Source organism: Ptychodera flava, unplaced genomic scaffold, assembly GCF_041260155.1.
Source record: "Ptychodera flava strain L36383 unplaced genomic scaffold, AS_Pfla_20210202 Scaffold_33__1_contigs__length_2856901_pilon, whole genome shotgun sequence".
NCBI classification, from domain to species: Eukaryota; Metazoa; Hemichordata; class Enteropneusta; family Ptychoderidae; genus Ptychodera; species Ptychodera flava.
Genome location: NW_027248355.1, coordinates 1,576,206 through 1,648,294, shown reverse-complemented (window position 1 = coordinate 1,648,294; position 72,089 = coordinate 1,576,206). Strand labels below are relative to the sequence as shown.

At 38.5% G+C, this 72,089-nt stretch overlaps 5 protein-coding genes across 5 annotated transcripts in view; 3 read left to right on the top strand and 2 right to left on the bottom strand.

The window, feature by feature from the left end:
- The window catches only part of LOC139127562 (death-associated protein kinase 1-like), a 5,383-nt gene extending 1,026 nt beyond the window's left edge, over positions 1-4,357 (top strand). The window contains exons 3-5 of the mRNA XM_070693467.1: positions 534-682; positions 1,334-1,516; positions 3,174-4,357. Of these exons, the coding sequence (XP_070549568.1) occupies positions 534-682; positions 1,334-1,516; positions 3,174-4,226 (1,385 nt within the window). The 3' untranslated portion in view covers positions 4,227-4,357. The remainder of the gene's footprint in view (positions 1-533; positions 683-1,333; positions 1,517-3,173) is intronic.
- A 10,504-nt stretch (positions 4,358-14,861) lies between these two features.
- On the top strand, positions 14,862-37,701 carry LOC139127626 (carbohydrate sulfotransferase 1-like). The gene is made up of 3 exons (XM_070693543.1): positions 14,862-16,181; positions 33,777-33,874; positions 36,093-37,701. Exons 2-3 carry the CDS (start codon positions 33,850-33,852, stop codon positions 37,205-37,207), a joined length of 1,140 nt encoding a protein of 379 aa, XP_070549644.1. The 5' UTR covers positions 14,862-16,181; positions 33,777-33,849; the 3' UTR covers positions 37,208-37,701.
- Positions 17,164-18,845, top strand: LOC139127597 (uncharacterized). Its single transcript, XM_070693509.1, has 2 exons — positions 17,164-17,859; positions 18,110-18,845. The coding sequence occupies exons 1-2, from the start codon at positions 17,538-17,540 to the stop codon at positions 18,580-18,582; spliced, it is 795 nt and encodes a 264-aa protein (XP_070549610.1). The 5' UTR covers positions 17,164-17,537; the 3' UTR covers positions 18,583-18,845.
- On the bottom strand, positions 19,595-20,830 carry LOC139127540 (uncharacterized protein F54H12.2-like). The gene has a single exon (XM_070693447.1). It carries the CDS (start codon positions 20,828-20,830, stop codon positions 19,595-19,597), a length of 1,236 nt encoding a protein of 411 aa, XP_070549548.1.
- On the bottom strand, positions 30,252-33,690 carry LOC139127539 (zinc finger protein 28-like). Its single transcript, XM_070693446.1, has 5 exons — positions 32,893-33,690; positions 31,790-31,890; positions 31,577-31,642; positions 31,387-31,461; positions 30,252-31,131 (listed from the first exon to the last, which is right to left on the bottom strand). The coding sequence occupies exons 1-5, from the start codon at positions 32,989-32,991 to the stop codon at positions 30,252-30,254; spliced, it is 1,221 nt and encodes a 406-aa protein (XP_070549547.1). The 5' UTR covers positions 32,992-33,690.
- Positions 37,702-72,089: the final 34,388 nt, after the last annotated feature.

The following is a 72,089-nucleotide window of genomic DNA, read 5'->3' as shown; positions in this document are numbered from 1 at the left end:
GTAGCAAGTAGAATAAGGAAAAAATAGGATGCATTGATACTGTTTTATGATTGAGCAACTGGTGTTTTTTTGTAACGAACTCGATACGTTTGTATCGTATTGGAAATGCTTTTGGGCACATTGAATACCAGGAATAATTATGATAATGATTTGAACAGCTAACCATGTAACTTTACCTTGGCACATACAGCGTTCTTTGTCGCAACTCAATTCGAAATAAAAGGCATATTGATTGAGAAATCGTGTCGGTCGATAAGAGCGCTTCGCTCACCTCGTTATTTTTACCCTTCTGAATAAGCTAGATCTCCGTTAGAAGAAAACGAGCAGTTTATACAATTTAACGGCATTCTGAGGAGGTGGGCTGTAAAACAGAATTGGTAGTTCGATACTACCTACTGGGTGCTTTCGTATTTGCAGATATTTTAAACTCAATATGTGGATAGTGACATTTGTCTCTCGCTATCGACGTCTCATACGTACTTATCATTGTGTTTAGCGAGATGTAAAATAATCATTTATATTTTAACTTTAAGCAATCAAGGTTGTTGAAGACATACGAGCAGAAATTCATAGAATGTTTGGGGAATACTTGAATATCGTAGATGACATATTTCTACTTAATTGTCATGATTCCCAACATAAGGACATGGGAAGACTTCGAAAATGTCTGTCAAGAACAAAGGTAAATTTGTTCATACCAAATTAAACTGCATATTGTTAACAACATGTAAGAAATAGTGGTCTATCACTGAATACAAAGTTAAGTTGCGGTATTATACCCGAATATCTCAGAGAGTAATTTGCAGTGTCGATATCAATTGTTTATACATCGATAATTTGTAAACCACATATTATTACCTCTATCGTTTCATAATACGTTGAAATAATTTTTACCGATGTGCAAACTGTGTATAAAGTAACACGATTTGTTTCTGACGTTTTTGCACCAACTGTCTTTGAAGCGATTTAAATGAATCGTTTTTTCGATTCAAGCCTAGTAAATTGGCTTCCGAAGGAAATCTCGTTGTCTGGCGTTTCGAAACACATTATAAATGTCTATCTGTTGAAATTTGAGTTGCTTTCAGTAATTAGCTTCAGCCAATACTGATTCTAGGTTTCGTTGTATATAGTATCTACATCTTCTTTTCAGCAGAATTCAACGAAATTATAGACACATAAGCTTAGTTACTGTACAGGACAAAAGACGCCTATATTTTATCGCTGCCTGCTTATACGATCGACATTTCCTGCTAAGAAGGGAATGCCTTTTCCATTAAATTGCAATAATTTTAAAAGGAGATACTGAATTACACGTGGATATTTACATTATTAGCAAGAAGAACAGATACCTAACCTTTGCGCGAAGATTGTAGACAACAAGAACAAATGGAAAATAAACAAGAAGTTTCCAATATTGTATTGGGCTGAATATGTAGAACAAGTGAAGAGAATAGATGATCTGGTAGACGATGACTTCCTAAGAACGGCTACATCTTATCTTGATAACATGGGAGAGGTACAGATTTAGTTTTTATGAGTTTATTATTATCCTATCATTTTGTTGCACTCTAGTTACTTATAAAATCACGATATGACAACAGAACAGCGACAATTCTGGTATATCCACTTTGATTTGAATCTTGTTTCGTAATCACATTAGACTCTGTAATTCGCCACTCATTAACCTTCGCTTACAAGAAAAATACTTTATCCACTCTGATAACAATTGTCCTTGAAAAATCCTTCTTATCGGGCACCCGAGAAAGAAAAATGAGATGTCAAGCTGTTAGTCGGAGATTGAGTATTGTTCTTTTCGTGAAGAAAAACAACTAATAATGAGATTCGTCCGATGTTGTGATTTTTCACGTTTTGTCGTTGAATAATCCGTGCCTTTTTCGATGCAATATTTTGTTTAACTGCCTGCTAGTTACATTGAACAATCAAAGCTGTTTGTTTAGTGAAACGACCTTATTAATTTGAAATGTGTAATGGTAATCAGGAATTTTGATAAACATGTCCTATACACACTAGTACTTACTATTACAGTAGTTCGTTATTACAGTACAAGGCCTCAGCCCATCGTACAATTCAATAAAAGATAAATACAAAGATGGTCAGTGACTAGCTGATCACTATACAAATTTAACAAAAATACATATTTTGACATGTAGATACAATACAATAATGAAAGACAATTAAGTTAACAAATTACATAAAATATGTTACACATTTATCTCATCTTCTAAAAGCTTTCCTCAGGAAAGTAGCACACTGTTAGATCTCGTTAATATTTTACGAAGATAAAATACGAACAAGTTTTTTCTAAATGAAACATCAGACGGATATGTTATCTTTGAGGTATATATATACACCTTATATATATATATATATATATATATATATATATATATATATGTATATATATACACCTTATTCTCATATCATTAGATAGTGGGTCAATGAACACAAAGTGAAATTCATTTTCTACAAGTTCAACATCTTTTACACTCTTACAATGCATACCAAAGGTCTTCGCTGGAGAGGGAGTTTTAGATGTCGTCCCCTTTCAACATTCAGCCTGTGACTAGCACAACGGAAATTTGAAAAAAAATCATGTTATGAATACTGTAAAGGTGACTCAAGTACATTTCCGGCTCAAGCAGTGATTTAAATTTACAATAAATGCTTAATTTAGGTGAATCTGCTATCTTGTGGTGCCATTCTTGCTGGTAGCAATCTTTTATTCTTTGTGAAAAAGGTTCAAAATATTGCTTTTATCCCCAACTTACTGTTGTATCCACACCACCCCAAAACCATATTTGTGAAGATTATTTTCGATGTGGGTGGTCCATGTGGTTCTGCCTGCATCATCTAGTTTTCTTAACATACTATAGCAAGCCTTTGGTAGTCTGTTGTTTGTCATTTCCTGAAGTTTTATCCATTACACAGTACATCTTTTATAATAAATACAACATAGTGACAATCTTTCACATTCTAGTAAATATCTCAGCCGAATACGCTCTATATCATCAGAATATTCATAATGCCATTTTAGCTCCCATAGCACATAGCAGGCACAATTACAGAATCAAATAATCTAAAAGCACTAGCATACCATACGCATTTTGACTTACAATATGCATTTCTTAACATTACTTATCCCTTATTTGCAGCTTCTCTTCATCAAAAATCCGTACGGCGACGACATCATTATCCTCAATATCCAATGGCTGTGCTCGAGAGTTTTTGGTCCTATGCTAGCCACTGATATTTTCCTTCAATACAGCAAGAAGTTACCGAAGAATAAGAAGTTGTATTATAGTCGACGTGAAATAGACGAGGTGTTCAGTGACTTTGCCGATACCGATTTACTTTCACAGCTTTTAAAAATATTCGAGCTTGTCTTTGAAGCCGACCACAGCCCTACAGAATCCGTTGGCGACATAATGTACATCGCTCCTGCGTTGTTAGATGAAGATATGCCAGAATCACAGTGGAGAATGGATCCAACAAAACAAATCTACTTCGGTCGAAGAATTCAATGTCGAGATGAAACAGATAGCTTCTCACCTGGATTGTTTCCACGACTGCAGGCAAGACTTTACAATCATTTCCGTGACCTAGGTCAGACTCCCAGTGGAATATGGAAGAATGGCATCAAAGTTTGCCATGTGGTTGAATGTTTGGTGTACATGACCAGGGGTTGGAGAGCCATTCACATCTGCGTTAGGGCAAAGGATGAAAAATACATCGGAGACTGCCACAACCTAATGGAAAAGGTGTTTGAAGACATAGAAGATGTCTTAGAAATCTGCTGCCCTGGTAGTGATATCGAGAGTCGTGTTCTCAGCGCTCATTCACTGAGGACTCACATAGAGCCGGACGAAGCTAAATTCTACTCAGTGCAGAAGATTTTGGACGCAGAGGTGAAAGGTGTCAACGTCTATGACGAGGAAGGTGGAGAAGAAGAGGAAACTACTGATTTGCTTTGCGCCGGATATGATCCCATAGTACTCCGTGCCAGGGGGTATGATTGTGATGTCAAATGGATGAAGCATGAAACACTTGAAAAAATCTGTATGATAATGGATATAAAGAGAGAGATGGCAGGTGACTATGGGACAATGGCAGATCTAATGGGTATACCACCACTCAAAGTCCGAGGTTGGGAAGGTAAATCGATGTCAATAATGTTATGTAGGTCATTTTCCCCACACTCATCATGACCTGAGTTCAATTAGTCTAGAACATTCTCAAGGTCACTGCCCTTGATGACCTCACAACCTTGAATTCAATTAGTCATGTTTGGAATGTTCTAGAAATTTAATTAGTTGTGTAAGAGAGATAATTTTAGAACAGTAATTAGCATGTCAATAAAAGTTCTAGATTGTTCTTATATGCATGTGTATATAAAGGGACGTGCACAGCTACCAGTCAGACTTTTGGGATCGTATCTCTTGTGTGTTACTAAACTCCAGCAGTAGTCATTCTCAAGACTTTTCAAGACCTTCACTGCCAACGCTGGATTTATACTGTGGACTTTGTGCAGCTTCAAGCCTGCAAGCCAAAGGACTGTTCATTCATCCGACTGACTGTTACAACTCTGAGACTGGAGCTCTGCCGTCCCAGCTGAGATAAGTAGTCTGTACACTTTTAAAGCTTGTACTCTATCCCTGACTTAGCAATTAGTTTATTTTCGCAATAAATTTTGTTTAAACGTTAACTGCTGAGTTCACCCTTTTGTTCGTTTTCTCTGCACGTAACAAATTGGGGGCTTGTCCGGGAGACGAATATTTTGAGCCGTTTGACAACATTTTGACAGCCTTTTCAAAACTACTGTATACTGTGAACTCAGCGAAATTCAATCATGGCGGAATTCAAGCCAGACGAATTTATGGATGACCTTGATCAGGACACATTTAATTCCCTCAGAAAAGACAACCTCATAGCACTGGCAAATTTCCTTAAAGTAGAATGTCAAAAGATCTATGCGCAAGCGAGAGATACAGTTCAAGATTGCAAAACATTTAGTTAATTCAGGCCATTTTGAGGAGTCTGCCCTAAAAGATTATGAACCTGAGTCTTCCTTTGAACTCAGAAAATTAGAGTTAGAAATACAGGCAGATTTGGCACGTGAAAAGTTAGCAATGGAAGAAAGACAGAAAGAAAAAGAATTACAAATGAAAGAAAAAGAAAGGCAGGAAAGATTAGAAATGGAAGAAAGACAGAGAGAAAAAGAATTGCGATTAGAAGAACAGCGATTGCAGGTAGAAATAAAACGTTTAGAGCTTGGACAGTCAGGAAAATTCTTCCCTTCAGACAAGTTTGACATCACTAAGCATTTCAGGTTAGTTCCCCCTTTCCAAGAAAAGGATGTTGATAAATATTTCCTTCATTTTGAGAAAATTGCTCAGAGTCTGAATTGGCCTAAGGAGTCCTGGTCTATGCTTTTGCAGAGTGCTTTGGTGGGTAAAGCCACAGAAATTTACATTCAGTTGTCAGTAGAGCAGGCTTCAAATTATGATTCTGTGAAGGAATTAATTCTCAGGGCTATGAGTTGGTGCCTGAAGCTTACCGTCAGAAATTTAGGGATTGCGAGAAGGTGAAGGATCAAACTTATGTTGAATTCGCTCGGACAAAAGAACAACTGTTCGACCGTTGGTGTTTCTTCTGAAAAGGTCAGTCAGAATTATGACAAATTACAACAACTTGTTTTGATTGAGGAATTTAAAAGGTGCATCCGGAGTGACATCAAGACGTTTATCAATGAACAAAAGGCAGATACATTGGAGGTTGCTGCACGTTTGGCCGATGATTATTCATTGACCCACAAATCTTCATTTCTCAGCAAACCATCCCAGTCCTTTTCATACAGAAACAATGCAGGTAAATTTAACTCCTCCTTTTCATCCAAGAATTTTTCAAAGGAGAGTAGAAAATCAAATGACAAAAGTTCACAGAGTTCAAGTAACACTGCCACATCATCAGATCCCAAGTCTCAATCTCCTTCTGACAAACAGTTTGGTACACTTTCTTGTAATTATTGTAAGAAAGACGGCCATTTAATGTCAGAGTGTTTCAAATTGAAAAGAAAACGTGAAGGTCAAAGTGGTCAAAGTGGATCTAAGCCAACCGGCTTTATTTCTTCATCAACTCAATTAGAGTCTAATAATGTGTGCAACACATTTTCTGAGGTTAAACCCCTCTTATCCCCAATTAATGAGGTCAAGGTCAATTCTTCTCAAGATAGCATTATGGGTATTTTCGAGCCATTTATTCATAATGGTTTTATATCACTTTCTAGTGATTTCTCTTCCGCTACCCCTGTCAAAATTTTAAGAGATACCGGGGCTTCCCAGTCTCTTTTGTTGGCAGATACCCTGCCGTTTTCTGAAAAGTCATTTTCAGGTTCTAAAGTTCTTATTAAGGGGGTAGATTGTAATGACTACATTCCTGTTCCTCTCCATAATGTCTATTTGTCTTCGGACTTTGTTTCTGGACCTGTGCTTTAGGTATTAGGCCTTTTTTGCCTTTTGAAGGGATTCACCTTCTTCTCGGAAACGACCTTGCTGGGGACAAGGTCATTACTAATCCACTTGTGACTGATAATCCTACTTTAGATCAGGATCCAGAGCCAATTGAACAAGAGATACCCGATTTATTTCCTTCATGTGCTATTACTCGAGCCATGTCAAAGAAAACTTCCGAGAATCAAAATACTCTCAAAAATAATGTCACAGATGTTGACTTAAATGACACCTTTCTCATTCCGTTATCCCTCGTGGATTTGAAACTTCCAGTAAAACTTCTGCTGACCAAAGTCAGACATTTTCTAGATCAAATCTCATTGCAGAACAACACAAAGACCCAGATATTTTGTCTTTGTTTGACAGGGTAGATGATGAAGGTAAAACTTCAGATAGCTCTGTTTCCTATTATACAAAATCTGGTATTCTCATGCGTAAATGGAGACCTCCAGACGTTTTGGTTGATGACGATTGGGCTATAAAACATCAAATTGTGGTTCCAAAGCCCTACCGTGCTGAAATATTGCGCCTGGCCATGAAACCCCCGGGCTGGTCACTTAGGAGTCAGGAAAACTTATCATAAAATTCTCAGTCACTTTTATTGGCCTAATCTCAGGCAGGATGTAGCACATTTCTGCAAAACTTGTCACACATGTCAAATGGTAGGAGACCCAAATCAGAACATTCCAAAGGCCCCTTTACAGCCAATTCCTGCATTTCAAGAACCATTTAGTAGGATTCTAATAGACTGTGTTGGGCCCCTACCAAAAACAAGATCAGGAAATGAGTACATGTTGACAATTATGTGTACATCAACTCGGTTCCCAGAAGCCATACCACTGAGAAATATAAAGACAAAGACTATAGTGAAAGCTTTAGTCAAATTTTTCACTTTATTTGGCCTCCCTAAATGTGTCCAGTCCGATCAAGGCTCCAACTTTATGTCTGGTATTTTCAACAAGTAATGGATCAGCTAGGCATTAAACAGTATAGGTCATCCGCCTATCATCCAGAAAGTCAGGGTGCTCTTGAGCGATTTCATCAAACTTTGAAAAACATGATTAGGACCTACTGTTTTGACACAGAGAAGCAGTGGGATGAAGGAATTCATTTTCTGCTCTTTGCTATTAGAGAGTCAATTCAAGAGTCTTTGGTTTTAGCCCATTTGAGCTTGTATTTGGACATACAGTCCGTGGCCCACTTAAGCTCGTTAAAGAGAAATTCTATCAGACGATGATGATTGTCTGAATATTTTGCAATATGTGTCAGATTTTCGTAACAAACTCTCTAAAGCATGTGAATTAGCCAGAGAAAATCTTGAGTCAACTCAGCAGTCAATGAAAACCAAATATGATAAAAGCACCTCAAAACGGAAGTTTGAACCAGGTCAAAAAGTTCTTGTTCTACTTCCAATTCCTGGCAAACCACTCCATGCTCGTTACTTTGGTCCATATCTAATTGATAAGAAATTGAGTGATTTAAATTACATCATAATAACACCTGACAGGCGAAAACAAAAACAGCTATGTCACATAAATATGCTTAAGCCATATTTGGATAGGGATAATCCTACTATAACTCAGCCTGTCAGTACCGTCAGTTCTGGCCATTATGAAGATAGTGATACTGAAACTGACTTGAGTGAAAATACTCTAAACTCAAAGCTGGGCTCGGTCAAGCTTCAGAACTCAGAAATCCTGGAGAAGCTGGAGTCTACAAAGTTGGCACACCTCCAGCCAGAACAACAACAACAGGTGAAAGAACTGCTCCACGAATATAAACACCTGTTTAAGATGTTCCAACGAGGACGAACGTCATCTATCACGACGTTGATGTTGGGGACAGTAAGCCTGTAAAACAACATCCATACAGACTGAATCCAACAAAAGCGAAATATCTCCAGGAAGAAGTCAAATACCTGCTGGACAATGACTTTATTGAACCCAGTAAAAGTAACTGGAGTTCGCCGTGCATACTTGTTCCCAAATCAGATCACAGTTATCGTATGTGCACAGACTTTAGGAAGGTCAACACTTTAACAAAGACAGACACTTTCCCAATCCCGAGGATTGATGACTGCATCGACCGAGTGGGAAAAGCCAAGTATGTGACGAAATTTGACCTACTGAAGGGATTTTGGCAAGTCCCTCTGACGGACTGTGCTCGTGAAATATCCGCCTTTGTTACACCAGACGGATTGTTCCAGTACAAGGTGATGCCATTCGGAATGAAGAACTCTCTGGCAACGTTCCAACGGATGATTAACGATGTCATATGCGGACTAGAAGGATGTAGAGCCTATGTCGACGACTTAATCCTGTATAGGGACACCCGGGAGGAACACATCAAAGTTATGCAGAAGTTCTTTGAGAGACTAAGCAAAGCAATGTTGACTGTCAACCTTGCCAAATCTGAGTTTGGTTTGGCGAGGGTGATTTACCCCGGACATACTGTAGGACAGGGTGAGATAAAAACTCGTTGATGCCAAAATCAGCGCCATTTCAAGTTTTCCCATACCAAACTGCAAACGACAACTGATGCGCTTTCTCGGTATGGCTGGTTACTACAGAAAATTCTGTCCAAATTTCTCCACAATTACTGAGCCTTTGACTAACTTACTTAAAAAGAAAGTAAAGTTTGTTTGGTCAGAGCAATGCCAACAGGCATTTGATACACTTAAAGCCATACTGCAAAGTGCTCCAGTGTTGTCTGCACCAGATTTCACTTTGCCATTCAAATTAGCTGTGGATGCTAGTGATACGGCTGCTGGCGCTGTTTTATTGCAAGAGGATAGTCATGGTGTAGATCATCCTGTTTGCTATTTTTCACGCAAATTTAACAAATCCAGAGAAACTACTCTACAATTGAAAAAGAGTGTTTATCTTTGATATTAGCTTTACAGCATTTTGAAGTTTATGTTACTTCTTCAAATCAGCCAATAGTGGTTTATATTGATCACAACCCTCTTGTTTTTCTGCAGAAATTTAAAGGCAAAAATCAGAGATTGCTAAGATGGAGTTTAATGTTACAGGAGTTTAATCTTGATATTAGACATGTCAAAGGCAGAGACAATTTAATTGCAGACTGTCTCTCTCGTATTTAGAGTTTATTGTTGTTCACTTTCAAGAAGTTTTACTTTAGAGTAAAAAAAAAAATTGAGTACTTAAATCTTTTTCAAGATTACATTTGCAAAAGAAAGATTTTTCTTTGAAAAATTTCTTTTTTTGAAGAGGGGGTGTGTTATGTAGGTCATTTCCCCCACACTCATTATGACCTGAGTTCAATTAGTCTAGAACATTCTCAAGGTCACTGCCCTTAATGACCTCACAACCTTGAATTCAATTAGTCATGTTTGGAATGTTCTGGAAATTTAATTAGTTGTGTAAGAGAGATAATTTTAGAACAGTAATTAGCATGTCAATAAAAGTTCTAGATTGTTCTTATATGCATGTGTATATAAAAGGGACGTGCACAGCTTCCAGTCAGACTTTTGGGATCGTGTCTCTTGTGTGTTACTAAACTCCAGCAGTAGTCATTCTCAAGACTTTTCAAGACCTTCACTGCCAACGCTGGATTTATACTGTGGACTTTGTGCAGCTTCAAGCCTGCAAGCCAAAGGACTGTTCATTCATCCGACTGACTGTTACAACTCTGAGACTGGAGCTTTGCCGTCCCAGCTGAGATAAGTAGTCTGTACACTTTTAAAGCTTGTACTCTACCCTGACTTAGCAATTAGTTTTATTTTCGTAATAAATTTTGTTTAAACGTTAACTGCTGAGTTCACCCTTTTGTTCGTTTTCTCTGCACGTAAATCGATGTCAATAACGAAGCAAATTTTATCGGAATGGTCCAAACAATGGGCAAAGAGAAGGAGAAGTGGAGAATCGCCAACTGAGGGCTTTGTATTATATGAGAGTACTTTCAGGAATTTAATGAAAATCCTGAGTGATGACAGTTGCAGTGTGGAACCAGCCCGAAATGAGATAGCTGAAATGTTTCGGGGTCTTCGTCTGTCCGCAGGGGACCATAGTATCACAGAAAAGCCACGGTATGATTAAATGAAGGAGAAATGGAACACAGCGTGAAAACGCCTGCCTCCAATAATATCTATCGGGAACCAATTTTGCTGTAGAAACTATGCATTGAAATGGCACGCGCAGCGACTGGCGTGTATCAATATAGTTATATTGAGACAAAAACATTCACTACTTCACATTTGTTAATAGCACCTTGAACACGTTGAAAATAAACTCTGTCACACATGGCACTAAAATGAATATGATTACCATGCAAAGTTGTTCAAAATTAAGTCAGGCTATCTTGAGCAGATGATTTTTAAGGAGAAAGAAACTAAAGTTTATGTATTTACATAAAATATTGTCTTTTAATCCGAATTTTTTTAATCTTAAGATTTATAAACAACGTCATCTCAGACCAATTTATGTAGCTGTATTGTATAAGGAATTACTGTTTTAACCAGAAGAATTGTGCGTATAATGTAATGTTTTTCTCAGCTAAAGTTTCAGGTTTTAAGAATTATGTTGGATTAGTTTGTGTTCAATAACTTTTCTATCTTACATTTAGTATTGCAAGTTTTGTAACCTGCATGTTTCAGAGGTTGTTAAAGGGGATGTTAGATCGGTGTTATGTTCAGTAACATTTCTAAATTCAGTAAGTTTGTTATAGGAAACAAAATCGCAAGATACCATTACCATATATCTTTGGTTTTAGACTGCATTCATTCATATTAGTTCAACCTACATTTTTGTAATGTACGATTACATGACGAGTTGCTGGGAATGTATCATCTACAACGGCAGTTTTCAACGCTGTAAGATTGTCTTGAAACGTGAAAAGCAACATTGTGCCGTATTCGTAATTTCGGACAGTCGTTTAACATTTTCTTAATTGTTCGTGTTGCACTCAGATTCAGCAAAAACATTTACCTTATTTACAAGTTTAAGATCTTCTGAAGTTATTACTTTGATATTTAAAGCTACATACCAACGTGACTAGCTAGGAATAAAGACATTATTCGGTGATCATAACCGCCTTTGTAACTGCTCCCTACGTCAGGTGTATTTGTTACATTCAGTTCCAATCTTTGTAGAATCTTCTATTAAATTGTAGTCCATAGAAATAGTTATACGTCGCCTAACTTTAAAATGTGCATTCTTCTACTTGTGGCTAACAGTATCTAAGACGTTTGTGTTAAGACAGATGCCTTTATCAAAAAGAGTTAGCATTTGGCATATTTATACTATTAAGAAGAGTTCGCCAAGGGGCTCGCTATCTTCTGTTTAGTTTTTACTTGTCACTGAAACACTCAAAAAGCAACACTTTTACTCAATTAAAGACATTACCGACAAAAGTAACTTCAAAATATTCCGTCTTACAGATGATACATGGTAATATGGTAACGAAGAAATTTGACAATTTATCTCATCTTGCAAATCTTATTAAGAATTTCATCCAGAAGAAAAGACCACGTCAGAAATCAACTTTAAGAAAATGATCGCAGGTTAAATGCTGCGTCGCGCATAATTTTATGACTTTCTATTGTAGTGTATAGCATCTGCAGCGTTTCTTTTACCTCTGGGCAAATAGTGGCGTCGAAATTTGAAAAAAACATTGTAGGGTAAAATCCAAGAATTTCCATGTTTGCGTTACTAGCAAAACCTACCGATTTCGTGTTGTTGCTAGCGAAGCCAGGATTTGTCAAAAAAAGTTTCTGGAAATACTAAAAAATGAGTGAAAGTACATATAGGTCTCTCCAAATAATTTTGGTCCTACTTCTGAAAATTAGGCGCTTTAAATAAAATTATTTGTTTGCCATACGTGCTGGTAGGTTTTCAGAGAAAATTAAGAAAACAAACACAATACCAACACTATTACAAATAAAAATATTATTTTTCCACCAGAACCTAGATAAAAATTGAGCATATGTTAATACTCTCGTGTTTTTTTGTCGGTGTTTGATTTTTCCCTGGCTGGCTGGTAGGTTTTTCAAAAAATCAAGGACGGCAAACAAAGAATTTTCTTTATATGGCCTTATCAGTCATCACCAGTTACAGTCTGACTGGCGTTTTCGAAACCACACGAAGCCCATGGCCGGGCAAGCTGTCATTGTAAATACTGGGAGTAGTAGATCCACTTTGTTTGGATGTTATCTATCGGCCAGAAGCTTTCCAATGTTGTCTTCTGACCAATCACTTAAGGTTGTTTTAAATCCAAGTAGACATTGACTGTAGCTTTGGGGTCTAATTCATGGTTCTGCTACCACAGAAAAAGATATCGACGCTTATTGAGTGCAGCTCAGAGTCAACTGTGGTGCTAGAACACGGTATTGCAGGCACTAGGTCACACCACGATATCTTCCTCAGTAGGTACACTGGCATAAATAGCAGTATTGAAACAATGTGTGAGACACAGAGTGTCACCAGATGACGTTCCCTTGCCGTAATGTAGGGACCACGCATAGCTTGACGAACCATGTGACTCTGCAGAAGTAGTCTGCTGTTTAATATTTGTCCGAGCAAAATAAGGGATGAAAAACCCATCACTTTGTTTCTACATATATTTTGGGTCTACACTTTTTCAAAAGTTTCTTTAGCTCTATCTTGCAGTCGACACACCATCAGAAGCTTCATGACGTCTTCCTTGAATTTGCATACAACTTCTCTGGAAGTCACTTTATCCACCGAATGACTATATGCCTTTAATGTTTACAACTTGCAAGAGACCGTTCATGATTCTTTACTTTTCACTGTGCAAAGTAGCAAGATTAAGCACAAGACTTTCACCCTCAGACATTTTCATTTTTCGTCTCCTGACAACATACACAGAAGAGAATGCCAATGTAAGACGATCGCTGAACGTGAACTAGCAGGCTCAAGACCAGTAATTTGATCCCACAGGCCACCACAGTAGCGGTGAGCTAAATGATCTTTGGCCATTCAAAGAAAATTCTTTGTTTGCCGTCCTTGGATTTTCGAAGACCTACCAGCCAGTCAGGAAAAAAACCAAACATAGACAAACAACACAACTGTATTAACATAAGCTATTTTTTGGTTTCCTTTGGAAAAATAATATTTTTATTTGTAACAGTGTTAATATTGTGTTTATTTTCTTAATTTTCTCTGAAATCTACCAGCACGCGGACGGCAAACAAAGAATTTTATTTAAAGCGCCTTATTTTAAAACATTCGGCTGGATAATTCATGTTGACAAGTGTTCAATCAATGTCATCTTGAGTACTGAGTCAGATTGATTTTTCGTGTGGCCAAGTCCCTTTGAAATTTTGATTTTGTGATGAAAATAGCGCCCTCTGTAGTGTTCGCAGAGATTCATACTCATTGCAATACTTTTCACAAGCTTTAAAATCCAGTGCATTTTCTCACAATGCTGAAGCCATCTTTCACAACAGTGTGCATATTTATTCAAGCAGACAATGACTATTGCAAAACTGTTTCAAATCTCAGCTCAAGCCAAGCAGGCAATCCGATCTGGTATCACATCTTAAAGTGCGGAGCCATCTTTCAACTGGACTGTCTTCGTAAAGTGAATTACTGGTCTGACACCAGCAACAAAAAAATTTGATTCAACTAAACCTTGCAGAGTATAAGTGAAACCAAAACTTCACTGAATGCAGCATCAACGGCATCCATTCTAAACGTGGTCTGGGACCTCTTCTTGGTTTCCGTAGGCGCTTCGCTGCACGGTTGAAACGTAGCTTATACCTTAACCGAGGAGAGATCTCGACTATAGGAAATTGAATACAAAAGTGCAGCAAAGAAAACTTTGTTGAAGAAGCCGTATTTGCGACACAGTAAAATACATCGTTTTGCATTGTACACAAATTGTACTGGTAAAGAGGCTGTACACTTAAGTATCCCGTTTTAGTACATTTAAACTGTAAAACGTTTGCATCTTGCACGGGGCATACACGGAGTTGATATCACAGCTTTTCGTACAGTTTAATGAAACAGCAAGCTGTTACAATAACATATATAAAAGGTGTGGCATATAATATTTAATTTCACAGAAGGCAGTCAGATTAAATGATAAAGTGAATGTACCACATAGAGGTCTGTGAAAAACCGTATAATGTGATTATTCTGCATCATATGTCATCGTTTATTTGAACAATTAATATGCTGCAATGGATCGTGTAACTGAAGTCATAACTGACGTTGTAAACAATGTTAGATGGGCCCTTTTTCTCACTATCAAGATATCATAAATTTGTGTATTCTTCCGAGTAAATTAATATCATAGATAGTTCGTATCAACAGTAATATCAATAGTAACAGTCCGTTGGTAACAGCTACCAGTACAGGTACTTTTGTCAGGAAAATAATTGTCTTTTTAACCAGATTCCACTAAAACATATATTAAACATTGTAAACAATTTAAGCGACAACGATTGGCGTCATCATAAACGTATATGTATACAATACACTAATCAGTTCAAGGAAATTATGATTCAACTGACACGAGTCTATGATGAGACTATGCTTAGGCATTTGAATTATTTCCGAAGTGAACTTGTATTCAGTGTTATGACACAAGCATTTTATTCTTCAGGTAGTTTTAATGTCCACGTCGCTAACGACATATTTAAAGGTGGAAATTCCTATTACTCTGGGTTTAAAAGTTATGTTATCCATTTAATCAGATTGTTTTCCTATGATACATACTGATCATGTTCACAAGATTAGTCTGCATGACATGATAGATTTTTTACCCTCGTATTCTTATATTCCGCTTACACTGTATAAATACTGAATACGAAGGAAGAACATGCTCCTCGGAAATAGTTTTCTTCTGTTGACGTTATTAACGGAAAAAAAGCGAACATACATATACCACAAGTTGCGATCACTATCATCAAAAGTAAATTTTATGAAAGACCTTTATCATCGGTTTTGAACAGAGTATATGCGTAAAATTTATGTTGCACAGCCAAATACTATTGATTTGAAGTTAACAGTCATATAAATTAACAATAGCAATGATGAACGCTTGGGAAGGTCATTCTTGTTTGTTTGTTTTGAATGCTAACAGATTCTGAAAGAGCCCCGAGTATGTTTTGTCTGCCCATCCCAAACAATAATGGTTGGCCGCATCCCAGGTGCAAAATACACATACTAAATGGAGTGGTCATGATAACGCTGCCTGCAAATACCGAACAGCTATGCAGAATGGCATCTGAACAGAGCGTAGTATCCAAAAAATATAGGTGCAATAATTTTTCGGTTACTTGTTTAGATGTCAGTGGCAGCAGTCATCCCGCGAGACATCATACATATAAAAAGACTAAAGAGCAAACATTCTTTGATGAAAGTTTGAGAAAAGACATATCAGTAGCATACTAGTTAAGCAGCGGACGATTGAAGGACGTTTGAATGTCTGAGAGTTGCTTGACTTAGTGCTTAGTACCTTGCGGGAAATTTGCGTAAACGCGATAAATGCTTAGTCTATATCATAGATACAGTTCAAATCTAACACCGAAGGTACAAGATTGCATGCCACTTGCCACTTTTAAATATCTCATTCAAAGTAACAATATTACACAATACATGGTACCTTAACAATTTACTATTAGATCATCTTGAAGCAATGATACGTAGCGATACAATGTGACTAGAACAGGTAAGTGCACCATTGTTAGTATACTACACCTGCAAAGATATAGCTCAATGTTTGTGAGCATGCAACAATGACTGTGAGTAATAAGTAGCTGATTTGTGTAGTCCATTGAATGCAATATTAGCACAGTAAAAGTGAGTGAAATTATTATTTCGATTGAAGCATAAAACATTTTACTGGAGACTATTCAACGAGTGTCGTCTGGAGCTCTCAGTTTTAAGACTGTCTGCAATCATTTTTATACAGACATTTATTCCTCAAGTTTAATTCTGATTTTGTGAATCGGCGTCAAATCTGAGCACTACATAATGGTGATAAACTGGAAAAGTTACGACAACCTCTCGTCATAACATACTAGTCAGTAGTTATAGGTGGCACCGTAACGGGCGGATTTTGGCAGGAGGTTCAGTGAGGCACAGTGAGGCACGGTGAGGCACAGTGAGGTTCAGTGAGGCACAGTGAGGTTTCAGTGAGGCAAAGTGAGGTTTCAGTGAGGCAAAGTGAGGTTTCAGTGAGGCAAAGTGAGGTTTCAGTGAGGCACAGTGAGGTTTCAGTGAGGCACCATATTTATAGACACCCTTGCTTGTTGGGACCCCCTAGCCCAGTCAAAATTAACAGTTCTCGAATTTTGGCAGGAGGTTCAGTGAGGTTGAGGGGGGCTTTGGCAGGAGATGTATTGGAGAGTCGTAGGTGCCGATGTTTACCTCCCCCCCCGACACACCTGTTGTGTTGGACCCCCTAGCCCAATCAAAATTAATAGTTATTGATTGTTTGGCAGGAGGTTCAGTGAGGTTCGCGAGGCTTTGGCAGGAGGTGTATTGAAGAACCACAGGTGCCGGCATTTTGGCCCCACCTCCCCCCCCCCCCCCCACACAACTATTTATTTTGGACCCCTTAGCTCAGTCAAAATTTGTAGTTTGTGTATTTTGGCAGGAGTTCAGTGAGGTTCTGTGAGGTTCTGTGGATTTCGGCTGATATCACCTGCAGTGAGGAGCTGCAGGCTCTAATATTTTGACCCCCTAACTCATTTGAAATCAGTGGTATGGCTCCAATTTTTTAGATTCATCTCTTTTGTCCGTTACTTGATGACTTGGAGTGATGAGGTAGATATCGACACCCTAAGTCTGCGAAAATTTTTCATATGGCTGAGATATTGAAGGACACATTGATTGGCTGGTTTAAATACTGCAAAGCATCATGGGATGATTAACAGTCTTCCTCTGATTGGCGTATTTAAATCTAAGATATTTGATTGGTCCATTTGAAGTTATGCAAATGAGGACACTCTTTAAAAGAGATCAGGGCCACTCAGGGCCTCATTCGAGCTCTGACCTTTGACAAGTGCAGACGCATACAGCTATGGCAACCTGTGACCTTACACCGAGCCAGTGTCAGCAAGGATGGCGCAAATGTTATTCAGCGAGGGTCGAGAAGCCCTATTACTTCAATATCAAAACCAATGAAAGCCGATGGTCAATGCCTGGTGTCCCAGAAGGTTTTGATGGGCCTGCAGCCAGTACCCCTGGCAACCACAGTCCCACTCTTCCTGAGCCTGCCCAAGAACCACCATCAACACCCCTTCTGTTCGATTCTCAAAGTACAGATGTGACAGATAGCCAGCCGCAACTGTACTCCCAAGTGCACTCCAGACCCATCACCAGTGATGTCAACACTCAAACAGGTGAGAAGGAGTTTCGATTTCAACTTTCTTCAATGGACACATCTGCTAGGCTTGTTAGTGTAAAGATGTACAAGGGAAGTGCCTATGTTGGAATTCGTGAGTTCTTTAAGCAAGAGAAGACTGGACAGTTGATACCAACCAAGAAAGGTATTACATTAAGACTGGATGAATGGTGTCAGTTAAAAGTATCATAGGGAGAGTTGATGATGCTGTCCAGATGCTGACCTGTAGTTAATTCATTCTATTCCAGAGTTCACTCCACCCCCCATCCCCAACGACCTGGATAGGAAAGTGGCACGCAAGCTGGTGAAATACATCTATGCGAAATTTATCTCACAGGAAGTTGATAAACTCGTGAGTGAAAACTGTGAGGGATGTCAACATGACTATCTGTCCCAGAGGGAACACGAGTGTCTACATTATGGTTGCACACCTGCTGGACAGAGGGAAGTGATTTCCAAATACTTTGGAGCTGCTGCTGAACGGATCGACATGTCTGCAGTGGAAAGATCTGTCCAGGAAGTTGCAGAGATCTGTAACCTCCAAATGGACTTTGGATTGATTGACCTTGACGAATTGCTGCACTTACTGTGTTATCGATGGGCCGACGATCCAGAGGGATGCTTTGAAGCCTTGATGGACAATATTACTGTGTACGGAATGGTTCTCTGCAATGACATTATCGAGTCCATGTGTGCAACAAATGGATCTTCTAGTTGTTAGGATTTCGGCAATGTTTTCAATTGTATCAGTCAACGTTCAAAGTTATTTGCCACACCTTTTGCTGGAGTTGCTATTTTTGATGTTCTCTTTTTTTTGAAAGGTTACGCATGCAATGAATTACTTGAAGTTTCTTCTCGGACTTTCTTCAGGAGTACAAGAACAGTATGGGACACTTACAACTTGTTGTATTCTATTTCATGTTTGTGTTATAAGTTTTGAATTTAAGAAAATAAAATGTGCTGTTAAGACTTAAAGAGGAAAAACTTGTCAGTCTACAGTCTTTGAGTGAGAGAAAGAGAAGTGTGGATGATTAATTTTGTTTAACTGCCCCTTATCCCAATCCGCTATACCCACCCTTGGAAAAATGATACACACTGGTAATGTTTTCAATGGAACAACTTGTCAAGTTTATTTGAATGTTAACACCAGTGCAAATATACAAAGAACAGCTAACTTGCAATGAAAAGTGAACGATAAATTCTAACGCTTCTTTAAAAAGTCAACATCATAAACGTCAAAATCAACACCTGTCAGTTTTTCGATAAAATCATTGACAAGAAAGTCATTGAAAGTCAAATCTTCAGTGAATTGCTTCACAATGTTCGGCATGGACCATCCCCGGCACCGATGCAGCAGATAATAGAGAACGTACTGTCCACACACAGAAGAAAGGGGTCCTTGGAGTCTCTGCCTGTTATAGATCCAGTCAAGAGAATTTCTTTTCAGGAATGTCTCGAAAGGTGTCTTGATGGGTGGACGTCCATAGGAATCGAAATATTCGCCATTATTGCTATCCACAAAGTAGAAAGCAACCCAATGTTTTCCTGGTTTGGTGCTGGGGTCCACATTGGCAACAAAAGCAGCTGGATATGATTTCAGTCTTGTCTTGGGCAAGTTGTCAGAGGCCATCACCCCAACAAAAGAAGATGCTGCGTACCTGTCCCCAGTCAAGATCTCCCTGAGCTCTAAGGTGTCCATGCTTTTCTTATTCGGAGTGTTGAAGGACACGTATTCAAAAGTCAAACAGGATGTTGCGATCTCTGTCAATTTCGATCACGTTGTCTAGCTCGCCATACACAAGTAAATTCACAGTATTTGGCAGGGCTTGTCTGAACTGCAGTTCTATGCCAAGGTTGCCCTCTTTGATCAGGTTCAAATGCCCTCCGTCAGCAGACAAGTCCGGTGTGAGATCAAAGGCAAACAGTGTGTATCCGTTGTCGTATTCATAGCGATTGATATCGATGCCTTCATCCCGACCCATTTTGTTAGTTCCAGTAAAGAGGGAGTAGTAGGCCATAAGGAACGATTGACCGCCGGCCCTGGTGAAGTCCATTTTCAGAGGTTTGCTTGGAATTTGTTTTCCGCCGACATTGAGGACGAGTGATGTCATGTCATAATGTTTGAAGTTGAAAGGGTTCTTCTTGTATGAACCATTGAAGGCATTGTTGTCCACCAGACCCAAGACCACACGTTTAGGTAGCTGTCCCAAAAAGATGTGATCTTTGTTGAAGGACATTGTACCTCCAGAAATGGACAGAACTTTCATCACACAACGATGTATGGGATACTTGGATGGTCCCTGCTTTAAAGCTTCTGCATGGCCCAGCTGTACCGATGGACTGAGTTTAATTTTTCTGACCAGTACTGTAGCTTCTGTGACCACTGCTTTGAAGTTTGGATTTTCTGCAGAGCTCACAAGAGAGAAGGCATTCTTGCTTCTGTTGAGTTTGAGACGTAATTCAACACCATTCATTAGATACTTGGGCTGAAAGAAGAGATCGGAATGGATGGGTCCAACCATATCGACAACTTGACTGCCAGATGTGAAGGCATATCTGCTTTTCAGTCCCTTGTTTGCTTCCCCACCTTCTTTAGTAGGGTCCACTTCGTCCATTTTCAAGTGATAGTCCTTGAAGAATAGGGCAGCAGCAATATGGGTGCCTTTGGCTTCCTTCCCATAATTTAACAACGTCTCCATCATCGCTCGGTATGGGTAAGTAGGGGAGGGGTTGGATATCATTTTGCCATTGAGGTGTACATCGACTTGACTGAACAGTGAATGGAGCCACAGATTGACAGGTCCCACTGCTGCATCTGCACCCAGGTTACTAGCATCAGCTTTTGTGATCTTAGCCTTGATCAGAAGGAGTGTTGAGGACAAATCTATGTAGTCTTCCCCCGAGCCCGAAATCACAAATTCTATGGTCCCGATTCCACAATGTGTGTCAGGGGATGCACTTCTTCCCATTGTCCCTCTTCCACACTGGTCTGAGTTGGAGGAACTGTGAACAAGTCAAGTTCACTCTTTGTCATTCGCAGGAGTGTTCATGAAGAAATGCCATGTTAGTCAAAAATGTCAAGAGATCTTCTCTGTCGCTTGCTTTGGAGGAAATGACTCTTCTGCGTGGCGCTCTGCGTTTTATACCACCACCGCCACCAGGGGGAAAAACTGTTTCAAACCCCTTCCTGCCATTAGGTCTTTTCCAGCTTTTACCAGTCGCCTTTTGGCAGAATGCTTCACGTTACGTCCACTGAGTGCATCACCTGCAATATTGAGTCCTGTTTTTAACACCTGTCTCCCTAGGACTTTGGCTCCTTGTTTCAGCAGCGGTGTGGCTGCACGGAAAAGACCTCCCAACAGACCGCCTAAGCCATATCCTCGCTGCACAGCTGCTCCCTGGAACGATGCTCCATTTCCACCTGATCCACATAAAACTTCCTGTATGTGGCTGGGTTGCTTTCATAGATTTTACGTCTATAAGGCATGGTTCAGGCTACAACAGTGTAGGGCGTCGCTTTCTGAAGGCTAGTGTCACGATCACTTTCCCACTCTGGAATGGTACTCTCTGACCAGTGTCGTCTCTTATGTAGACCTCTACTGTATCAAATTCACGATTTCTCAGGGGAAGAAAGTATGGAGTGTGAAAGGTGTGGTTGATCATCTGTCCGTGGACCCCTTCCACATTTTCTATTCTCAACAGTGGTGCAAAGGTGTCTCCAACCAACTGGTCGTCCACAAGATCGCAATACACATAGAGAGAAGAGAGGTTTCGAACACTGAACATGAAGGGGGATCACTCTTCTGCCGTAATATGGTATTTGGATAAAATCCCATGATTTCAGCCAGACCTGGAAGAAAGTGGAGACTGGTACCCTCACTCACATCAGCGGTTACTTTCCTGGACACTGTGTCGAAAGTCAACAGGACATCGTCGGGTAAACCTCGCTCTCTCAGAGTAGTCAGTATACTTTCAAAATCATCATAGTAACCTGCAGGTATTTTGACAAGTGTTTTTCTATGGTCCTGATCATCATACACAAGGAAGTTTCTGCCCTCGACCACGTTGTACCAAGAGAAAGGGTAATGTATTTCCGTCAAGGCCACTTCCCAATTACCCTGGAGGGAAACGTGCTTTGGTAATTTCACAGTGTAGCCTGTCACTTTATTGTCTGGGAAAACTTCCATGGATGCGTTGCTAGGTAATGTCATGAAGAAGGGGTGTTCAGCCATGGTGACTGTTACTTTCCAAGTGTGGTGCTTGGCCAGAGTACGTCCATGTTATACCTTTGCTAGATCCGTCACCCAGCTGTTAAACTTGTCAGGCCAACCGTACCACTTGACCAAGTATTCTTTCTTTCCCCTTCTCTTTCTGGTCTTGAGTATTTTTTCCACCCTAAAGACATCATCATCTTTCTTAACCACTCTTTGCAGTTCTTGCTCATAGAATGTCCCTTCCAACACTTCACCATCGTAATCTTTCAACTTGTACAAGGGTGGTCGATCATGGATCCGTCCGGATATGGTGAAGACTTCTTCAGTCCAATTTGGAAGGTAGCCCTTTTTGAACATTCGTCTGGCTTTGCTGATTCTCACTTGCTCACCAATGTCGTATTTGAATTTGATTGTTTTGGAGTCAAAATCACTGTACAGTGTGTCCCACACTTCTTTTTCATTGGTCTCGTTCACAGAAGCAGGTTTTCTCTTGATGCTGCGGTGCCAGGTGTTGTTGTAGGAGTGCATCAATTGAGGAAGTATGGATATGTAGTTCAGGGTGTTGGTTCTGGTGAAGTATTTCCACATTTTCGTCTTCAGTGTGCGGTTGAAACGCTCAACCACAGATGCTTTTGTTTCATTTCCAGTGGTGAAGAAATGAACGCCTTCATTCTTCAGTAATTTTTGAAATATGTGGTTGACAAACTCTTTACCTTGGTCTGTTTGCAGTTTTTCTGGTTTTCGTCCACTTTTAAAAATCTGTTGGAAGGCTGACACTAAGGTAGTTCCACGTTTATCTTTCAAAGGAATGGCCCAGGCATACTTGGACAGGATGTCAATACATGTTAGGATGTATCGGTATCCTCTGTTGTATTTTGCCAGTGAACTCAAATCAGCCAGATCAGCTTGCCACTGCTGATCTATACCCCCAACAATTACTCTAGCCCTTGGAAACCTCCACCGCACAGGCTTGTGCAGTGTGTAAGTGTCTTGACGTTGCATCCATTCCCTCACTTGCTGACGGGTTATTTTCACCCCCTTTTCTCTTGCAGCACGGTAAACAGCATCGATTCCTCCAAAACTTGCGGAATGACCTGGATCGTAAATACCTCGCTGAGATGTTGATCCAACTCCGTCGATTTGGTCGCATGTTTCATGTTTGATGACGATGGACCCAGAACAGCAGGCACACAGACACCTTACACGTTTGAGAACATCATTTACAGAAAGAGAAGGGGGACAACACTCCATGACCGCAACTTCCTGTAAAATGACCGGCGGCAGAACGGGCCTTGTTGTTTTAAAAGTCGATCCAACTCTTTGGACGATGCCGAGGTCTTCTTGCTGTTGAAATGACAGGAGGCGCCTTCTTCGTTTTGGTAGACGGCTGTTCACTGAACATTTCAGGTTCACCATCACTGACGTCCATGTGAAGTAATCCTTTGGATTTCTTCAAAGACTGGATCCAGTTCCATCTGTCTCTGTTTCCTACCAGATCTTGTGGAATGTTCATGGTAGACAATACCTGTGCAAACTGTTGCCATCCCCTGGGAGTGTGAGTTTCCTTCGGCGTAAAACATCATTGACAAGATCTACCATGTAGGTGCCTGGCACAGGACTACCATCGTACACCAGTTCCCTTTCTCGTTCCAGTCAATTAGATCGTTCTGTTTAACTTTCTGCAAGAGTAGTTTTGCTTTTTTCTTCATAGATTTTGGTACACTTTCGATGACATCCAACTCTACCCCATGTGCTGGCTTTCCATCATCAACCCTTTCCCCTTCCGTGCTCAGGTTTAATGAAGACATGGAAGAAGAAGTTGCAGCCGAAGCATCGGTTTTCATCTCAGATGGAACGATGCTGATTTTCACAGGTTCCTTCCTTTTGTCGACAAAAGCCCTGTACTGCTGAAGAGTCTGTTGGTATAGCTTAGCTTTTTCATCATCAGCTATATCTGTTCTTTCTAAGATCTGTTGCATCTCCTGGTCTAACGAGGACAATACCTTGGTGACAGGATTTGTTGTCTGATTCTGCTGTAGTTGTATTGTATCGAGTAATTCCTGTGGCACAAGTGCCATCTTCTTGGCGTGTTCCATGGGCATGGTGGCCGTCACTTGAACAGGAGACTTCCGAGCACGGAGAGGACAGGTCCCAAAACAGCAGAGAGGAATCCACCTTTCTGGACCAGTATTTTCTTCTTCTTGGATGTTTTAACCTTTCTATCTGTCAGCGTGCGAAGTTGATGTTTGTATTTGCTCAGTTTCTTCTTTTGACTCGCTGTCAGTGGAACACTGCCCCTCAGGATATTCAAACAACACTCGCAAAGACAGCGAACAAGTTCGTTACTAGCTCCTTCAATAACTCCCCTCTGTTGCTTTGGATTGCCTCTGGCTAACACAGACAGAAAGTGGGCATGCTTTCTCTTTTGCTGAGACATGTTGAATGATGACATTTTTTTTTCGATCATATCTGTTTTATGTTTTTCTGGCATAAACGAAGGTAGTATCTCCAGGGGAAATGTGCCAACGCAGACGAACTTCGGGTGCATTTGGTTTCAGGTCTATAAGAAGATAGCCATAGGGTTCTCGGGTAGCATCGATAAAGGCTTCCTGAATAAAACGCCTGTTTCCAGGATACATTTGCTTGGCCAGGTGTGTGATTTGTGATCCATCTCTCGGATTTTTGAATAGGACCAGATAATGTGAATTTAAACTCATGGTTCGGGTCTCCCTACCTTGATGAAATAAATTTTGCAAGATGAGCATCACAGACAGATTGCGATGGTGAGAACCCTTGGTGAAAAGATTGGTAATCCTCTTGTCATTGCCAGTTTCAGACATCAGATCATCAAGAATTAATAAATTGGATTGACGAGGGGAGAACATATTGTCCAAGTCTTCAGGAATGCCTTCGACAAAATGAATGCTTGGAATCTGCGCAGTGAGTTCTGCATAGGCAGATTGGTATTCACCGTAACACCAGACAATGTGTTCTGGAGAAGGAAAAATCATGGCTTCCCGTTCCTTGAGCAGTCGCTTCACAAATTCTGTTTTGCCTGATTGTGTTGGTCCACATATGAGAGCAGTGAATGGATGTTGAAGTCTGACGTCCATGCTTGAATGGGTTGATGTTGTTCGGACAAAATGTGAATTATTCGAATCAGCTGGCACATCAACTGATGGGAATCAGATTGCCTGGCTACTTTCAACAATCTGCGTCTTTCCACTTTGTCTTCGATGTTATGCACTTGTGTGAGATGGTTTGCCAATCTGACAAGGTGCTTTGCATGACAGCCAGGGTAAGGACAGTTCTTTCGAACTCGAGGCATGGCACATCAAGTCAGCCTGTCAGCTCTTCAGTCTGACTGCTTAGGTATTCCTTTTCAATCAATTTCACTGTTTGGATCAACTTTATAGTGATATGAGACGGGCTTCCTTTTGAAAAATTTATCATAGATTATGTATGGCAACACACATAAATACAGGAAGAACATTGGATTTGAAAAGTCCCGATTATTGATGATCAACTTCAACAGTGTTTGCAGAATGAGACCCATCACATCAAATGAATGTCAGACTGAAAACATCACAAACTTATACAGGAAAATAATTTCATTGGGTGATCTCATTTCTTGACAGCAGGAGGGCAAAAGGGGCAGGGGCCCGTGGGGCAAAGGGGCCTTCAAAAGTTTCTTGTGGAACATATCAAATGAAAGGGTGAACCTTTCAGTGGTGAGCAGAACTCCTTTAAGGTGGCCCCTGGGGCAGCGGGGCCTACTTTTTTGGCCTTTGGGACAAAGGGGCCACACATACACACTGACTCATTTGCCAACACATTCATACACAAACACCAGCAAATAAATTAAGACAAGCCACTGATCCATTTCAAATGAACAAGTTGACTTTGGTTTAATACATCAAACTTTTAACAAGATTTCGAACAGCAGTTCCTTCCAAAGACAATAAATTTAATATCTCATGAGAATATCCAATCCAAAACTGTTAGGCCGTCACACTGCTTTTAGATATAATTAAACGCTGCTTCTTTTTTTTTTAAATCAGTTTTAAACAAATGTAGAATGACTTGGGTTTTTTTTTTTTTGGTTTTTTTTTTTTTGTTTTTTTTGTTTTTGGGTTTTTTTCCGAGAGAGATGAAACAAACAAAGTTGTCACAGTGACTGTATTCGTCACAAAACAGATCGATTATAACTGTTAGGCCGTCACACTGCTTTTAGATATAATTAAACGCTGCTTCTTCTTTTTTTTTTAAATCAGTTTTAAACAAATGTAGAATGACTTGGTTTTTTTTTTTTTTGTTTTTTTTTTTGTTTTTTGTTTTTTTGTTTTTTTTCGAGAGATGAAAACAAACAAAGTTGTCACAGTGACTGTATTTGTCACGAAACAGATCGATTATAACTCTAACAATGCGGTTTGGATTCCAAACAGTCAGTCACTATTACATTACAGATCCAATGGAATGGTGGATATACCATCTTCAAGAACTTTTCTCTTGATGTAAAGGTAGGTGAATCCATATTTAAACTGCCGATAGGTGTACATGTAGATGCCTTCCAGACGAAATCCTCTGTTCGTGACGGTTTTGGGACTTCTTGATCTTAAAACATCAAGGTACACTTCTTTGGTGATGCTGTTAGTTTTCTTGCTGACTCCCTTGCTGGAAAATTTATCCTTCTCCCCTCCAAAACAGTAATATGATTTACTGTTGAGGGCGATGATGCCTTCACCTTGCCACTCTACCTTGAAGAGGCCGGGTGTTCTCTTGTCATGTTGAAAATGGGTTGGTCGGGGAAACCACATGTGACGTTCTGCTTCATACTCAGTCTTCAGTTCAGTCTTAACCAAACTGTCGAGTGTGTCTGCGGCAATGGCTATGTAGGCAGAGTCTGTGTCCATTTCAACATATTGCCAGTCACTCCTGTCAAAATACTTGCTCATGAAGTCATAGTAAAACTGTAGCATGCGTAGCTTGGCATACTGGTAGACGAATATTCCTATTTGCATGGGTTGGTCTATTGTGATCGTTTGTTTTGAGCAAGATACTTCGTAAGGTGTCATCGGAGAAGTCGATGATTCTTCTGAAAAGGGGTGAATTGACAAGCCGGTTCGCTTCGACGATACCACAGATTTTCACATCGAGATGTTTGTCCTTGTTCATCAAAGTTTTTCCATATGCGCTGTTGCCGAGGAGTTTCATTGTATCACCCAGAACAGACTTAGAGGCATCAGTGTCTCCTTGTCGGCGGGCCTCTGATACAGCTTCGCCAAACTCTTTGAAACAGGACTTCGGCGTATACTCGATGACTTGGTGTATTCGTTTCACAACAAGTCCATGCTCCAGGTACCATTTCAGAAGGGGCGAAATAAGAAGAAGTTGTTCGCCATGCAGGCTACCAATCAGTGACCGACGAGGGGACCTCAGCTGATCTTTTTCTGTCGCGAATGAAAACATGTGTTCACCTATGTCCGATCTGGAGACATTCACGTTCTTAAAGATTGGACACATCTCAGAAAAGTGTTCTTTGAGATGAGGTGGTACTTCGATGTCGCACTCAATCATTCCAAAGAAATCTCCACTGCGGACAGCCTCCAGTATGTCATTTTCTTGCAGGAAGAAAGACCTGTCAAAATATCTAACCTGTCTTCTCCGACGAAAGGACTTTAGTTCAACATCATTACGTCTCATGTCAAGGTACTGGCATTCCCAGAGGGTTACTAGATTGAACCCCATGTCTCTGATGTATTTTTCGTTGTTCACAGTGTCCCTATAGAGTTCACTCATTGGCTTTCCTCGCACCTCATTGATTTCTTTTCCTCTGTTTACGATACAATCATGGCCATGCCAGAAACAACCATGGAATTGGTAGACAGTGTTGGAGTTTTCACAAAACCCATCAACGGGGAGCTGACGACTGCCAAGACGTCGTTCTCTTGCGTTGCCCCTATGCTGAATATGGATGTTTTCTTTGCTAGCAACAAAGTCCAGCCACTCCACTGCCATGGGTTCTGACCATTTTCGCTTGAAGTTTTCACTGGCCTTTCTTCTGACATAAAAGCCTGTAGGCATCTCTTGCATCAGTGCCCAAAGGTATAGGGCATTGGCATCATAGCCTACTATCTTCTTGCACTTTTTGCCATCACGAATGGCCGTTTTGTCTGCCTCTTGGTAACGGTGGAAAATAATGCTTGGACCACCGATGATGTTGGATTTGAATGTGTCGTATAAGTCTCGATCTTGCTCGCTGATAAGAGAGAAGTTGACGTCGGCCGGAAGCTGTCCAAAGAGGTATCGCATAGTCACACCGGGTAACGAAACTGCATCTTTGAAAGGATCAACTGCTTTATCTCTGTAGAAGGCAACCATGTTGTCAATGGCTTGGAGAAAGGGTTTTACGTCATTGTTGTTATACCATATGAGGAAGTCTCTGAAACTTGTCATTTGGCGTGTTTCCCAGATCTGCTGACAAAATGCATAGTCTTCCATGCTAATGTTGGTCGCCTTTAAGCTGCTATAAAAAGCCGAGTGTGGTGGAAGTGACCTTTGTTTCAGCTTTTCGAGCGAATCCATCCATTCGTACGGAAAGAATCCCTTTTCTTCACCTGCATTGTATGCTTTCAAGAACTGAGCATAACTGCAGCCATGGGAGATGTAGTTTGCGACATCAAGAAACCGGAGTCTGTCTGTCTCTAGCACCAGATAATCAGCAGACCTCTTTATGACGAACTTGACTTCATCTTGCTGTAACAGTTCTGGCCAAAGGAAAGGTTTTGCTACGTTCAGGTCATAACGTCCCGAATTGAAGCCAAGAACAGGCAGCTGTTTCAAGTACCTCATCAAATGACTCCACAGCTTTATCAGAGGATGTTTGTCATCATCATCATCTACAACGCCCTCGTCTTCCATCTTCTCCTTTAACTCGTTTACAACGATGCAAACCTGTCCTCCATCATATGGAAGCAGTGACGACTGATGGTGTTCAGGTAGCTGAGCATGTCGGATACCAATTGCTGAGGGTCTCCTTCAGAAATAAAACAGCGCGGTTCGTCAAACGATGGTACATTGCTGCATACGCTGACACTCAACAATTCGTGTTTTGCTTCCAGGCGCAGTTTGTCACCATGGGATGAACTTATGTTGTCCTTGTTGAGATAACACTCGAAATCAAACGTTGCCCTGTAAGGGTAGAAGCGCAAATCTTCTGGCACAGCAATTCCCATCATTGAAAGCGAATCAAAAATGGTAGGTGCGATTTGAAAAGTGCCTCCAGGGAACTTGTGTCTTGTTTCAGATGTACAGGATTTCTCGTGTTTGTGAAGATTTCTTAAGCAGTCATATAATTTGTCACAGGAGGAACACTTGAAGGATTCAGCATATTGGTAGAAATCACGAATGTACGAAAAGTGACCATGGTGGTGGTTGATGTACATGGTGTGGCCATATTTTCTCTTGGATTGGACAAGGTGTTTGACGATTCTCTTTGAGCGGGGAGACTCCTCTTCCTCCATAGAGAGTTCGCAAACTTCGATATTAATAGCGAACATATTTTCCAATTTTGAAACGTCGTCAAAGGACACACCTTCAAATTCCTCACCAACTGAACGTCCCTGCTGCTGGAGAAACTGCTTTAGGTAGTTGACTGTAGCCACTTCTAGATTGGTTTCTTCGTAACCCTTGGCTAGTGCGAGGCAACGAAAGAAACACAGATTGTCATCATAGGGTCGGTTGGTATGCGGGTTGTTAACCAGTGCCACAACACTGCGACATGCTGTCAGTGCAACAGGTAAGTTGCCGATGTCCTGGCACCCGATGCTGTGTTTTGACATTTTCACAACATAGATGGTAACATTGGTAATAAGTTCAATAACCCATTTAGTGTCCGGTCTGCGGTGTTTGATGTCTTCCATGACGTCGAAATCGCGAAGGCGATCCAACAGGTCGGCCAACTCATCTTGGGTTCGAATCAAGGCAGGGTTGTCTAAGAGATGGTTGTTCTGAGATGGATAGAAGTATCTCAACTGATCGGTTTCGACATGACGCATAATAAAACCAAGCGCAAAGTTGACTTTATATTGGGTGGATTGGCGTCGATGGACCATGTTTAGGAAACTCCTCAAGTCATCTAATTGGAAACCACTTGTCAGTCTAAAATTGTAAACATCTAGCAGGGGATTTCCTTCTCGATGCCTTGACCTGATATGGGACCAGTTTTCCCTGTACGTTGGAGTAAGATCTGATGGATCATCTTCTCCAAAAATGGGCTCAATGGGATCAACAGGCAATTGTTGTTCCATGTCGCTGCCTGACGCTGAGGCATGTCCACTCCCACCACCGCCCATCTGAACTGGTGCATTTCTTCATCTGACGATGACGATGAAGACCATGACGAGGTTGACGATGCAGGAGATGAACTTTCGGGTGCATGATCACGATGGCGGTGTGCCTTTAATGCCTGAAAGGACTTGAAAGCGTAACGACATCGCGCACACTTGTATGTTACGGATCTGCATACTTTCTTGTGGATTTTGCTATGGTTGATGTGATGAGACTTCCTGACGAAGGTCATGTCGCATACGTCACACTTGTACTTTGCCTTTGCTGTGCCGTGAGCCGCCTTCATGTGTTGTAACATGTTATCTTTCCGTGTAAAAGGACGGTCGCAAGTCGGGCAGGGAAAACGCTTTTGTTTAGTGGAAGAACCGCTTGTACCCTTGGAAGTACTGGCGTGTGCATTTGAACGATGAACACTGGTTTCGTGCCGCACCAGGTTGTCCTTCCGATTGAAAGACCGGTCACAGTATGAGCATGAGTAACAATGCTGTTCACCATGAACACTGGCAATGTGACGACGCAAAGTGCCTTGACAAGAAAAACGCTGTTTGCAGTGGTCGCAACATAGCTCACTATTAGCATTACTCACCGAGGGTACCGGTGTAGTTGTGAGTGGACGGTTTGTGATTTCTTGTAGGGCCTCTAAATACTCTGGGGATGGCTGTTGATGTGTGGAGAGCAGAGGTGGTGCTACAGAGCCAGTTGCAATCCTGAAATTGAAAAAAAAAAAAAAAGGGAAAAATATGATTCTGTTTCTTATATTTGAACAACATTATAATTATTATTATTATTATTATTATTATTATTATTATTATTATTGTTGTTGTTGTTGTTGTTGTTTGTTGTAATATTATTATTATTATTATTATTATTATTATTATCATCATCATCATTATAAGTAAAGATACTTAGTGTGGAGTAACCAACAGCTGTTAAAAAAAAAAAAAGAAAAAAAGAACACTTACTTTGATCTTTTAGTAGGAGAACAGCCACCGTCATTAAGTAATTGATCAATTGCTGTCTGTGATTGAACAGCGGCTCTGTTTAACGGAGGAAAAAAAAGAGAAAATGTTAGTTGTACATGACTTTAACACAACTCAACAGAGAAAGTCGGGTAATTTAATATCATCGCACACGTAAATAAGAAAGGTATACCTGCATATCTGAGGTGAGTGAGCTTCATATCTAGGTGTCGATGACTCGGAGGAGTCGTTCGGGTGGCTAAAAGGAAATAAAATAAACACAATGAGTGAGGTAATTGCCAGCTTTATGCAGTTATATCTCACACCATTCACTGCACTTTGAAAATAAGTTGTTTCTATGTTATATACTCTAATTACAATGTTTGATATCAATACTATCTACTACTTTATTGCATGTAAGCCTACAGGTGAAGCCGGAGGACATACGTCTTCAGCAGACCTCTGTGACTGACTGTCCATCTCATTGCTTTCATCACACACCAACACCTATACAGTGAAACAGATCATTCGATCAGAGCGTCATTAGTCCAAACTGATCATACAGTTGTCTGTAACGGTCGGAAAACGATGCATTAACCCTCAATTAAGCCTTACACGTGCACACCCATGATTTAATATAATACCAGCTGCTCTCGATCATGAATAACCTAGTTGAAACATTGTAACAATTAATGGTTGACCCCTAAGCTAACTGTCAGGTCACACCGCACACTGATATATCCTGCGATCGATACATGCGATCGCCTTATGACGGTTCAACTTGTTTGCATAAACTGTACAGATTTCAAGCTATTTCATCGTAATTCCGAATGACATGATCTTCACGGATTTTGTAGTTGTGTCGCTCGAACATTACAAGTCGAAATAGAAAGAATGAACTGGAGCATCAGTGGGCGAACGCGGCATGCAATGCATTTATTACGTGCATGCAATGCACTGTGCAATGCAACCGCGGCCGCACAAACGTAAGCAGTTGAAACACGAAAACATTGCGTACGTTCAATATTTATCCTTTACTATCTTTAAAGCATGCCAACTGACTCTAAACACTGTTCCGTCTTTATATAAATTATATAAATCTGAAGAATTGAAGGGTATGTGTTTCAAATGCATCGAAAAAAGTGTTAATGATCGCACAGCTTCCGCGAATTCAGTGCGCAGACGACAATCACGGCCCGGCGCGGGAGTTGCGGTAGCCTCCACAGTGAACACGAAAATAGCGTACGCACAAGAGAATATGTATAAAACTCACAGATTATTTTCAGTTGTAATATTCACATATAGCATTGACGAACACAGTGAATTTAGCCAAATGATAAAGAGTAAACAAGCTATTGTATTTTGCAATAAAAAAATACTTAAAGGAAATGATCACAGGATGGTAGTGTCCGTACGGCAATGTATTGTTTAGGCCTACGTGTATACATAGCAGCAGTGTACTGAATAACAAATCTCCGTAAACTTTCACTTTTGATGATGAATACTTACAGTGTTATCACTTGGTGACTGTGGTCCATGCTGTCTCTCCAAATCGTCAATTATTTCCCACTGACTTGCAGTGAATTCGGGAGAATCATCCCATTCCATGTTACCTCGAGCGAAAGTAACAGACGCGAGACACGAACAGGTAGCAAAGGCGAAAGAAGCAGTTGAAGCCGTCGATAGATGGCGCACATCACAACAAGTTAGAGCTGGAGGACATGCTCAGAGCTGACCAGGACGGGTGACTATCGCTACCGATCCTGTACCTCACTGCCATTTTTTGTTTTGAGAGGAGAGGGCCAAGACTGGGCCTTTTATAGATGTTAAGCACGATGCATACGGCCAATCACAGCCAAGTATTTAGGTTGCCAAGTTTAACTGGGTTAGGGGGTCCAAAACATTAGCGCCTGCGGCTCCTCACTGCATCTCATGCCAGCCGAAAACCCCAGAACCTCTACGAACTTCACTGAACCTCCTGCCAAAATTCACAAACTGTCAATTTTGACTGAGCTAGGGGGTCCCAAACAAATAGAAGTGTGGAGGGGAGGGGTTCCCGTTAATTTTGACTGGGCTAGGGGGTCCCAACAAGCAAGGGGTGTCTATAACATTGGTGCCTCACTGAAACCTCACTGTGCCTCACTGAAACCTCACTTTGCCTCACTGAAACCTCACTTTGCCTCACTGAAACCTCACTTTGCCTCACTGAAACCTCACTTTGCCTCACTGAAACCTCACTGTGCCTCACTGTGCCTCACTGTGCCTCACTGTGCCTCACTGAACCTCCTGCCAAAATCCGCCCGTTACGGTGCCACCTATTACTCTAGTCCAGGGAACAGCTGTTACGTGATGATTATTGCATAACTTTGCGTCTACATTCTGTTGTCTATTAGGTAAGCTTATATTGGGTCCACATATTGTTGATGACTTTTCTCTCCGGACAACTCTCAGCGAAATATTGAAAATATGAACTCTGGCAAGTATGTAAGAGGTAAGAGAATGAACAAAAAGATTTATTTTTCGATAGGATTTGAACCCAAAACCTATGCTAACTACCACTAGCTTCATCTGCATGTATAAAAGATGACTGAACATCAGAGTAATGACATGGCAATTTTGACTACAAACTTTTCACGCATCTGAAATTCTATGAAGCTATGCATGCACTGTAGCTTTCATCACTCTCAAATTCAATACATCGCTACAGTGAGCCTCGAGACAGATTCCAGAATAGCACTTATTAGTAACAGGGTTTAAACTCTGGTCAGAAAGAAAAACAAGTAAGGTTGAAGAATAATGTGCATGAATAGCTTTTCACACCTGACGCATTGTAAAAAATATAAAAATACTAACTACGTCTGTACATTGCTATAGAAACAAGTTAGCATTTCCAAGTGGTTTTGATCATAGCAAGGAGAAACCAAGTGTATTTTGCAGTGCAAAGCCAGCTTGTCATTACTTACAAATTAAGGAAATTGCAAACTTGTGGAATTAATGTTACACATAGTGTCAATTTTACACACAACTGCAACATAAACTGAGGCATCCGAATTGCTTTTCACATCTTGCTTCATATTTTTAAATACTTTGTACAAGATGAATATATCTTATAGGTTATTATGACCACTCGTACACTGGTTGAACTGGCGTTGGAGACGTGTACTTTGTGAGAAATTAGCTGACTTATGGTGTTTCTTGTCCGAAATCTTTGGAAAAATCTCATGATCATTAGTTAGTTACATGAAAGCTCATATTAAACTGAGTGTGTCAATCCATTGTCCTGTCGGGTCACTTTTCAGCGCGTATATATCACTTCTCAGTGATATCTTGGATGAACGGGTCACGCCAGTTTATCAGACAAATACATTTGCATATCTCAACAAGTTTTCATGTAGATATGCTTAAAGTATACTACGTAAATCTAAATTAACCATCGAGTTTGTAATATTTGTTCTTTGCACATGCTATGGTGACACATCTCTAAATGTGTAAAGGCTCTTAGGCAAAGAAAGATATGATACAGGTAGTAATGTGGATAGTCAAGGAGATAAACCTCCGTATTTTCCGGATTTTCGCTATTTTTAAGCGAAAGTATGTTCGGCAAATTTCGTGTTGTTGTTGTCGTGTAGTGCTGCCGACAAGGTGAAAAAGTTTGAACTTCGGGTAGGTGAGAAGTGAAAGTCTTTTATCGATACTGTCAGATTTTACTCAATGGTTTACCATAAGTCATATCGTCTTCTACATGTTTGTAATTGGAGGAATTATTTATGAAACTGCTGGCGTGATATGTTTTGATTGGCGTGAAGCAGTGTTTCTGCCCTACCGAGAGCACAGAAAGTAAGCATGGTTGCTACACGACAGGCAGCACGATGCCATCTCGTCCTACTTGTCGCATAATCTCGTGCCATTATCAACCACGCACCAAGTCCAAAAAGGTTTAACACCTGTGAAGCTCATTTTAATTTGAATAGGCAATAGTTTATCGAGATGACCATGACATCAAACAGAGTGCCGCGTTTCTAGTCTGTCTTTCTATTTGTTCGTGATATAATATACAGAGATAGTGAGGGTAAGGGTTAAGTAATAGGCACACATGCAACGCAGGAACTACTTGTTGTACAATGAAGAAAGTTTAATGCATGACATTTATTGATCATATCTCCAAGACGGATACTGCCTGGAAGACCCTGTGGATTCAACGTACGAAAATTTAATTTTATAGGAATTAGTGTAGCATTTCAATGCGTGTAATACCACTTATTTTAGTGGCTTTTTATGACAGTTGACAAACCTCATCAGATCGCCCGATACTGCGTTTTTAAATTTACATGTTTATATATTTTACCATATACTATTAAAATACTTTGTATTTAGTTTAACATCTGGGTCGCTATTGTACAAATATGGTTTTAGCAACTTTAGTTCGTTAGTGAAATAGGTTCAGCAACGTAATTTATCATTGCTCACTGAGAGAGCGTGTTTATTGTATGATAACTATAGCAGTTTATATGTCATCAAAAGCTTTGGACATTAGACGGATAAAAGAACGTACTGAGTTATTTGGTCGTTTGTATAAGTAGGCATCAATTCTGTTGTCCGCTTTACTCTCTTCATGATTTATGGTGCTAAGGGAGTGGCAAGTGGGACATGACGTAAAAGTCGTTTGTGACGAGCAATCTATCAACTCTTGATTTTTTTTGGTACCACAGCAACTGGAAAATTATTACTTCTGGTGCTGGTTGGACTGAGCATACTTTTCATAACTTATCGTCAACCATTCAACTCAAAAGAACAGGTTATTTCATCTCGACCAATTGAAGACCCGGATGGAAGCGTATCAAAATCGACTGACAACTCGGTGATGTTCAATGAGAATAAAAATCAGAACGGAAGCCAAATACACACCCTCGTTATCGGCAGAATGCAAAGTGGATCTACTGCTACTGGAAGCCTGTTGGGTAAACTAGAAGACTCTTTCTATGTTTATGAACCTGATCACGTGATACTGGGCTCCATTTATCATAGAAATGTCCACATTGACAGTGCAGATAATTTAGAGGCGATGCAACCATATCTATGTCAGTTTTTGGGAGCTTTGTACAGCTGTAATTTTAGTTCATACGATTACTTCGTAAGAGGATTTCGTTGTAATGGTATGCTTAGAAAAAAGGGGTTCTTGACTGATTTTTTGTCTGATCAAGTCACTGAAGCTGAGCTGGCATCGTTCTGCAAATCAAAGACGATTATCACATCCAAAGTTGTTCGCTTCATTGACGTAAAGTCTTGTCTACCTACCTTGCAAAGGAACAATGTCAAGATGGTATTCTTGGCACGAGATCCCAGGGGACTGATCATCTCTCGACTGCGCCATATGGGGAATCGATTAGCTTCATTTGCTGATGATTCCAATGTCAATTATTATCCGATTGAATATGTCGTAAAAGAACACTGTCATTGGCTAGACAGCATCTATAATTTACTGAGGAATGGTTCCAAGTGGTTGAAAGATAATTCGATGCTGATTCGTTTTGAAGATTTGTCTCTGTATCCTCATGTCATAAACTCAGCTATTTATGATTTCGTAGGTCTTACACCGCCCCCGGCAAAGTACGTACCTAGAAACGAATCTGCATCAAGTTGGTTCAAAACGAATGATTATGCTAGAATGAAAAAATTTCAGGAGTACTGTCCAGAACATGTTTATGATGAATTTGGGTGGGTAAGAATTAAAAGTGAAGATGACTTTGAAAAAGCAAAGACGTCTTCAAGCTGGTACCGTGAAATGCCAGGAAACGGTGTAATACTTAAATACACGGTGCCATAACTACTGAAACTTCTTCGGATCTAGTCTAACAGCAATTTTTATGTTACATGTCACACTTCAAACCATTCTACGACTTAAAAATATTCGGTTGTTGAGGACGTGATATAGAACCGTAAGGATGCGAAATTTAAATATGTGAAAATGCATTTAAATAAATGAATCTTTTTAATATATAGGATAAGTATGAAAATGAATTTCAATCTTATTATTCTTGGTTTCTGTCGTTTATTCAAAATCTCAAGATATAGATACTTGATTTTTTGTCTTTCCAAATGACTGATTAACACGTATCGAACTCTGGTAATTAATCCCTTCTTTTGAGTAACACCTCTGACTCTATATTTAGCTCAAAAATATTGATATGCGAGTATTATCATGTGTTTCTTGAAGCAGCTACAGATTTCAGCTTATATTTGCCAACGGATTTAATCACGCATCATGCTTGTATATGCTTTGTCATGTCGTCTTCTCTCTGAATTCAAATAAATATTATCAAATAATAGGGCTGAAATGATGTATTTATGTAGAGGTTAGTTTGATCGACATTTACATTTCAATGCAGTTATCAAATTGAAACGTCATTGCTTGATGAGAATTTCTGTTCCTGAATGTTAAACGTTAATAGTCTGCATGCGTCCCGTCTCACTACCAAGTGAGGTGCATGACGGTTGATCGACTATGTTGGGTGCATGATGATTAAAGGTGACATTTGATTTGATCAATACATTTTAATAAGAAGTTGGTATTACTGTATTCATGGGAATCACTCTTGCATGTGTCGTTTCGTTCTGTGTTCAAATGATATATATATATATATATATATATATATATATATATATATATATATATATATATATATATAAGCATCAAATGTTGTTAGCTTTGCAATTATTGGTATAGAGGTAGGTTTGATCAACGACAACGTTCATCACCTTCAGTTTAGTTATCCTTTTGAAAAATCATTGCTTGGTTTGCAATAGCTATATAGTGGTGCGGCATAACCAAAATTTTCATAACAATTGTGCATTTTGTGATAAAAGCATGAAATTTGGTACGAATGTAGATTATCATGATATAAATCAATTTGGATACCGAGCCACCACGGGTTGAGCCTCGTTCTGGTGTGGCGGCCATTTTTAAATATGGCGACCATCAGTCACTATAAAATCCCGTAGTTGCTGCTCTACAGATGATTCTGTGGTGAATAAAGGACGTATTTCCATCATAAATGCCTTTTAAGATTACCATTTGCATATTTTGTTGTTTTAAAATCAATTTTTATACCGATCCCTCACAGGTAGAGCCTCGTTCTGGTGTGGTGGGGCCATTTTTAAATATGACGACCATCAATTACTGTAAAATCCCGTAGTTGCTGCTCTTACGGATGATTCTGCAGTGAATGGTGGATGTGTTACCATCATAAATGCATATTAAGATTACTGTTTGCATTTTTTATTGTTTTATAATTTCATTCTACCAGTAAAAACGGGTTCTCTTAATAAAGTTATCGACAATATGTTTGCAACAAGGCAAAGTGGAAGATTCAAAATTGTCAAATTGAATGTTTTAGACGATGATCAGCTGTCAGCTGTTCTGTGTAGTTAGACTATAAGAAGGTACTATTCAGAGATTTTTTTTTATTTATCTTATTTGCAATCGTTGATGCACCAGTTTTAAGCATTTTTAGAGTTGTAGCTGGTACGTGCGACACTCACCAGGTTTTGCAAATAGGCCAAGATCGGCCCATGGCTGTGGTGGGGAGAGTATGATGCGTCCGAGTGTAAAAACAGCCTGTTCCATGTTTTTCCAATGGATGGAGTGTTCTCGAGTAGAAGTATTGAATAATGTGCAATATTTTGACATTGATAAATTATCTTTTCTAATTTTATAAGTTAGCCATTGACAAGTTCTGCAGGGTGTTAATCACAAGGCCTGATATGGAAAATTGTGGGGGAATTAACCCAATCTCTCACTCTTATTCATCTACATTCACACGTAGGCCTACATACCAAAAAGCACAATGATATTTACTGTATAACAAACCTTCTAGTTTTAACTTTAAAAACAATAACATTTTGGGCGGAAATCTCTTGTATATCCCCATAATTGTCAATGTTAGAGATTTATCATGTAACTACAATTAGTACATAAGTGCGGCCGTTTAAAATTTGACCACGTGGAGAACACGATCATATTTTATATTATTTTCGGCTATATGTACTATATTTTATACATTACTTTTCATAATTCATTTCACATGAAACTGATCTTGTGTAATTTGATATCTATTTCATAATTTAGATATTGGTTTTAGAGTTATTTCAATGTCAATGGTCTATTGCATAAATATATATATGGATTCATGCCTATATTTTGGTACTAATTTCTGGTCGTACATAATTTGTTGTTGAAATGCAAAAACGTGGCACCATAAATTAAATTGTATTACTCCACTTTCTTTTGTTTTAAGAAACATGAAAGGTAGGGAAAGCAAGCTAAAACACAATGCTGCACTTTTGTCCGTCATGTCCGTGCTTGGCACTCCCCGGATCTCTGCTTGCTTTTACATGGCTAGTCAGCTGGCGAGTATTTTATTCTTTCCATGGTGTTTACATAGGCTAAGACAACAAGTTTAAACGGCAATCCTAAATATTTGCCAATCATTTTCTTTTATCCACTTGACACATACACCCAAGACCTAAGCAAGGTAGTGTTGGCTGGCCAATTATCTGATCAAATGGGAACCTCCTATACAAACAGTGACACTCCAGTCCAGATTGAAACATAAACCTTAGAGATTTTACGCAGTTCAGTATTCACAATAAATCATTTGCACATTCAATAACACACAATTACAGAAAAGCTATTACCAAATTTTGAACGTTTTGAACATGTCAGCCCAGCTAAATCTGAACTACTTTATAAAGTATACTGAGTGTAGCGATCAAGTATCAGATACATGCTTTTAAACTATAGAACATCCTTTGATTTAATTCGTAAAGATTAGAACGATAATTAGATCGATTCAACATTGGATATATCTTAAAATATTACTGAAGAATGCCATAAAGTACTTAAGGCGGAGCCTCCCTTTAAAAGGACGCCAAGGTATGGCGGCGTTCATTGTGTAAGTGGACACCAAACAGGCAACACGCGGGCACACGCTCCAGAAAATGCCACTTTTTAGTTTTCCCTGGCCACAAAAACACAGACAGACTGCTAAACGGTCAGCGCAAAGTTGCTGCCGATTGAACTCTGTTGTTATATTCAAAGTCTATCGCGACTACAAGACAATTTTTTAGGAAATTCGAGCGTTTGTGGTGGGGAATCAATGACCGTTGGTGATTTGAACCAACCGTCAATCAAAAGCTTGCATAATCTCTGTTTGCAGGATTAGCAAAATGTGACAAGATCAGTTTGTGTAATTAATGTTATAGAAATCAAACATCGTACTGGCCAAGTGTTTGGCTGGGAGGAGACCCCACTAATGCGAGAACCTGGGATTGAAAAGTGCGGCTTTAAGAATGGGTAGCTAAATTTCTGCTTATTTGTGAAGTTTAGAAATTATCATTAGAGCAGCTAAATATTGGACATATCGCTATTTTTGTTAATGAAGAAAGCGAAGCTATATGACATACACCCTGTATCTTTAGACACATAATATGCTAATTTATGAAGTTTAGAAACAATAATTAGAGCAGCTGAATATCAGGTATATCTATTCCATAATATTTTGTTTATGAAGAAAGTCCAGCTTTCTGATATATCTATACAAATTTTTCTTCAGGAACGCCCAGGTAATTTTGATTTTGATGAACTTTTCAGACCAAATCTTACAAAGCAAACTTGAATCAAAATAATTTAATATGCGATGCTGATAATATTTTGAGATCATCCGTGACTATGATTTTGGCTGACTTCTGTCATAAAGACGTGTTTGATAAAAATTTATATGTTTCAGGAAATTTGCCGTATCTGTGTGCCCCTAGAAACATGATCCCACTTGCGACTAAATCATATTAAGTTCACTTCATATTTTGAAATACATCTGATACAAACAAAACGGATTTCATACAAGCATTATAGTGCCTTCTGTATTGTGTGGAGCTAAAACAAATGGTAGAATGTAAGATAAGCCGTAATTTGAAATGTAATCTTTTGGGGTATTAGGTAAGTCTTGGTCCTATTTCATGAAAACTGTAACGGATATTTGTATATTACAAAAGGTCACCTTAAAGAAAAATAAATCGCTTTACTAATGATAGCCCACAACCAGGTTATGTATAAGTTAGGCTCGGCGTATGACTTAAAACAAAGACATGTTCGTGGGTCTCGAAATCTTGATTCTGCGGTACCCTTCAACATATGACTGTGACAGCTGTTGCGTCCCAATATTTTTTCAATTAAAAGTCTATTTCATATTTGTGACATGGCTTTCTAGCAAATAAAACAAATTTCACACAAGGCATTGCCGAAAAGTCTATTTCGTAATTGTGACAGGTTCTTATAGCAAATAAAACAGATTTCATACAAGGCATTACCCTTTATTATATGTCTAGGTTAAAAAATGGTAGAATTTGACGTTTAACAAAAAAGATGCGATTCGCAACACTTTGACTTTACAGTTCCCTTTTCCAATGCTTTTTCTGTTAAAAGTCTCTTTCATATTTTGATATGACTCCGTAGCAAATAAAACAGATTGCATATAGAGAATTGCCCTTTTTATGTTTAGGTAAAAATTGGTAGAATTTGAGATAAGCAGTGACTGTTGACATTAATTTGCAATATAAAGTTTGGGGTATAGGGTAAGTTTTGGTCATAGTTTATAAAAGCTACGGAAGATATTGCATATTAAAATATGTCGTCTAAAAGAAGAATAAAAACCCTTTCCAATGTTAGCCCACAAGCTAGGTTATGTAAAGAAGTAAGCTCAGCAGACGACTTACAAGAAGACAGGTTAAACGAAAAGGCATGCGAGTTGGCAATACTGTAATTTTGCGGTACCCTTCAAAGTATGACCGGTAGACCTATAGCATCCCAATATTTTTCCTATCAAAAGTTTATTTCACATTTTGACATGTCCTTGTAGCAAATAAACAGATGGCATACAAAGCATTGCCTTTTGTGTTATGCCAAGGTAAAAAATTGGTAGAATTTCAGATTTTTGGGGTATGGGTAAGTTTTTGTCCCATTCATAAAAAAATCTATCGAAGATATTGCATATTACATATGTCATTTTAAAGAGGAATAAATTTACATTCTGATGATATCCGACAAGTCAAATTACGTTAAAAAAACTTAGCAGATGACTTACAAGTGCTACAAGAAAAAAGCACATGGATAGCAAAACGGTTATTTAGTGGTACCGTTCAAAAGTCGACCATAAAGTTATTGCATCCCTATATTTTTTCTGTCAAAATATATTTCGTATTCCAGGGATCCCAAGGCTTCTAAAAAGATAGGTTTGTTATCCTTGGGGTGCAAGTAGACCCCTCTGGCCCACGGCCTAACATATCTTGACTGCTTACATAGCGTCATCCTTTTATAGGATCAAATACCGTGCATTTTATGCATAAGAATTGTGTTTTTTGCCTGTATTTACCCTTTAACAAGTCAGGTGATGAAGAAAATTTAAAAGAATTTTCAAATAACTCTTTTCACAGTTTCTTATTGAAATTATTCAACCTAAAGTTACCCAACGACTTATGTAGTTGACATTTACTAGGTGAGAAATACCTGTCTGGCAGCCATTTTGAAAAAAATGGTTGCCACGGCAACGCTTTGGTAGATTTTCAGTGGCTCGGTATCTGAATTTGTTCAGCACATATTAAGACACATCTGAGCCAAGTTTGGTGCTTTTATCACAAAATGCACAATGGGTTTGCCATGCCGCACCACTAATAGTCTGATTAAGTCTTCCTACATGTGGTAGTGAGGTGCATGACCGTCACGGTAGATCGACCCTGTGTGATGTTATTCAGCTTGATCGACCGTATGCTGGTAGATCGCCCCGTTAGGTACAGGACGGACAATTGATTCGATCCTGTGATGGTATGGTGAATCTACCCGTTTGAGATGCATAATAGTTTATATACCTTCGTTTTTTTATTTTATGGATCACTCTTTGACCAAGCAGTTTTCCAAAGGTCATAAAAGTTGAATATTCGCCATTGTAATATAATTTGAAAATTAAAAGAAGACGAAATAGGCCAAATTTTTAACGATCTTTACTGATCAATATTACTCTTATTGACTGCGGATGTCAATTCAGAAATTGAAACACACAATAATGAAATTGTCGCCCAGATATCGGAGGGAAACTACACCGAATATATTAGGAGAGCATCGGTGGTATGGATTTTTTTTATATCTGGAAACGTTTCCTACTAGTCTGTGCAACCGGAAATTAATATGATTATTGTTGTATTGCACATATGTTTTACTCACCGCCCGTCTTAATTGCTTCAGTTCACTTTTAATTAAAGTGAAAATACTATGATTCAAAAATAAAAATATGTCGCACTGAAAGCACTGAACAATTCTGCAGTGATAAGACAGTACGAATTTAGAAATAGTACACTTAATGTTAGGTATCGGGTTTTCTCCAAGGTATTCGATTGCTATATACTATCTGTATGAAAGACAGGAAGCCCTAATTAGATGTTGTGTTGATGAAGAGATGTTGTGAAATAAGAAAATTCGTTAATGTGTTTTTGACAATAAGTTTCCTGCATACTAAGGGACTGGTCAGTTTCTTCAGCCTGGGGGGGGGGGGGCGGTGGATTCATGGGGGGGGGGTCACCCTGTTTTTGACTTTGGTGATAGGGGGGGTCACCATGTTTTTGAAATGCCAATAGGGGGGTCAGTGTGTTTTTGAATTTTGACACAGGCTCATCATTGCCTAAAATGCTAGTGTCAGCCACAAAATTCATCATTCAGTTGTATTTTTCGGCGCGCCCTTCGGGCACGTAACTTTAATAATCAGTCATATTTTTCAGCACGCCAACTTTAACATATCAAGCATACATACATCAGAGATATCTGTATGTTCAATATTTTTCAGCGTGCTCTTCAAGCTCATTACTTTAATATATCATACATCTTTCAGCATGCCCTTCAGGTGCATGACTTTAATATACAAGGCATATATATCAGAGATATCAGGATGTTTCATATTTTTTGGCGCGCCCTTCGGGCGCCATACTTTCAGAGATATCTTGATGTTTGCTAAGTGAAAGTGTACCATTATGAAATCTACATTTCATATGAAAAGGATGACAAATTCCTGATACTTTTCTGTTCTCTCTGTGAGAATTCAGTACGAGAAAGCAACATGCACAAATATTTCACAATATATATTTGATACAGTGACTTATTTTAGAGATAGAAAATGACAAGATATCTTTCCTTCTCATTGATGCAATTATTTTCCTTTGTTTCATAGGTTTTCTGTAGAAAGATGCTTTTTTATGAACAAAATAACAGTTAAAAAAGGCAGTTTTTGTCATTATTAGCTGTGCTTTTATGGTTTCAATGTTACACAAGAAAAGGTCCTCTCAGACACTTGTACACATCAGATTTGGCTAAAAAAGCTCTCTATGGCTCCTCAGTAGATTTAATTGGATGGTTGGCAAGTCTTAACACCCATCAAAGTTTTTGATTCACTGCTTTTTCCTCTTTGATATTAATGATTGACATCCATTTCTGTACAACAGTTCAGGACATCTGGTTAAGCAGAGAAAGTGTGAAATACATTCACAGCTCATTCAAAATACAGCTCATTCAAAATGTACTGTATTTAAACTTTAAGATTGACACTTTGAAATTCCTATCTTACAACTGACATGTCAACAATTTCACTAAAACATAGAATGACTATTTAAAATATAAATATATGTAAAATGTAAAATTATAATATATATATATATATATATATATATATGTATATAATTTATGCCCATCTTTTGTTTTACCTTTGTCGCGCCCGGGGGGGGGGGGGGGGGGGGGTCACCCTGTTTTCGAAATTTGGAATAGGGGGGGTCACCCTGTTTACAAAATTTGGAATAGGGGGGGTCAGCCACTTTTTGACGTCGGCAAAAAATAATCCACCGGCCCCCCCCCCAGGCCGAAGAAACTGACCAGTCCTGCATACTAAGACTGCACTATACCTATAATATGACTGATATTACATAAGGGTAAAAGCAAGTGGTCCATGAAAGCACATTGGAATATCTATGGTTTCTAGCTTTTATTCGATTAAAATTAGCACATGTTCACATTTTAATTTTACAAGAGATATTCAGACGGCCATTCCCCGATTCCTTTATATAACACATTTTATAGAACCACAAACATACCTGCATACCTCTCGCACCTTCCTTGTGTATTAAAATTATGTATGAAGAATCCTACAGAAGAGATTTAGGTAATGAGAAGCGAGACATCACTTATTACCTATTAGGGGCCGTGGATAATTAAAAGACGCGCACGGTAAACGTACCTTCCAAGCTTACCGGGGGGACGAGGGGGTTTTTCTGTATTTCGATTACCGTGCGCAAAACTTGCAATGCATGTTTTTATATCATAACATCTTGCTACACGTTTTTGTCGCGGTATATTGTTTTGCGTGTACCAGGCCAGTGTGGCACTGGCGCTTCACCATTCTTTCGAGATACATGTGATTGAGTGCGCATGTAAAATAACGTAACAATAATCCTGGATACACTATTTTAATTCAGTTCATTCTATTGGTTGCATCATTGTCGAGTTCGCGCTGAACATAGCTTGATTTTAGAGGGAGTATGCATAATTTCATTACATTATTAGAAATTGTAGGTATGCTGATACAGAATGAGGCTTGGTCGGATTTTCGCACTTCCAAACTTTCGTTCAGGAGGGGAGTTGAGGCCTAACGCAGTTAGTCGCGTTTACGGTGCGCACACGTTAATTTTCTGGCGACTGTCACAAAAATAATAGTGATTCAGACAATTGCATAAAGAATACATATTCATATTATAGGTCAGGGTCATAACGATATGAAGTATTCATATTCTTAGATAAAATTTTCATTGGGGAAATCTCTAGACATCTCGAAACTCCCGTCATAGCTCCTAAATTAAAGAGACCAGTAGAAAAATTGGGTTGTGTGTAGATCTAGCCCAATGGTGGCGCTCTAAGGGAAAATTGATGACCGTGTGTGCCCCAATAAGGCCATGGACTGTGTTGTGTCAATCATCTAGGTCTGTCAAAACAGGGAAAAGAGGTACATTTAAAGGATGATCCATGGATTTGAATATCCTTTTGAAATATGGTAAATAATTTTCTAAGATGAACAGCTATGTAAGCGCTTAATTGACAATGAGGTTTTTTAATAAAGACGTCATTATGTACTCTCCTTTCCCAAAAGTTATCATATTTCAACATCTGGTAATGGAAATCATCTGGTACCAACAACAACAGACTACATTGGTGTGTAACTGTATTTGCAATTATTACATATGTACCACAGATTACCAATCTGTTAGCAGCAAAATGAAGTTGGTATTTTCACAGACAGAGGTAATATAGTCTGTTTTTTCACATATTCTCAAAAAATGTGAAACTTTTCTAAGTATTTTAGCATTTGATTGAGCTATTATCACTGATTTTAAATATTTTTCTAACTGCTTGCTTTCACAGATAACCAAATATTTTCATCTCTTTGTAATTAAAACGATAGTTTTATACAGATAAGCTGTAAATGCATAGAAGTTGGCATATAGGCATCCATATTCAGAGCAAAATTGCAATGAGAAGTTTTGTTACGTTCTTTGAAATGCAGTCTGGACTACTTCAATGACTCAGTTTGACCTTCCTTTTAAGTCCATCTCCAGATTGGCAGGTTTAAAATTCTTTAATGTTTTAATGATGACTGCATCAAAATAAGACTTACATAGCCCCTGTGTAGTATGGTAGTGATGGTTGAATAGTATACAATGATAAACTGGAATCATCAAGATTACAGTCCTTGAATAGAATCAGTGCAGGATATCTAAACTCAACATGTTTGATTAAGTAAGAGAAAAGACCAAAATATTTAAATCTCCAAATTTTATTACCGTTGGCATTTAGACATTTACAAAAGACAATATCTGAAAAAGTACATACTGTATCTGTAAAATGAGATGTCAATGAATGTACAAGTCAGCTGTCAACCACATTAAACATGCTGGAGTTTGTATAAGGTCAGGTTTGCATAGAAAAGATAAACTAACTTCTATGTTACCTGAAACTAAAAGAGCTTACTAACTTTCCAGTGTTGGACATCAGAAACACAACTATTTCAATTGTTTCCTAGTTGTGTAGTAAGTATATGTAACATTAAATTTCAATACATATTGAGATCAGATAAAAATGCAAGAATATTGAAGTCAATGTAGTCCAGGTAATTTGAAAATTGTGATTGAAGCTGAAAACAACAGGTCATTTGTCTAATGATCACTAATAAATGTAAATTTGAACCTTGGAAGAAGCAAATTTATATAGTGTCAGAGGGATAGGTAGACAAAATTGTTTATTCAATTTGTGGGGTGGAGTGACCTGATATCATCCTTTCATCTTATTAATTCTGTGAATATGACATTACTTTAACATTTTTTAAAAATGTCTGGCAACGTGTGAACAAAGTTTATGGCTTGTATACCCAACTGAAAAGCTATCAGATAAGTGATATTTGAGATGGAGACATTTTTACCCAAATTGACAAAAATTGCTCAAAAATAGAATCTAGTGTATTTCCTAATTATATGGAAGTACTCACTTGGGTCATCCTAGGGGGGACCTGTACACATAACGTCAAAGCTGTCTGACTAGCAGTTTTAAAGAACAAAACAAATTGACCAAAATTGACAAAAATAGCCTAAAAAACTTGAAGATTTTGGCTTAATTTTAGAAATCATATTCAGTCATACCTACAGACATGTATACTGCGGTCTGGTCAGAATTTTCCAGAAGATTTTTGACCAAAAATGGCATAAATTGCCTTAAAATTACAAATTTACACATTTAATCACAATGTCAACAAATCTCCAGAAGGTAATCCCTGCTGACCATTGAACCTAATGTTAAAACTGTCTGACAAGCAGTTTTGAAGAAGAAGATTTTAAAGATTTTTCGATCAAAAATGATAATTATTGCCTCAAAATACATCACATCACAGTTTGCACAAATCTGTGTAAGGTCATCCCTAGGGACCTGTATACCAAATATCAAAGCTGTCAAGACAGATAATTTTTACCGAAATCAGCTTTTTGAGCTCATTTGCCTAAATCAGAAGTTTGCAATAATCATCTGTTGCATCTACGCAACAAACATCATGTCTCTAACTACTGTGGTTCTCAAAATATTTGAGGGGACGGACATCCTCATAAAGGGCATACATACATACATACATACATGCAGACATACCGGTAAATACATACAGACTGACAACAGATGCCGGATAGATACCCATCCTAATAGCTTCTAAAGACTATAGTCTTAGTAGCTAAAAAGATGATATAGTAAGATAGGTCATATCTCATTGGACATCACATTACCAACTTAATGGCATAGTGCACAGCTGACTTGAACTTGTTGCTGACAGCTCTCAGACTGTAGGACAGGACAATACCAACTTGATGACGTACGAGTAATGACTTTTACTTGATCTGCTATGGGGCTCCCTGCGGCTAATCTGCAATTAGAGAACACCATGCATTTTATAAAACATGGCAATCATCATCATTGTCAATTATTTGTCTATACAAATCATTCAACTGTATCTTTCACTTTGAACTAACACTAAAAGATAATAGAAACACTAAAATGATACAACAAAATATAAAGCTGTGTACAACACAAGAGACAATAACAAAATAAAATGTGTAGAGAAAGAGTAGAAAGAGAATAGTAGCAGCTGATGGGACAAAGATTTCTTTTCCTGTTTATGACCTTGAATGCTGGCAACACATTGCAATGCTGTATACCTTGTATGTTGGAAAACTGCAGCAATATGGTGAATATTTTCACATTATCTTTGGTATCTGCTCTAAGCATTGGCAATGGTATTCATGAGGTTAAACATTTTCTGCTGCTCCAAAAGCAGTAGCAAAAATGCAACAGTGGCTGCAAGAGAGATACTTTAAACCTGACGTTAAACCTCGGATCGAAAAGGCCCAGGATCAGGATTATCTATGGTGTTAAAAAGATTATGAGGTGTTTCTGTCTTTTGTTCTCCTTTGAAATTGCGATCGTTATATAAATACCGGGTATATTGCTATTTGCTAGATTTTCAGACTAAGTCCTCACCGGGCTTTAAGTGGATTTGATGTTATCACCCTGAATCTATTAGTCTCTTCTGTGAATGGCTTAAGTCACGGTAGTCTCGCTTCCAGACCTCGTCGCTTCGCCAGTGCAAAGTGCGCCGCTGGCGGTTAGGACATGGCGAGTCGCGGAGTATCGAGCGCCGAGTCGCGAAGCGACGAGGGTCTGGTGACTACCACTGCATTCCACTGTGATGACGCATCAGGACAGGCAGAGCACCAAATTTAATATGACCTCTGACCTACTTGAATATTCATTCCGAAAAAACCAAGACAAATGCATGTGTTTTCAATATGCGATAGTCAACACCGTACTCTACTCTGTACTCATGTACTCAGTAGACATTGACCATGCTGAAAACTCCCGTGAAAACATATGGAGAGCATGTGAAGCGTGGCATTTAACATTTTGAAAAAAGGTAAATTCCCTGAATGCTGGAAGTCAACAATGTTAGTTCCTGTCTGGTGACAAGACAAATCCTAGCAATTACAGAGCTATTGCTATATCAAGTTGTCTGTCAAAATTATTTACTTCTATACTGAATAAACGACTAATTAATTATCTTGAAATTAACAAGCTCATCTCACAATGTCAATTTGGTTTTAGAAAGAACAGGAGAACTTCAGACTGTATGTTTCTACTAAAAACAGCTGTTACCAAAACTGTGTATGCAAATAAGAAGAAAAAATCTGGAAATTTCTTATATGCAGCTTTTATTGACTTCGGAAAGGCATTTGATAGTGTTTGGAGAAAAGGGCTGCTTTTAAAGTTACAAAATATTGGTGTCACTGGTTAATTTTTACAAAATTATTAAGACTATGTATGAAAATGTCACATATAAAGTAAAATTGCCTACAAGTCTTTCTCAAAGCTTTACAACTTCCTGTGGTGTTAAACAGGGATGTAATCTTTCACCAACATTGTTTAATATTTTTGTAAATGATTGTCCTGATATTTTTGAGAGGTTTCTGATTACCCCATTGACATTGATGGTGTCAAACTAAATTGTATTCTGTATGCTGATGATCTAATGCTAATTTCAGAAACTGCAGGAGGTCTTCAAAATTGCCTAAATAAGCTTGATTCATACTGTCAACAGTGGGGTCTCAGTGTAAATATCTCCAAAACTAGTACAATGATTTTCAACAAAAGTAACTGCTTGATCAAGAATAAAGCTTTCAAATTGCATGATCAAAACATAAAACAAGTCAAAGAATTCACTTATTTAGGTACAGTTTTACTCCAAATGGCAAGTTTAAAATAACCATTAAATTTAAGGAAAAAAGCAGTGAAGGCTTTATTCAGTATTAGAAAATCCATTTTAGAAGAAAAAATGGTTACTCCTGCTCTCTGCATAAAATTATTTGACACACTGATTGTCCCTATACTCTCATATGGATCAGAGATTTGGGCAAGTGAAATTTCAAGTGATGATAATTTTCTTGAAAATTGTGTACTTTATATTACAGATTGTTTTGGGAGTTAGCAAACGCACTCCTCTTGCTGCAATTAGAGGAGAGATTGGAAGGTTTCCATTACGTATCCTTTTCACCATTTCAGTATTGAAATATTGGTTCAGACTTACATGCCTTTCAGAAAACCACATTCTTAAGAAAGCTTTTAATGAAAATATCAAATGTGATTCAAGTTGGATTAACTTCATTTACTAGAATTACAGGTAGTTGTTATCAGAGAAATGTCTTCAAATCTTTTTCTGTAAATCAAAGTTTCAGCTTTTCAAATGTGTACGTAAGAAATTGGAGAAAGATTACATTGACTCCTGGATGAGTCAACTTTATAATGATGAAAGAAAGACTGGTAATGGTAAAAATTGTGTCAATGACACTGTCCTCCCATTTTGCAGCGATACTAACTACTAGTACACACATGACATTCCATTCTTACAGGTTGACTGAGAAAATTCCATTGCAAGTCCAAATTAATCTTTACCCCAGCAATATGAAATGCTCCATCTCATAATGACTTTTACACGTCTGACAGAAAACAACCCTAGGATCAAGACTATCATGTTTTACAGCAATCCAACAAATACTTTGGGAGAAAATGATTTTTTGACAAAAATGGGAAAAATTGCCCCTAAATACAAATATGAAAATTTCACCACAATTGAACAAATCTGACAAAGGTCAACCCTGAATCATACATACAAGTTTTCAAGGCAATGGGATGAATGCTTTCAGAAAAGATTTTTTGACACAAAAATGGGAAAATCGCCCAAAAAATACAATTTCAAAATTTCACCACAATTTGAAGAAATGTAACTTAAGTCACCATAAAGAGCGTGCATACCAAGTTTCAACCAAATCTGGCCAGTGGTTACAAAGTTTTAGCAATTTGTAGGATTTTTCTTTTTTTCCTTCATTTGCATATTTTGACTTTGACATGTTTATTTCAACAAATTCACATCTCCACCCCTCGATGCACCTGTCCATCAAATACTAAGATGGTAGGTGCTGCGATTTAGGAGTTTTTAATGTTGACAGACATACATCCGCACATAATAACTAACATACATACATACATACATACATACATACAGGCAGACCATAGACCCTCCAAAAAACACGGGTCTATGGACAGACAGACAGACAGACAAACAGATAGACATGCATTCATGCATACATTTATTTATTTTTACAGCTTTTAACTTCCAACAGCCGACCAACTTGTCAATATTAGCTTGATCAACTTGATACTACTGCTTATAATAATATAAATGAGAGTTAATTACATTCTAATTAAAGTAAACAAGACTTGCTTATCAACATTTACGTCATAAAAAAACAGCATATCTGTCAGGTTATAAAGAGTCTTCAGCTGGTTATCTTTATCAGTATTTCATCCTATTAACCAAGCACATTTTAACTTTCAAATTAACATTGCAAGTAAGTTCTGTTGAATAAGTTGAGCCTGTAGGTACTCAGAGAAAGCACACAGAAGAGACAAATGTTTGCAACTTAAGAAGTTCAAGGTCATCAAAAGCATTATAAGGAATCATGTAACACTTTCATTGCACTGTTTACACAGATTGCATAATTGCTATAAATAGCACATGAGGAATCTTACAGCCCAGCTTTACCATAAAAACCGTATCACTTTGACCACTCTTTTAATTGATCACTCTATTTTTTTCCTCAAAAAGTAATTTTATTTTATCCTTACCAAGTCAACCATAAATGGAAATTGGAACTTTTGCTATCTCTATTTATTTGACCAACCTATCATGACAAACTATTATGAGCAATTTCTTTTAGATAACATACAGAGCACAATATATGATGGTTCAGAATATGTCAAAGTTGGGATTCAGGAAAGTTGCCTTTACATGTTTTAATCCTCCAAGATGGTAAGCATTTCACCATGAACTGTCAAAAAAGTTGAACATTCTAATAATTCTACACTAAAATTATTTTGGCTTTGTTGATATCCTTATTAATTCAATTATTTAAAATCATAGTAATTATTTTTTTCTGGGTGAATTGATAGGGTTTATACAGTACAAGAGTTACATACAATGTAAGTCAAATTCAGATAAAACATCAATTACCGTCTAACATTGCATCATTCCTATAAATAGCACCTCAGCCTGCAACAGCACAATCATAATCTGCTCATTCACACAGGCAGTACTTGACTTTGAATGAATGACCTACTACATTTCACCTATGTACCAAATTGAAAGCATGACAAAAAAGTACCACAAATTTGCAAATTTCAGCTTGAGTTCACAGAGTCATCTTCAGGTCACTCCTAGGAACCTGCACACCCAATTAGAAAGTAATGGCATACACAGTTTCAAAGAAGATTTTTTTAACCAAAATTGCAAAAATTGCCCAAAAATACAAATATGCTAATTGTGCCATAATTTTGATGAATTCTATTTTGAGTTTTCACAAGGTACCTGCACACCAAATTTTAAAGCGATCCAACCATTGGTTTAAGAGGAAAGGGTTTTTACTAAACTGGCAAAAAAAGAAAGAAAAATTCATTAAAAATAGAAAGCATCAAATATTGACATCAAATCTATATTTTAAATGAGTTGGGCCCAAGGTACCTAAAACCCAAATATGACAATGATCAGATGAGTAGTTCCTGAGTTATTGATTTTTGACCATTTTCGCTTTTTTTTCTACCTCATTAGCATATCTATGGGACTAAAAAGTTCATTTTAACAACGGCACATCTACATCATATATGGCATCACTACACCAAAAATCAGCTCAATACGTGCAGCGGTTTTTGAGTTTTTGCGTTGGACGGACAGACATCCATACATACATACATACATACATACATACATACATACATACAGACAGACATCTCACATACAGACTTTTTTCAACCATATAACCTCCCAATTGCCATATATGTATGGCAAATGGGAGGTAATAATTACGTACTTACAGAGTGTTTAAATCAAACTTTACAATGGAAAATTATTTGCATAACATTTCTGACTTCAGCCTGAGGCGTTGTCTTACAAAGTTTCGTGTTAGTGACCACAATTTAGAAATTGAGCTAGGTAGGAAAAAAACTCCTAAAATTCCTTTACATGAGAGAATTTGTCGTAGATGTAATATGAATGAGTTAGATGATGAATGGCATCTAGTTTTTTTGTACTAATTTTACCAAGGAAAGAAAACATTTATACAATAGTTGTGAAATTACAGATGACGGACTCACTGATGTTTACAAGAGAAAAGCTGTTATCATCAATATCATGAGTTACAATGCATTACCATTAGCAGTTTTCCTGAAAAATACAATTGCTTCCTCCAGTGACTCTGCCCAAGTTGGTAATTAGATACTTTGCAAAGTTGTTTACTCATGTACCGGTTCATTGTTGCATTTATTGCATTCACTGATGCAATTCAGTAATGTAATTATGTAATTTTTTCCACTTTGTACTAAGAGTACTGTACCTTACAACACTCTCTGATAGTGTATGTTGAGTACTAATAAAAATGTTAAATGTTAAAATTAAATCTCCACTTCGCGAACAAAATAGTTTCAGAGGGCCAAAACGTTTAGCATACGTAGCGAATCACGATTGTGTGAGAAGAAGTGACTGTGGTGCATCCACTTGCGTATTCGAAGAAGCTTCTGAGATTGGGAATGCGGTGAGTATTTTTTCTGTTTTGTTTTTGACCCGACGATTTCTTCTTCATCCAGATTTGTTTTAGCACAAGCATTTCTTTCCCGTGCATTATGCATGATAATCTTGCTGGAACTACACGGTGCCTTTTCTCTGTCATGTCTCTTTGTGGGTAAAGAATTGTGTCGTGTCCGTCTTATGTATTTTTCACACCATTGCCTCACAGATAAACATCGCACAATAGGACGATAACAGGAAGTGCCGCACACATGTTGCAAACTCGAAATGTATTGTTGCCACTGGCGTCAATTATACTGCATATATTAGTATGCGAATCTTTCATGATAGAAAGTACGTGTTAATTTTACTTCAATAAAACACTGCCGATAAAAATAAAACAGCAAAAATATAAGCGAGGCTGGTTTCAGAGTATTTTACCGATAAAAACTGAACGTGACCCTTGCGCCATTCCATTGGCAGTGACTGATAATGTATCAGGTGACACTTCGGGTATATACGCGGTTCAACTGTACCTAAATGTCGTTCGTTTTATTCATGTGATGTCTTGTTTGATGTTACACAGTTGAATGAAGATGGCGAGTTTCTGTGTGATCGTGAAGTGGACAAGTTGAAAGCTGTCCTAGGGAAACAAAGCCATCAGTGAAGAGTTTGGCTGATGCAGTGCTAGATTTCAGTCAACTATTCAGCAATATCAAGAGGCGGCTTGTGAAAAAAATCAACGAAGAATGTGCCAGTTTGTGCGAAACATCACACAAGTCCGTGTTCAGAAAGAATGGGAAAGAAGACCTAGAGAACTTCTCTTTCAAGAGGGCATATGCTGAGCTTAATGTGAGAGCACCAACATTGACTGAATTTCTCAAAGCAACAATGCCAGCTCAAAAAATTGGAGAAAATGGATCCATCATTTGCACTGCAGCTTCAGTACTTCTGAATGGCAGAAATAAACACATGGTAGCTATCCAGACAATCGTCGGTGGCATACTCAGACGTGCTCATGCAGGAAGAATGGTAAAGTATCAGAATTATTTTCCTTTTATAAAGTTGTACAATATTGGTTGTAACCTTAATTGTTAGTTAATATTGGTACTATTTGCCTATAACTTTTTCCTTCTAACTTGCTATCAAACCATTGGTATGTTCATTTCCTGCCCCCAAAAGAGTTGATATACATGTCATGTAATATCTCATTTTATTTTATTTTCTGTCTCCTGCAGGCATTTAGAAGACTAAATAAACTACACCTGTGTGTTGCTGATAAATCCATCCTTCATAAGCAGGAAGAGCTTGGTGCCTTCTTTGATCAGGATGTGATTTCGTGGAAAGAAACCATAGAATGCGAAGAGGCGAGAGAAAAGAAGCTTGAAAGAGAAATCAAGTCCCTTGATGATATACTATCCTCGACAGAAATAAACCAGCAGTTGCGATAAAAGACACTAGTCCACCTCTTCAAACAACAAACAGCATGCAAGTCATAGCTGAAACCACACACACTGATAATGCTGTCCTTGATGATGTTGTATTACATCAGCCAACAACTAATCTGCCAGCAAGTGCCACTACCCTGCTTGCATTAAACATAGGGCCAAAGTCCCTGAAGCTACTATAGACATGGATACAAAATTAAGTATTTCCTGACTGTATGAAATTATCTCACTTAGGTCATCCTAGGGACTTGTAAACCAAATATTAGAGCTGTCTGACCAGCGGTGTAGAACAAGCAACTCAACAGTTGACAGAGCTCTGCTGTGTTATGTAGAGAATAACCTTTTGTGACACATGTATTGATGAAGAAGGTGGATATCTTTGATTAACATTGTAAGTGAGTTCTGTTGAATAAGTTGAGACTGTACATACTCAGAGAAAGCACACTGAAGAGACAAAGTTTGAAACTTAAGAAGTTCAAGGTCATCAAAAGCATTATAAGGAATCATGTAACTTTCATTGCACTGTTTACACAGATTGCATAATTGCTATAAATAGCACATGAGGAATCTTACAGCCCAGCTTTACCATAAAAACCCTATCACTTTGACCACTCTTTTAATTGACCATTCTATTTTTTTCCTCAAAAAGTAATTTTATTTTATCCTTACCAAGTCAACCATAAATGGAAATTAGAACTTTCTCAATCTCTATCTCTATCTCTATTGACTATTTTGAGCAATTTCTTTTAGATAACATACAGGGCACAATAAATGACGGTTCAGAATATGTCAAAGTTGGGATTCAGGAAAGTTGCCTTTACATGTTTTAATCCTCCAAGATGGTAAGCATTTCACTATGAACTGTCAAAAAAAGTTGAACTTTCTGATAATTCTACACTAAAATTATTTTGGCTTTGATGATTTCCTAATTAATTCAATTATTTAAGATCATATTAATTATTTTTTCTGGGTGAATTGATAGGGTTTATACAGTACAAGAATTACATACAATGTAAGTCAAATTTTGATCAAAAATGACAAAAAATATTCCTTAAAAATACAGATTTGCAAATTTCATCACAATTTGAACAAATCTAAGTTGGGTTGTCCCTAGGGAGCTGTATACCAAATAACAAAGCTGTCTGACCAGCGGTCATGAAGGAGAAGATTTTTACCAAAAACACCTTTTTTGGCATTAATTTGCCTATTTTCAACAATATCAAAAATTAAAAAAAATAGTTTCTCAAAATCATATTTTTCATCTACACAACAAATATCAAATCAGTAAGTACTGCGGTTCTCAAGATATTTGAGTGGACGGACGCCTCACAAACGGACATACATACATACATACATACATACATACAGACTGACGACGGACGCCGGACGGATACCCATCCCAATAGCTTCTATAGACTATAGTCTATAGTAGCTAAAAAGGAAACTTAATGCAAAAGAGCCTCACAAGAAGGCCGTAGTAAATTACCAATGTCTACCAAACCTAAAGAAGCCATCGAGATTACTCTTTCCAGTGATTCGCCAAGCCCAGAACAACACTTGAGAGATCAGAAGGAAGCCTCTATTCAAAAGTTGAAGAACGTCATCAACACACAAGCAGCTGGATTTCAAATAGTAGGTGACAATGTTGACATCCGGGAAAATGTTCGACACATGACTGTTGATAACCAGAACCATGACTATCACATGTTCCAGTTGATGGCGGTCAAGAACAAGATAACACCAGATGTACATTTAGATCAGATGCAACGCTGTTCACCTCACAGACCCAATAACAGACATTCTGCCAACAGTCCAAGACAATTTGGCACTAAGAGATGAATTCATCATCTTGGTTGGAAGAGTACTGACACAGAGGTTCAGTGCCTTTATAGAAATGGCTGATGTTTTTCCAGAACATATTCCCCATCAATATGAGGATGAAGCCAAGAAGCCATCACAGTTTGTAAGTAACAAGAAGTTAAGCTATTTTGAGTTGAAAACCAATGAAAATTTTACATTTGCACAAAAATGGTCCCTGTGATGTATATGAAAAAGAAAGCGTTTTATTTTCCAATTTAAAACTGAACTTGAAGTTATCACAAGTGATGCAATCTCAGTCATTGCGGTCCACAGTTTGTGTTCATATGTTATTGATTGTCCACTGTACTGTTTACCCAACAGTAAAACAACTACTGTACAGCATACAAGAAAGTTGTACAGTTTTAAACGTGATCGTCTTCATGTATTTTATGTTAGGATTGCATTTAATGTTGACACTGTAACTGTCAGGCTTGCAAGGAATTACTATACAACAATTCATACACTACCAGGTAATTAATGATACATTGGTTTGTTAACTCTACAGGTAATGTTGGGTGTTCTACAGAACAATGAACAGTACACAGAGGAAATGATACAGATAGCTAAGTACGCACATCAATTTGTTCCAGGTAAGTCTGCTGGTTTCTTCCCATGCTACATGATGCACACGAGTAAGATGATTCTCTGTCATTTTATGTCTGTTTTACAAGTTGTTTATCAAAAGCGTTATGAGTTTTAAACACAGAATTCCATTTAAACTATTGTAACTTTTTGTTCACAGATTATTTGCATGCTGCAAAGTAGTATTTTATTATTTTACCTCAGGGCCTTCGATGTCCAATGGAGATGGTGATAATGATGATATGCGGATGTAATGCATGATTACTTCTATAATTTAATTTTTGATGCGTACCAAAAATTATATTATAGTAGAATTCCAGAGTTAGCGCCATATCCTGGGTTTGACTGGACTAGTGACAACTGATGATTGAATTAATTTCAGTGAGCAGAACATTACAAACAATGTTTCAAGGGGGACTAGAATAATTGAAATAGTGTCCAAAATGAGTGACTTTGTCCCTTCAAGGGATGAATAAAGTTTAATTGAATTGAATGGAATATTGTCTCATTTTATCAGTTCAACTCTGAACTCAGTTATCATCATTTTCAGACCATGGCACACTGTTACAAAACACTACCGTTCTTGTCAAAATATTTAATGTTTTAACTTCATTTTCTTTCAATTTTAGTGAAAGACCAAGACCCTTTATGTAAAGTTCCATTCACTGGTGACCAACTCACAACAGAGAGATTGCGTGAAGCACTGGAATCAGTATGTGATGGGAGAACTGCATCACAGCGTCTTGAAGGGCTGTTCCCCAAATTAGCTGACTGGCATGCTCTTGTTGCATTCTATCAGGTTGGTTTTATTTTTGTCACACTATTTGTAAAATTCTAATACACTCATGGTGGCTTGAATTGTTCATCTGTCCTTACCTATTATGTATGTACATCTTGAGAATCATAATTTTGTGTGAATCACTATCCTGTTATGACAGTGGTGCTAATGTAATGAGTTAAGAAACTTAGTTATTTTACCCTTCTATTTTAAATTTTAAAATGTAGACAGAGTTTCCATAATTGACAGTTTAGATTGGTGAAATCTTTGGTGCATGAGTACCTGATTATCACATTAGGCTTTTAGTTGTTATTGTACCGAGAAGGCAATTATTGCAAAGCTATAACACTGAATAAACAGTGATGTATTTCCACTTTTCCATGCTCATATTATGTTCAACTTTGGCAGCTTGCGGATATATTGTATTATTACAATTAAATTTTTTTGTGTGTTTTCAACATTTAGGTCATCTGGCACAAGCTTTACTCAACAAACTCAGCAAAGGATACTGGATCAATGCACCAAATCAGAAATGCCATCAACCGGAGAAACATTACACAAGATCCTAGCGACAATGTGAATGCCACGAAAGATTACCTTGATGTATATACAGAAGCACACATCATCAGTGCTTTAATGCATTTTCTGGACATTGATTCAGTTAATTGTAAGCCAAATACAAATGTAAACCTTGATGAATTGGCGCTTGCCACTGATAAGTCAAAATACTTGTATGATGCATTAAGCAAGTTTGTAGACAGGTACGTACATCATGGATCAGGTCACCGTAGAATCTAGTGGAGAAAGTGAAAATACAGAAACAACGCAATGCTGTCAATACTGTGGTAAGGTGTACAAAAGAGCAGCATATCTGGCAAAACACGAGAAGGAAAAACATGGCCATGTTGTAGAAAGTCAGCCAGCTGAGGCCTCTGCCAGTAGTGATAGTCAGGATTACATTTTTAAGTATGCATGTATAAGCCTAAGCTTGGGATTGCTGGCACGCAATTTCCAAGATGCTGTGAAAGAAGGTGATGGAGGCAGAGTAGTCAGGTTGTACAAATTTCTAATGCTTCATTATAAGGCAGATGGTAGACATAAATATGCTCTAGAGTCACTTCACCTCCTTGTTCAGATAGCATTGCTTTTACCAGCAAGAGAGGCCCACCTTCTGAAATGGGAGAGGTTTGTCAATGTTAAAGGGGGTAGAGGTAATAACATCTCACTAGATTTACATCTGGAACACCAGAATAAATATTTCAAGGAATAAGTTAAAAGTTTCGATGGGAAACTTTCTGAGTAAACAGGGCAAGTAGAGCTGTTCAGTCAACAGAGAAGATTCTTAAGAATTTTGACATGCAAACAGAGGTGAGAAGGCCAGGTGGGAAACACACTGTAGCATCTTCAGAGAGAGACCTTAATGTGATTGTAGAGCATCTACATAATAGTGGTGAAGTATTCAAGTTCAAACCTGGTCGTTCGCATAGTGCATTTCCCCACTTTGAAAGGAATCCATTCAGTGGACAGTGTGTAATAAAAGTGCGCAAATGGATTTCTAAACATTTGAAAAAATTTGAATAAATACACATACTGTTTTAGCTATGATGTAACCACAAAATATGCAATATTTATGTCAATGAGAACTGTATCTATTGACAGTAGTGCAATTCCCCAAGATGATTGTTTCATGATATTACAGTTGGAAAACGCTTGTCAGGTTTTGAAAGGAATTGTATGTTTTCCGTAATGTGTAATTCACAGAGAGGTTGTGATATTGTAGATATGTAAATAAATTTTTTGTTTATATCGTAATCAATCACAGATCACAAGTAAAGTACATGTACAATGTGGACATGGAATGTTTCTGACAGTGTGAATGAACTAATACTTTGAGACAAGATGTCTACTGGTTCCTAGGGGTTACCCAAGACAGATAGTACAAATTGTGGCAAAATTTGCACACTTGTTCAACCTCCTATTTAATAATTTTGTACACATTTTCGAAAACAGTTGCTAGTGTCAATATAATGGTGAACCTTTATTGGTTGCTAGGTTTCTTGTCCCAAGTTAGGGAGTACTCAGTTATAATGGTGAGGAGGGGGGGGGGGGGGGGGTGCACCTCAAATTTTGATATTGCAGGTGGGGGTCATGCATATTTCAAACTGCACACATGGGGTCACTTGATTTCCATATTTTCACCTCCTGGTAAAAAACACTGATAGGTTCATATAGCAAATCTAAAGGGAATTTGAATGCATTGTTTGTAAGGGAGGGCATTTGAAAATACAATAACATTTTGGATGTTATCACCGCCTCTCCAGAAGTGAATGCAGCTTTACTCAAGCAGTAGGAAGGGGGTGGGGAGTCTTGAATTTTTTGTCATCTTTAAAAGGGGTAATTATTTTTGTTTTTGGTATAGAGGGTAGGGGGTTGACTTATTTTGACTTATGATCAGTAAATTTGGCAGGCCCCTGCCAGCCATAATAACTGAATAGTCCCTTTTACTGGAATTCTACCAATGAAATGATATAGCCTTTACTATGTCACAGCAGTATTCATCTATGAAAGAATAGGCAAGAAAACAACTCTGAGCATATGTATCCTCAGGGAGCTATGTTAATGATCTACTAGTCTTGCTTCCAGACCTCATGCAACCACTACATAAATTAACCAATAAAATACACAGAGGCACAGAGGGTCATTCAAAACAATTAAAGACACCGAGGACCATTTAAAAGTCAGTCAATAATATATTTACAATGTATAATAAAATATTTACATTTTGAGTGGCATGTTGTCAAGCTGTGTGAAATTTCTAACTACCAGTACAGTCATCCTCACTATCTGATTCTGCTAACAAATGAACTTTCCTCCTGTAGCATTCATCATCACTATCTGAATTACTACAATAACTGCTGCTGCTGTTATCAGAGTCCACATATTCACTATCTGAGTCAGATGAGTCACTGTTAGTTGAAAGCACCTCAACCTCTCGTACACTTTGCAAGGAATTCCATATTTCCCTACTATCATGAATGCCAAATTTGTCTCTCACAGTATGTAAACTGTCTAGCTCTGTTGAACATGAAACCACCAAATTTATCATTTGAAGTGATAGGCCACTGCTGAAATCAGGGCCACAGTACAGTGGACAGAAATTACCATCACTCTCTTTTGTCATACTCAATCGGGTCGTTCTTAGCTGTAGAAGTTGTGAGCGAAGCTTTGTTTTCTGATTTGATGACAAGGGTGACATCTTTCTGTGAGCAACATCAGTTTTTGCCTTCCTCTTTTTATCATAGACCTCTCGAACTTTCTGTTCTGCAAGAGACATTGCCTGATTACATTGGCCACACTCACACCTCTCTGAGCATTTATCACAGCACAAATGTAATGAGTTATTGTAAGGTTGTGTTTCTCCTGGAAAATGAGACAGAAGGGTTTCTCTTCTACATTTAACCTTGTCATTACTAATATATGCCTTCATTTGTTTGTCTACTTTTTTTGACAGAGAGTGTTTATACACCATTAGAAGTGCATGAGATTGTTTTCCATCTCTACCTGCTCTTCCACTTTCTTGAAAATAGTTATCAATGCAATCTGAAGGACCATAGTGAATGACAGTGTATAAACTTTTGACATCTATGCCCATACCAAATGCTATGCTTGCAAAGACAACACGAATGCAGCCATCATCCTTGCTAAATGAATCTAAAACAGATTGTTTCACAACCTCTGGTGTTTGTGAATGAAACATAGCAAACATACGATTTCTGTCATCATCTATTTCTTGGCCTCTCGACTTATCATAACCTTTAGATCTACAGTATTTGATTGATCTGCAAAATACAATAACTCTATCAGTGTTAGCACCTTTTACTGAAAGTTGGTCTACCAACCACTGAAAATTCTGCTCAATGTCATTGTCCACATGTAATACACTGTATCTAATGTTACTTCTCTCTGGTGATTGTATGATCATGGTACAGTTTGTCATGCCAAGTTCTTTTATCACAACTTCTTGAACAGAAGAGGTAGCTGTAGCTGTCATGGCAACAAAGGGAACCCCTCTGGGCAGCAAAGACCTCAACTCAGATAGTCTCCCATACCACACTCTAAATGCTTTCTTCCGTGCAGAATCTGTCATGCCCCTGAAAATAAATGTAACCTGCGATTAAGAAGACACAGAGTGTATGCAACTCGAGCATGCCCCGGGTGCCTGTAAACTCGATTCGTGGACGAACAGTTGAACGATGGACTGTAATATAATAAAGTGTATCATCATATATGTCAGTCCATGAAGGAGGTATAAATAGACGGGTTTACCGCCATGGTCAGTCTTACTTGGTTTTTCTATTCGCCTTTCCTGAACGAATTTTTTAAAAACCGCTCTTGAAAGATGCTGATATTTAATAGAATGTTGTGGCAAGTTGGATGCAGGTAAACTTTTAATTTTGATATCGGTCAATTTTGATGTCGACTTCAAGTTGCTGCTCTGTGAGCGCCAGGGATAATACTTAGCTCTCGCGATATGAATTTAAGGGTCACGTCGCGGCAACGTAACACGTAAATACGGCCAAAGGAGGTGGAAAGAGAGCGTAGAAAACGTTTTAAAGCTTTGTCCAAAGCTGGTCACAAGGGAAAATTGCAAAGACAACGTGACCATTGCAATAAATGCAGACGTACCGGTACGGTACCGATATAGATACCTATCAACATGCAGTTTCAACACTGACCTCACCGCCGTCGCTATGCATTCTAGAGTCGAGACAGGAATTTTTTCATTCATTAGAGACAGACGACCACATTTATACGTACAAAAAGCATTCTGGAGTACGCAAGCGGTCAATTTGATTAAAATCAGATATAGAGTACGGCGACCTCTTTACTTACGAGGTATTCTCTTGCTGTCGCCTCAGCAAGCGGCAAGGTTTATAAATGTCCACACACGGCGCTATGCTGTCAAGCAAGCGCGCAAGATCCCTCTATGTATTGTCAATAATGGGCCGGATACAAATTAAAATGCAGGGTAAAAGTCAAATAACGTTGAAAATCTTGCAAGCCAAGAATTAAAAACTATCGGTTTGAGTGCTCTATAATGTCGATTACTTATTGCATTTTCATGACAGACCAAAGAAACTGGCAATCTATTCACAATTTTGCAAGCCGGCGTTTTCATGCTGCAGGATATGCAGGCGTATTTCAGTTTTATCTCATATCACGTGATCACCTGTGCAGCTGAATATGGCAGTGGTTTCACGGGTAAAAAAGTTGTTTTACTTCCCCTCTCATAGAACATTCTTTGTAGAAATTTGGCAAGTTGTACTTTGAAGCTCAACATGTTGTTAATTTCAAGTGTCTTTGCGTGAATACGTGTTTTGTAGTGGTCATACGAGACACGTGGAGGAAGTCTCCCACAGAGAAAACAACAGTCATGACCTTTATGGTCCAAAAGCGAAAATAACGTATTTCTTTAATCTTTCAGTGTAGCTTTTCAGGCACTCTTACCTTGTGATCTTTATTATTTCATGAATTTAGTTTTTATCGACACAAACTTCAAAACTATCATCATTTTCTCAACTTTTAACTGACGTTCTAGCCTCATATAAGCTGTTGACATTGTTAATTCAGGTGTTAATTACAGTAGATAGTACAGATGTAGATTACATGTAAACATCTCAATTCAGTTGCCAAAAGACTCCCTGTGCACTTGATTTGTTTGTTTTCTTGCAGGCACCTATACAAAACACCGACGCGAGGCTTTGAAAGATCATGCATTCACAATGTCGGAGGGTCGCCATTTCATTGTCATGTTCGAAAGCGATGCAACAATTGGTAGATATTGGAGTTTTGAATACTTGTAAACAAAATCACGATGCTAAGTATACAAAACAGTGAATCAATGCAATAATTAGGTTGTTCTGCACAAGCGGAAATGTATAGTTATCAAGTTCTCCCACATATTATTACGCGACACAACATATTAACATCAACAACACTGAACAAATTCGTCGCCTAAATTTTTCACCAATTTGATGCAAGTACTGTGTGCCTCTGTGTCGAATCTCGTCACAAAGGCTACTTTGCAAACAACCCCACAGCCAACTAAATTCTCTCCTTATCTGTGGCAAATAGCGGTAAACGAGGCGTGACAATCGGCCTAACACCGATGGTCGATCGTCAACATCAACAAAAACAAATTCATTTCGTATGATACTAAATTACCCAGACAAGGTCGTCACGCAGCATCAAACGCATCCTCATCGATCGCGCCATTCTGCTTACATGAATCGTGGGAACATGATGAAAAATTTGACATGTACAATTCGGAATAATGTAATAAGATAGTTATCAGAAAGAGTAGGTTTCAACTGTTCTCTACAATTTGAAAACAATTGAAAAACTCCACCCCATCTCCGCCCTCCCCTCACTTTTTCGATTCGCATTTCAGACAAAAAGAAATTCGGTTGCATCAAGCGAGGAGGTAATGGGCTACAGGCTCGACTGCTATCATTTGTTTTCCCACGGCTCATATCCTTCGAGACGAGAAGCAAATTGAACAAAAATCCCCAGTAATACTGACTTTGCACAATTTTTTCAGGTAATAATTACCTAGTGTTCCCAAAACATATATGTGGCGTGATATCAGGAAAGAAATAAGCTAGATTTGTGCTGTTCTATCAACATACAGGCGCTAAATATTATCCGTTTTCATGAAATGCCCGGCGGTTTATTGAAACTGGCATTACATCATTGACCTTGACCTCTCAAAGTGTCTTGGACGTTAGACGGTGGACGCACAAACTGAACCATGCTTGGACCACGCCGCTGGTGCGATAGACTTGCCCCAAGTCTGCATCGTCGTAAACAACGCGCCTCTTTACGGCAACAGCTTAGCGCTTGATTTTTGCGTAGGTCAGCGGAGCGGAAATTATTGCTCTGGCTCGCGAGAATGCAAGTCTGCGGCCTTATGAACATCAAAAGCGAGCAAATAGAAGGAATAAAGCAATAGACTATCTCTTTTGTGGTGATATCGCAAAATTGAAGCAATGTAGTTTTGCCGACTGTAGCGTAGACCGTCGGGTAAAGGGTGCAAGATGCTCGCGATGGCAGTGATTTCTTTACAGTGTACAGTACGGTATACCGTAGTTATCACGACGATAAGCTTAGTGTTCGCCACCAGCCAGTATAGACAGCGAAACACATGAGGTACGCCCGGAATTTACTTTTTATGGTTGAAGGTAATACCTCAAATTCTTCAGGATTTGTTAAACTTTCATCTTTAATAGAGGGTCACATTTACCTGTACATGTGACCAGAGAAAACTGCGGAATCCAAGTATTCAGACATTCACCGTACATTACACGGTAACTAACAAGGTCATTGTCCGATTCCATTTCCCGCGAGTAATACCCGAAGTACATACCGTAACAGTTGAATATCTACGAAGTTGAAATTATACGATATATTTGAGCCACGTCGTATTTTTAAAGTAATTCCCATATGGTACTAGTAATTTATTTGCAATGTACAGTAATGCATTCCACGATAAGGTTCGCCACTTTTCCTCCAAAAGGAAACTGAAAGAGCTCGGGGGAAATGCGCTGACAGATTACATCACGGTCATAGCAGCAGCGTGAGCAATCACTTACAGAATGACAGCTCTTGAAACGTAAGCAGCTGCTACTAAATTTACGAAAGGGTAAAAACCTGCGGTACCCAATTGTTACATGCCGACCCTAACCTTTTCAAAGCCCAACACGGAAATGAAAAATTAAAAAAAATGAAATTCGGCGAAAATTCAATTCAACGAGAACTTCCGTGAGATACACCAGTATCCATGTAACATTCTGCAAGCAAGCATACTTAAATACATTTTGGAACTCATTATGAAGATTTGTAGAGGTATTTGGTAGAGACAACCGAAAAAACAGAGTCTTTCCTAATGAAAACCTCAAAAAACTTAAGCACGCAAGAACAAAAATAATATCTTCGACCCGAAAGTGAGTGTGGCTGCCCCATCTGAAACACAACAGTATAATGCTGGCCCGCGAGTATTACTTGCAGTACGAACCTCAAAGATACACATACTCCGGTATACCGTTACCAATAATGTAACCAGTACCGTGCATGGTATGTCTTTGCTCAGTCCAAATGATGAGAGGTCGGGCACGGGAGTTTACAGTAATTCCGAGTACAGTGATTTTTACAGCGGACAGTTCGGTACTTTAGTTATCGCTATGATGGTGTTAACATTCGCCCCAGCCAGCATAGCCAGCGTAACAGATGAGGTACGAGATACCGGTATAGGTCGGGAATTTGAATTAGAATAAAATGTTTGAAAGAAATCCAGGCCTAGGTAAGAAATATTAGCAAAGCGTACGGTCCATATCGTCAGGATGGAATTCTAGATAGCTAAGCTACGAAGTCCCACCTATGAGATGTAAAACACAGATAGTTGATGACAAAATCTAGGTTGTCAAGACGCAATTTTGACGATTTTTCCCGTCATACATGCCGTTTCAACATGGCGGCCTAAGATAACGTCGATGCGAAGGCAGCAGTCGTGGTAAGTTTTTACCGTTATTTTTAGTTTTGAAGTGAGAAATCGTAAAAAAATGTATCGCCTTCCGGGTCAAATATCATGGAAAATGCCCTCGTGAAGTATTTTTGTCGAACGTTTGGTATTTTTAGAGAAGATAGATGTTAATTGCGGACTGCTGTGGGTCTACCAGCAGATCTGTGCAATTTTGCAAATACTAATAGGAAATAGAGCAAACTTTGCATGAGTACCATTTAATAAGCTAGACCCTGCACATACGGTAATCTCAAAGATCAGATGGTAGAAGTCGCATGTTGTATACGACCAAGTCAACGAGTTGAGATCTTAAATTGCACTGCACTGCACCATACCGTGTACCATACTTGTACTGATACGCACGTGGTTTTCTATGGATATCGCACAGATCAGCTTAGCAGACCCACAGCAGTCCGCAATTAACATCTATCTTATCTAAAAATACCAAACGTTCGACAAAAATACTTCACGAGGGCATTTTCCATGATATTTGACCCGGAAGGCGATACATTTTTTCACGATTTCTCACTTCAAAACAAAAATAACGGTAAAAACTTACCACGACTGCTGCCTTCGCATCGACGTTATCCTAGGCCGCCATGTTGAAACGGCATGTATGACGGGAAAAATCGTCAAAATTGCGTCTTGACAACCTAGATTTTGTCATCAACTATCTGTGTTTTACATCTCATAGGTGGGACTTCGTAGCTTAGCTACTAGAATTCCATCCTGACGATATGGACCGTACGCTTTGCTAATATTTCTTACCTAGGCCTGAAATCTATTTTGTTGGAAAAGGAGAGTGTTTGGATCCTTAGCCATGAGCAGTGCAAGTAAGGATGCTTTATCGAGACTGCATAAACTGTGCCCTGCCACAGAACATGGAAGGTTACCCCTGAAAGAAGTAAAATTTGCGGCAGCAAGTCTTCTCAAATGGAGGGTAACTTCTTTTACAGGCCAAGGCCAATTGCAAAAGTGGCACTTTAAATTGTTTGCCAATTTTGTGACACAAAGAGCGCAATATGCAACAGCACAAAGGTTGAGCCATGTGAATATTTCTTTGTCCCTGAAAAGGCATCTAAACAGTGTACACAGAGCCTGGGTCAAGATTTCAAAAGCTGTTTCACATTGTCAGAAACTCCATAGGCAAGGGGTTTTAAGTTTGAAACAGGCTGCTCAGTGTACAAAAAACATTCATTGTCAAAGAAATGACACTGTTGAAAAAAAGATTGATGCAGTTATGTCATGGAAATAAAAGTAGTATTAGCCTGCTCTCTGATATTGAAATGCGGTTGTCCAGAATTGGCCAGTATGTGCTAAAAAGATGCCACAAATTTCAAAAGCACCATGTAACTGTTGTGCTAGAAGGCAAAGAATTTATTCTTCCTTTACAATCATCGCTCTCATGTGATATTCAGAAAGAGGTGGCCCACAGTCTCGGTTTACAGGAGTAAGTTTTAAGTTATTCTCAGAAGGCCAGCCATTGTATGTCTGTTTCAAGTCACACACATTGCACAAGAAAGTGCTTTTGATCAATATCTCTGGACTTGGAGGTGTGAGGTCACATAAAACAAAAGCTCATCCAGATAAGAATAAGTGTGGTCCATGTGGTAAATGTGGGATAGAAAAAACAAACAGATGGTACCATGTTGTGGGAAAACCAGAGGAATATATGGAAAGCCTCAGCTGTCTTAAGGTAGAACGCACCTCGGGACAGAAATTCGGGCCTTCAAATTTTATCAATTTTCTTCTGAGGTACCTCTTGTGGGGGGTCATTTTGAAGCTCTTGGCGAAAGAAAAGTTTTCTTGGTCTTAGTTTTCCAAAATCGAAAATTTTATTTTTTTCCCATAGAGTTAACACAGGGATGGCGGCCTTTTGGATTTCAAATATCGAAAAATCGCAAGTTATTTGTCTCTCTGGTACCAAAGTTTGCATGGTGACCCCTGCGTTTCACTGAGGAAAGTTTGAGCGAAAGTTTAAGTCTTTCACTTTCGAGGTGCATACTACCTTAAGTTTACAGATAGTAGTATATTAGGAGGGTACATAATTATTTTATAAGGAAAGACAATTATTTTATGTACCGATACTATATTTTTATGTGCATCAGGCATTACTTCATGAACAAACATAAAGATATTATTTACATAAAGTAATATTTTAGGTAAATTTACTATTAGTTTATGTTCAAACACTATAATATTATGTGTGTACAGTATTAATTTATTTGCAAACTTTACGATATTATGTGCTTTAAGTATTATTTTTGGTTAATTTACCATTTATTTCATGTTCAAACTCTATTGTATGTGTCTACGGCAGTATTCCATTTGCACACATTAAGATATTTTGTGCTTCAAGTATTATTTTATGTTCAAACATTATGATATTATGTGTCTATATAGTATTATTTTATTTGCAAACATTAAGATGTTATGTGCTTCAAGTATTATTTTATATCAATGTACTATTATTTTATGCTCAAACATTATGATATTATGTGTCTAAAGTATTATTTTATTTGCAAACATTAAGATGTTATGTGCTTCAAGCATTATGTTAGGTCAATTTTCTATTAATTTATGTTCAAACACTATGATATTATGTGTCTACAGTATTATTTTATTTGCAAACATTAAGATTTTATGTGCTTAAAGTATTATTTTATATCAATGTACTATTATTTTATGTTCAAACTTTACGATGTTATGTGCACAAAGAAATATTTATTGTGCAATTACTATGACTTTATGTGCATATAGCATTATCTTGTATGAAAAATAATAATATTATGTATTTACAATACTATTTTAACAGGAAATGCTATGTATTATGTGTGTAATCATTATTTTATTTGGTTTGGTCATGGTGTTATGGCGTTACGTTAGTATGTTATGACCTTTCTTTATTATTTTATGAGCTCGCACTTTTCAACCACTAGAGGGCACACTATATAGGGGTCAATCTGAGTACTTCACAACTTTGCATGGGATGTTCAAGTTGAATGCGACCTGTTACGCTGCGTTCACAAATAACGATTTGGGGGCTGGAGGAATCGCCACTGAAATTTTATTTCAGACCCCCCTCAATACCCTAACAAAGTTCAAATGCCCACCTGTACATGATCAGATAAGTCATGAAATGTGACAAAATGGTTCTAGATTTTGTTAAACTATTACAAACATTACAACCATTGGATGACACAAAATGGTATTCTTTTTTCATTGAATTACGTACAAAAACTTGGAATATGTAAAACGTAAAAGGGAACCAAAAATTCCCAGGTCCCCCTACAGGCAAAGCAAAATTTTCAAGTCCCCCCTCTACTACCAAAAAAATTTGAATTCCCCCTGAATTTCTCCAGCGCCCCACCCCCAACCATTTTTTGTGAACGCAGCCTTAGATAACCCCGAGCAAGGATAACTGGAGTGACACCTGGACAACATCGATCAGGGGCTGAATGAAATAAATGCACTTGGACCAGTCGTTTTGTATGTCTTGCCGATCGCTGTGCCACCAAGTGGAAACACTGATTTAATGCACATGTAACCTTATTCAGTGTGGACAAAATGCTTGCCGAAAAATAGCTACCATCCCCCAATAGCTACGCCGCCTCCCAACTGGGAGGCGGCGTAGCCAAAACCGGACACTCTCGCCATACTCGTAGGGCTGCACCCGCGATTGTGCAATACCTTAGTCCAAGCTTAGTCAAAGCTTATATGAAGCTTGGCGCCGAAGCTCAGTACAATGGTTTGCGTGCAGACCTTAATTTAAGACTGGTTCGCCCAAGATTCGTTGAAGCTTATTCTTGCTAACCTTTGTTGAACCTTTGGCAACTAACCTTTATAAAAGCTTAAACTTCCAAATCTTGTTCCAAGCTCGGGCAGTAAACCTTGGGCCGAACTTTACGGATAAGCTTACCTATTATCGTCTTCGTTTCTACTGTATGCTTTTGGGTCCCTTGACCCAGCATTTGACCTATAAAGGGTTATTTTTTGCTCAGTTTAGGGAGGCGATTTTGCTGCCGAGTCTTGGCAATGACCCGTTTGAAAGTTATGATCCACATTTAAGTAAAAATATAGACCAGTAAGCGGGCTTTGGATAAAATAAACACGATCGTGTAACCGTTAAAATATGTTTGCGTTGAGACCGACATCGCGACAGGAACACTTACGCGTTACGC

What these genes read in the sequence shown, in the direction of transcription:
- LOC139127540 (XM_070693447.1), bottom strand. Translation starts at nt 20,830, where the DNA reads ATGGGAAGAAGTGCATCCCCTGACACACATTGTGGAATCGGGACCATA.
- LOC139127597 (XM_070693509.1), top strand. Translation starts at nt 17,538, where the DNA reads ATGGCAACCTGTGACCTTACACCGAGCCAGTGTCAGCAAGGATGGCGC. An exon ending in TGATGTCAACACTCAAACAG is followed by an intron (nt 17,860 to 18,109) that starts GTGAGAAGGAGT and finishes ATTCTATTCCAG; the next exon opens with AGTTCACTCCACCCCCCATC.
- LOC139127539 (XM_070693446.1), bottom strand. Translation starts at nt 32,991, where the DNA reads ATGGAATGGGATGATTCTCCCGAATTCACTGCAAGTCAGTGGGAAATA. An exon ending in AGTCACCAAGTGATAACACT is followed by an intron (nt 31,891 to 32,892) that starts GTAAGTATTCAT and finishes TTCACTGTATAG; the next exon opens with GTGTTGGTGTGTGATGAAAG. An exon ending in CACTCACCTCAGATATGCAG is followed by an intron (nt 31,462 to 31,576) that starts GTATACCTTTCT and finishes TCCGTTAAACAG; the next exon opens with AGCCGCTGTTCAATCACAGA.
- LOC139127626 (XM_070693543.1), top strand. Translation starts at nt 33,850, where the DNA reads ATGAACTCTGGCAAGTATGTAAGAG. An exon ending in CTCTGGCAAGTATGTAAGAG is followed by an intron (nt 33,875 to 36,092) that starts GTAAGAGAATGA and finishes TTGGTACCACAG; the next exon opens with CAACTGGAAAATTATTACTT.